At 34.0% G+C, this 72,089-nt stretch overlaps 3 protein-coding genes and 1 non-coding gene across 4 annotated transcripts; 1 reads left to right on the top strand and 3 right to left on the bottom strand.

The window, feature by feature from the left end:
• Window positions 1–18,826: 18,826 nt before the first annotated feature.
• Window positions 18,827–20,571, bottom strand: LOC112778021 (protein FAR1-RELATED SEQUENCE 5-like). The gene is made up of 5 exons (XM_025822391.1): window positions 20,192–20,571; window positions 20,025–20,087; window positions 19,627–19,664; window positions 19,173–19,572; window positions 18,827–19,070 (listed from the first exon to the last, which is right to left on the bottom strand). The coding sequence occupies exons 1-5, from the start codon at window positions 20,569–20,571 to the stop codon at window positions 18,827–18,829; spliced, it is 1,125 nt and encodes a 374-aa protein (XP_025678176.1).
• An 8,886-nt stretch (window positions 20,572–29,457) lies between these two features.
• On the bottom strand, window positions 29,458–30,826 carry LOC112778019 (uncharacterized). Its single transcript, XM_025822389.1, has 6 exons — window positions 30,637–30,826; window positions 30,525–30,538; window positions 30,212–30,337; window positions 29,767–29,825; window positions 29,564–29,658; window positions 29,458–29,462 (listed from the first exon to the last, which is right to left on the bottom strand). Exons 1-6 carry the CDS (start codon window positions 30,824–30,826, stop codon window positions 29,458–29,460), a joined length of 489 nt encoding a protein of 162 aa, XP_025678174.1.
• A 2,854-nt stretch (window positions 30,827–33,680) lies between these two features.
• Window positions 33,681–33,790, bottom strand: LOC112781163 (small nucleolar RNA R71). Its single transcript, XR_003191957.1, has one exon. It is a non-coding gene; the product is annotated as a small nucleolar RNA R71 (small nucleolar RNA).
• Window positions 33,791–59,953: 26,163 nt separating this feature from the next.
• On the top strand, window positions 59,954–66,584 carry LOC112776998 (AP2-like ethylene-responsive transcription factor ANT). The gene is made up of 9 exons (XM_025821283.2): window positions 59,954–60,555; window positions 60,674–61,295; window positions 62,098–62,180; window positions 63,067–63,075; window positions 63,306–63,394; window positions 64,274–64,347; window positions 64,476–64,526; window positions 64,879–64,955; window positions 65,829–66,584. The coding sequence occupies exons 1-9, from the start codon at window positions 60,381–60,383 to the stop codon at window positions 66,389–66,391; spliced, it is 1,743 nt and encodes a 580-aa protein (XP_025677068.1). The 5' UTR covers window positions 59,954–60,380; the 3' UTR covers window positions 66,392–66,584.
• Window positions 66,585–72,089: the final 5,505 nt, after the last annotated feature.

Below are 72,089 nucleotides of genomic sequence, written 5' to 3'. Positions count from 1 at the left end.
AAAATATCCAAACGGCGCGCAAGCGTCAGCCACGCGTACGCGTGGGTGCTCTTGCGCCCAGGCACAAAACTGGCACGACCCTGGCACAACTCTCTGGAAAATAGCTGGGCATTTGGTACAGCGCATCGACGCGCCCGCGCACACCACGCGACGCGTGAATGATGCTTTCTGGAAGAACGGCGCGCACGCGCCAGGTGCGCCTACGCGCGTAGGGTCGTTCTGCTAAAAATTTTCTAAATTAAAAGTTGTAGAATTTACAGATTCAACCCCCAATCTTCCGACGAACATAACTCTCTCATTTTAAATCGTTTTTCACCCGTCCTTCGAACGGCATGGACATCCCGGATCCAATTTCATTTCTAAACAGATTTGGCAGAAAACAGAGATTTGTAGTCCAGGTTATGTCCCATCAAAGTATGCCCCAAAACCATGTTTCCATACAAAACCACAAAGTGCCATTTTCAAAACAAGCCATTTTCAACTCTTTTCAAAATCAATCAAAACATGCCAATTTCAGCCTTTTCTTTGAAATCAATCAAAATATACCAAAATCAACATCAAGCCTCCTCAACTCGCACGTTGACACTTTCTCAAACTCAAACACATTTACATATCATATACTCTTTCTCATGCTAAATTTCAACAACACTATTTCCAATCAACTATCATTATACATAATCAATATCGTACTCACTATCACGTGGCTTTACCCACAAATCAACCTTAATCATTCCTCAAGCATATATCACGACAAACATATCTCTAATGCATCATCATACCATCAAGGCATCAATAATCATAATCACATATATGACCATATAATATATCTCAACCAAAACCAAACATACCTCATCTATATAATTGCAGTCAAATTTACGAAATCCCACACCTCAACTCCTCAAACCTTATTATTCAATAACCAACCCAATCATTCATATATTCATTATCTGAAATTCATCCAATCACTTGTGTCATCATACAATGCACACATCAACTTACCTTTCTCACCTTTTTTCGGCCTCCGGCCCAAAATCCACGGCCTCCGGCCCAATATCATAATTTAAATGCATAAACCACAAATCAATACTCATTACCCAGTACATCAAATTCTCAATACACCAAGCATACAAGGCCACACAATTCTCAACCCAAATCATTAATTCACATTACATACCAACTATGCATATTAGCACCAACTATTTACACAATCCAAACTTAATCCTAGGGGCATCTAGCCTAGGAATTCTCATCACAACACACGGTACTTAAATGAAACTTAAACCGTACCTCTTGTAGCCAAACCAATTGAGCCTCTTCTTTGGAAGTCTTCACCAACCTTAGCTCCAAGCCTCACCAAAGCTCCTCAAGCAATACCAATCTCCCAATTGTGCACCAACATCACCAAATACACTAACATAACCAATATCACATACATACATCAACCTAGGGCTCATAAAAATGACAAGTCACAAGGGTTTGAGCACTTCTTACCTTAGCCCATATGAAGTAGGGATAGAACCCACTTAGAATCCATGTTGGAGTATCCCTAAACACCCAAAATCACAAGATTTCAACACTAATTACCCAAAAACGTGTAACAGTGGGAAATTTCGAAAACTGGACAGAGATGAATAGAATACTCACCACAAAACTTAGATAGAATTGTAGAGGATGAGAAGAGCGACGCGTGGCCGCAAACGGCTCGTCAATCGGAGCTCCATAGCTCAAGTTATGGTGGTTTGAAGATCAAAGAGAGTTAGGTTTTCTCTCTTCTCTTCTCTCTTCCCAATTTCAGCGCCCAGCACCCCTTCTTTAAGGCAAAATGAGCTGAAATGCTCATAACTAATGTTTATATATGTTGGGTCTTGGGCCCACTTAGGCCCGGTTCACTTATTTTTGCCCATTGGCCCAATTTTGGGCCAAAACCTTTAAGATTAGCGCTCTAAATTGCACTTTAAATATTTCTACCTTCCCTAATTATAGTTCCTCATTTATTAATCTTATTTACCCATAATCAATTTCCTCAGTTGTAGTACCAGACAGATCTCAGCCGGTACTGCCGGTCAAAATTCCACTGCGCGCTTTTACGCAGAAAACTATGTTTTCCGACTCGGAAAAATTCACTGAATCCAAATATCATATTTGAATTATCAAATTCCAATTGCTAAATCTTCCAACCATATTCGCTCTTATTTAACTTATTATTTAATTAATTTCGGTTAGATCGGATATTACAATTATTAGTAAAAAAAACCTTCTTATTGATTAAAATAGATGTTGTATTCACGATCTTTTTACTTGTAATTCTCTAATTGATATATTTATACTTATCATTTCTGGTATGTATGAATTCTTTCCCTGAATATTTTATTCATATAAGGTGAAATACTATTTTTATTGACTTATACAAATTAAATTACAGGGAATTTGGTCAACAATAATATTTTTTCTTGAAATATTACTTCAAAAAAAAGCATTCAACTTGATTGACTCATATTTTGTTGAAAAGAATAATACAAATAATTTTGTTTTTTACAATCCTACTCAACTGGGAATAACCCTAGACAAAGTTGGTTAATAAAATTGACTTCAGTCGGATGCCACCATGCTTCACATTGAAGATGGTGTCTTAAATATGCTTCGGAATATTTGAATCTTGATAGTACAATTTCATTAGAAGGTCTTCCTGCAAGTATACTCTCATCCGTTAATGTAATGAGATCTTTGACTATAAATATTCTAGGATTGTCGTATATCTTTACACCTTGTAACTTGAGTCTTCCCTTCCATGAGAAAGTATCATTCATTCTTCGTTCAATGCTCCACAAGGATACATGACAGTTATCTACACTTCCAGGGTAAGAGACGAAACAAACCTTTTCCTGATAAGTTAATATCTTATGACAATGTAATCGAAATTGTACTGGTATAGGCAAAATATTGAATTCTCTCGTTACAATCAAGAAAATTACAATTGACTCTGGTAGTGAGGACTGGTTAGCTGAACAATTGATCCAATACAAATGACCATCAAGTGAGACATATTCAGGACTAATTTTTCCTATAACACCATGACAACCATGCATTCATGTCCATTCTCGAGTTTCGGAAGAATATATCTTATATAGAATATGTTTATCATTTGATGATTTTTTAAAACCATGAAAAATACAATACTGAGTCTCTCTTGGAAGATATACAAAAGCTAAGATATTATTCATTGAGATTATGGAATCAAATTTGTTGTACGTATGAATCTCTTTGGTTTTTCGAGTTAATATATTGAATACCAACAGAAAATGTGTATGTTCATTCGTCTTATATGAAAAACAGATATTACTATTTTCAATCCCAATGATGTTAAAGGTTAGAGACTGGCTTAATATTGGTGGCAAGAATGAATACAATCTATTACCTTTATCTGGGTTGACTCTAATCATCAAATTTTTCTGAGCTGGCCATTGAGAAAAGGAAGCTTGAATTAGAATTGAGCATTGATTCTTTGAATGAAACATATAATGTTGCGATAAGAATTCAAAAGTTGATGGTATTTCATCCACTCTGTTGACAGCAGTCTGCACCTCCCAATAGTAAGAGGATTAGTTCAGCACAAAATATCAATGATTAACTCTTTTGGGAGAGATTTTGTTGCAGTTTTTGGTGGTGTATTGTGTTTATTCATTTTTTGGCAATGTTGAAAATGGGGGTTTTGTAAAGGTTAGAAATTTATAGACATTTGTGGATATAAGTTTCCATCACTGAAGTTAATATTATATATTTATGCTAGTTAGAAGCACGTCATCCATTTGTTTGCTAAATGGAAAAAAGAGTTTGGTTTCCTGATTGTATCAAAAAAAAATGTGTCTTCAAAGCCATTTTTAGTTTTGTCATTGTGTAGTCATTCTTTGAGTATAAAATATTAAGTTTTTTTATAAAGGTCAATGTATTGTTTACTGTGCTGCTAAAGGAATACTATTTCAGATACCGAGATTTGTTTCAGACATGATATATTCTACTGGACTAATTATCGAGACTATAGACTGCCATTTGTGTAGGTTATAGAGAACAAATTCTCCATTTAATACCGAGATTTGTTTCCCGATGAATTAAAAACCTACAAATTGAAGTTTCTATAAGATAAACCATGCTTTTAATAGAAAATCCCAAGAAGGTTATATAGTAACTTGGGGCAGAAAGTTGTCATTATTTATATATTTGATTGGTGCTATATAAATTTTAAGATTGTTTAGTTGTGCACTATTAGAATTTCTAACATTTGGGTCAAATAGCAGAAAATTTAGAGCATCATTTATATTTTGACAATATCTCTCATGAATAACATAAAATATTCTATAGCATTTTTTTAATGGTAGTATTTTCTGCTTACTTTAAAATTTTTATATATTTTTTCACAAAAATATCAATGCTCATTTATTTTCTACGTTAAATAGTATTCCAAATATATTTTGCATTCATGTCATCATAGTCTTTGCATCGCGTGGGTATCTTGCTAGTATAATATAAAAATGACATTAGTTTTGATAATGTAATGCAAAATTTCTTCCTACTCTATTTGTCATTTGAACATTCCTTATAAAAAAATAGGTATTTAAAATGAAGCACTACATAATTTGATATCAGCAACTATAAAAAATAATATCAGATATAATACTTGTAACTAATATAGTTTATTAGGGTATAAGTTTTAACTAATAATTATAGATTGAGTAAAGTAAATTTTTTGGCTTTGAAATTTTTTAAAATTTTAAAAAACATTCCTACATTTTGTATTTTATTCCTATTCCAAAGTTTCCAAAAGTTGCGTATCAATCTTGCGTGTCAACTCCGTTGTTGTATTAAAAAAAATTAAAACAAAAGTTGTTCACGATATGTTCTCAAGTTATCAAAATTTGATATCAGTAATTTTTTAATAAAAAATAATAGATACAATAATACCTGTAACTAATATAATTTATTAGGGTATAAGTTTTTAACTAATAATTATAGATTGAGTAAAGTAAATTTTTTTGCTTTAAATTTTTTTAAAATTTTCAAAACCCTCCCTACATTTTTTTTTTGTTTCCATTCTTTCTTGACAGTTTTCAATTTGTATAAGATATATCCTAATATCTTAATTTTAGAACCAAAATGGGAAAAATTGGTTCTTTTCATTTTTAAAATTTTAAATGAATATAGAAAGAAAACAAAAAAAAAGTTTTGTGGTTAACCTTGTGTATTCTTTATGTACTCTGACCATAATTAATTACCATCAACATTAAACTATCAAAAAAATAATCTAGGTAACTCAATACCTTTAATTGCATATATCTTTTGACTTTAATGCAGATTATAATTATAATCTCCTGAAATGTTTTACATGATTATGTATGTAATTTACACATTATTTCTTTGACTAATGTATCACAATTTTTTTTAAATCTATCTCGTTTTTTTCTACACAAAAAATTTTAATGGTAAACTTAACGACGCTAGTTGTCCAATTGAATCAAGAGTTTCACGTTTATTGTATATTTTTTGTTTATATTTATATTACATAATATCTATAACATTGTCGTACAGTTATTTGCTAATTTAAATAAGAAGACTGGGTTAAAATTGAAGTGGAAATATTTTTTTGTGTAAAAAATAAGTTATAAGTAAATATGTTCATATATTTATGTAAATTAAAAGTAAAAATATGAGTTGTCTATATTGGATCCAGTTAGGTATAACTCAATAGTAAGTTATGATTGGAATATTCTATAATCCACTATTGATATAATCCTACTACAATTTACCATCATACTGCAATAAACATATAAATTTTTGAATTTGAAAGTAATATATAGATTCAAACCCCTTCACAATTTAAGAGCCATTCTAATTGTAAGAAAAAGATGAATACATAATACCCAAGTCATCATTAAAAAAAGGAACATGTTACTATTAATATGAAAGTAGGTTTGGACATATCACATATATTCTCATGAGCAATCTTTCCCGTTCATACTCAGGCTAAACTAATACAAATGCTAACAACTAAGTGACAGCAAGAAAGATTAAAACAAAACATGATAGAAACTAAAAATAGACACTACCAGCACACCAAATATAACAAAGAAGACATCAAAGTTGTAAATTAGGCTGGAAAGAAACTTTCGTTGAACTTGTGGATTGATTTCATTTTCACGAAGCTGTCATATTGGATTCACCGAATTGTTTTTCTTGTGTGATTTGTTTCATTGTACTTGAGAATATGGAAATAAGTGGACTTCATACCATCCATATCCATCATTGGTAGATGCCTTTCCATGATGTGTAAAAAGTTATCATCAACAAATAGTGCAGGTACGTAAGGAACTCCAATACCATTAAACGTATAAAGCTTGCTCCAAATAATATTATCATTGATAGCATTAGCTTGCCAAATGGTAGAGCTATATGACTGATCATCATGATTATTTATAGCCAGGCAAAGCTTATCATTTCGGATCAACAGATTATGGCAATGGGCATAGGCTTCAGTTGGGAGGGAAAATTTATGGAAAATAAATGTTACTACAGAGAATGATACAATACATGGAGGGTCAACATCCTCCTCATGAAGTAAGCAACTTACCCAATAAATAACACCATCAAGGGAAACGTAATCAGGATCCAATCTATCAATGTAGGGTGGACATGTGAGCGACACATTCCAATCCCTGACTAAATTTGTAGACATTGTTAATGTCCATGTAGGACTTTCTGGCTTTTCCTTGAATAGGTGGACAATGACATAATTAACGGACCTGGGATAATAAACAAATGAGAAAAAAAAGCACAATCATCACAATAATATTTTCTAGGATCATTCATGATGCTAGACCTTCTAGTTGTTGGGTTCCAAGTAAGTATAAAGGTTCTTTTTCCCATAGAACAATAACGTATACAAAATATACCATTCTGAACACCAAAAATGTGAAACCATCCCTCTTGTGTTAACAGAAATGGAAATTGGAATGCAGATGTTTGAGCACTCCATGCATTAATTTTCATCATCCAATCTAGGGGAGTAGCCCACCTAGATGAGAATCCAAAATGTGCAAAGAGGGAGCAACCATTGCTTTTCCATCTTGTTCCCATTTCTGTTATTAACTCATAGGAGTTAAGTTTGTTTCTCCAATAGCGGCATGTGGATCGAACATTTAAAAGCGTTCTTGCATCACAATGATAAAATATCCCAAGCATGATCTCGTTAGGAAGGTCTGGCAGGATGACTCTCTTAGGGGGAATGTCACTCATTTTTGAAACTGAGAAGCAAAGCAAAGACAATGAAAGGAAATAGTCTATTGATAGTTATAAGTGTTAGTTAGTTGTTTAGTTTTTGAGTATGAAATAGTAGCTTTTTTAAGGCCATTTTATAGCGAATTTTTTTCACTATTAAGGTATGAAATAAGGAAAATTAAGTTGGCTATTTTCATGCTTGTGAGGACTCACAAATTTTGAATAATCATTTTTTGATAAAATGGTAATTTCTCGAAACTAAATAATGATGGCTAATATACCAGGCTTTATATAGCACATACTTCACATTTGTTTGTACTGTCCTTTAAGATTAGTCATTTCTTTCTAGTCAATTAAATGAGTAAGTCTAGTTTTAGTTTAATAATGACGGCTTATCAATATTTTGCTTCAAAAGGTTACCATTGAATGAAATTGTTTATTTGAGTATATTTTAGATGATCCATAAATGGATATCCAAATTCTGTTTGATTGATGGGGATCATTGCAAAGATTTTAAAGCTAATAAAGTTAGGGGAATGTTTATATTGACATTAACAAATGAATGCCATAAATGCAATTAATCGAGTGCAGAGCTTGTGTAGCAATGGTATATCTTTAAGCGGCATAATCTCTCCCTAGATTTTCCATTAGGGGACTGCTACGTAGCCAAAAAAAAGAGTATAGTATAGATATAGTAGAAACTAAATGCCAGTCTCATGATAAGAGAGTGTACTCCACTTGCTTATCGATAACATACTTATCACCCTTCCTCCTTCTTCATTCCTAGAGTAATTAATTCCATTCCCAAAATTAATTTATGTTTCATCTCAATCAAATCCCTAAAAATCTCTATCAACATTTAATTCAAATAAAATGCAATTTCAATCCAGTGAGTTAACATTTGAAAACACGAAGAAATTACATAGAGTAAGATATCAAGATTTTTCTCCCCAATTTTATTCCATCCACAACCCCAGTAACCAGGAAAACGAAAAGATGCAGAAAGAAGAAACCCAGCAACTTCGTCATCGGAGCATGCCATAGCATTGTATCTGATTCATGTTGGTATGTTATTTAGTTTCATTTTTCCGTTTATTGGCATATGGAGAGTACATTATATGTTGTTGCATGTGGTTGGAGTTGATGTTAAGGATGAAAGTTTTGATTTTTATCTGATTTTCATGGGTTTAGAAAAAGGGAAAAGGGAATAGCTGCAAAAAGATTACGTTTTGGGCATAGGGATGAAGGGAAGGTAGCAGAAAATGGGTGTTTTTTGTTGTTTTCCGGCGCTTCTCTTCTTCAATAACACGCAGATACGCGTTTTCCTCTAATCCCTATTTCTTCCGCACGATTCTGGCACCCAACGGCTTCAACGCAATTCCCAGTTCTCACTTTCACACTCTCAGCTTCACCATATTCGCATTCACTCACGTTTTCCACGGTAAGTAAAACCCTTTTCTCGCTTGCTCGCTCATTTTCTCTTTATAGGCATTGGACTTTGATTATTTGAATGCTTTTCCTGTCTATTGCAACTCACTGAATCTTTTTTGTTCGAACTATTCCGGCCGTTAGAAATGTTACATGATAATGCTTTTGAAAACTATCTTCGTTGTGTTTGTCGTAATGTGACTTCTCTCTTATAGCATTATTAATACTTTTATATGATAATCATTCTTATTTCCCTATCTGGAATCTTTGTTAATTGGGATTGTGGAGTCACTCTGTAATTATGCAATGATATACTCGTTTTGCAATGCGAGTGATATGTTCTGATTATATGTTACAGTATATATTACTCTTGAATCTTGATACTGTGTGTTAAGTTGAGTTTTGTATTTTTTGGTTTTTATTTTGGGAGAAAGTATTTCCTCTTAATTCATTATGGATATGGCAAGACACCATATAAACTTTCTGTCGTAACTCTTCAATGGAATTTGGTGTGTTCTTCATGGATGTTATCCAATATGACAATCTATTTATTAAAAGTCTTTCTATCAGTATTTCAATTCCCCATTTTCTATGAATATTTTTTCTTAAACAACTGAAAAAAATGCTATGAACTTGTTTGGGTGCGTTGTGAGTAAGCATCAAAATCAGCCAATAAGACCAGGCTAAGTCAAACTGTGATAAGTATACATTAATTTTCTGATGTGTTATGGCTCCCTGATTGGTTTAGTATATGTTATGTGGTTTGAGTTGCTATTTTTCATACTTGGTGTTGTGCTTTATTTCAAGTAATTAATAATGTGACAAATATGAAACAGCCATTTCGTTCAATTTGCCTCCATATTTCGAAAGTCTCCACTTGAAAAGCCGAGCATCACATACCGTTGTCTCCGAGTCCTATAGGTATGTTATATAGTTTTATCTCTCTATTAATTGTGTTTCGAATAATTGGCATATTGGGGCTCCATTATCAGTTGTTGCTTGTGGTTGGACTCGTTGTTAATGATGAAATTTTGTTCTTTATCTCACTTTGCTGGGTTTGGGAAAAGGGAAAAACTTGCAAAGATGCCATTTTGGGCTGGAGTGGGAGTACGTTAGGAGTACTTAAAGTTATTGGCAAATAATTTTTTTTTACTTCATGTGAAGAAAAAAATCCTTCTAGATATGGTGCAATTGAGATATTATGCTTTGATTTTTTTAGTGTGAATTGCTTTAATTTTATAAAAGGTTGAGTTGGAATTTTGCATGAAATTTTTTAGTGTGAAGTGCTTTATCTTTATTAGTGTATGTTAAATACTGAACATACATACATATATGACTATTTAATTAATGGTATGTAGTTAAACAAATTAATTCACTGAATTTTGAATAGTTACTTTAGTGAAGTGATAATGACAATTATGGACACATAGTAAGTAATCATGACTTTTATATTGAACTAAGCAAAGTTATTAGCGTATCTATGCTATTGATAAACATGTTGGTATGTTAATTAGTTTCATTTAATTAGTTTCATTCATATAGCGCTTTCGTAAAACCAACTTGGCTTTCCATAGCAAATATTTCATACATATAAATCAAAAATTAAAAATAAATAAAATAGACTTCACTAAATTCCTTGTAAAGTTCCATTCAGTTACCTTTGAGAGAGATATATGCTTTATCTTTTTTTTTGGTATGAAAATGATTGCATTATTGTTTCCTCTTCTTATTACTATTATATATATATATATATATATATATATATATATATATATATATATATATATATATATTTGTTAATGAGTGGCAATTTTAATATATTTGTTTCCTCTTCAACACATAACATGAATAATTGTCACAATTCCACACTTTATTTTAATTTTTCAATGTATAATTTTTATTTTGATAATAACAACAATTCATGGACATGAACATGGTTGTTGCATGTGCTAGTTACTACGTACAAGAGTGACCCAATGCAGAGTCTCTGAGATTTGAAAACACTCAATTCAATGCAACCACTCGTGGCGTTTTTTTCACCCATGTAAATAAAAGAAATCATAAATGAATAATAGCATTGTCTATGGAATTTTCGTACTTGGTATATTAGCATATCTATGCTATTGATAAACATGTTGGTGTAAGGCCCACATCGGTTGGGGAGGAGAACGAAGCATGCCTTATAAGGGTGTGGATACCTCTCCCTAGCATGACGCGTTTTGACGAGTGAGTGTGGGGGGCTTCGGCTAGCATCCCTATCGTCAAAGGCAAAACCGTGAGGCCTTGTGTGCCAAAGCGGACAATATCGTGCTAGCGGGTGGTCTGGGCTGTTACAGATGGTATCAGAGCCAGAACCCGGATCGATGTGCCAGCGAGGGCGCTGGACTCCCTTAGGGGGTGGATTGTAAGGCCCACATCGGTTGGGGAGGGGAATGAAGCATGCCTTATAAGGGTGTGGATACCTCTCCCTAGCATGACGCGTTTTGACGAGTGAGTGTAGGGGGCTTCGGCTAGCATCCCTATCGTCAAAGGCAAAACCGTGAGGCCTTGTGTGCCAAAGCGGATAATATCGTGCTAGCGGGTGGTCTGGGCTGTTACAGAATTGTAAGGTCCCACATCGGTTGGGGAGGGGAACGAAGCATGCCTTATAAGGGTGTGGATACCTCTCCCTAGCATGACGCGTTTTGACGAGTGAGTGTGGGGGGCTTCGGCTAGCATCCCTATCGTCAAAGGCAAAACCGTGAGGCCTTGTGTGCCAAAGCGGACAATATCGTGCTAGCGGGTGGTCTGGGCTGTTACAGATGGTATCAGAGCCAGAACCCGGATCGATATGCCAGCGAGGGCGCTGGACTCCCTTAGGGGGGTGGATTGTAAGGCCCACATCGGTTGGAGAGGGGAACGAAGCATGCCTTATAAGGGTGTGGATACCTCTCCCTAGCATGACGCGTTTTGACGAGTGAGTGTGGGGGGCTTCGGCTAGCATACCTATCGTCAAAGGCAAAACCGTGAGGCCTTGTGTGCCAAAGCAGATAATATCGTGCTAGCGGGTGGTCTGGGCTGTTACAGAATTGTAAGGTCCCACATCGGTTGGGGAGGGGAACGAAGCATGCCTTATAAGGGTGTGGATACCTCTCCCTAGCATGACGCGTTTTGACGAGTGAGTGTGGGGGGCTTCGGCTAGCATCCCTATCGTCAAAGGCAAAACCGTGAGGCCTTGTGTGCCAAAGCGGACAATATCGTGCTAGCGGGTGGTCTGGGCTGTTACAGATGGTATCAGAGCCAGAACCCGGATCGATGTGCCAGCGAGGGCGCTGGACTCCCTTAGGGGGGTGGATTGTAAGGCCCACATCGGTTGGGGAGGGGAACGAAGCATGCCTTATAAGGGTGTGGATACCTCTCCCTAGCATGACGCGTTTTGACGAGTGAGTGTGGGGGGCTTCGGCTAGCATCCCTATCGTCAAAGGCAAAACCGTGAGGCCTTGTGTGCCAAAGCGGACAATATCGTGCTAGCGGGTGGTCTGGGCTGTTACAGTTGGTATGTTAATGATTAATTTAAGTGAGTTATTTGAGTATATATAGCAGTTGTTTGTGAACAGGTGTTCAAAAAACAAGAAGTAGGTATGACTCGTACTAGGAACAAAAAAGAGACACATAAGAATAACAATCCCGAAAGAGGATTGCGGAAAAAAACTGGTGGACCAAAAAAGGTACCTTGAATGATTAGCAGTGAATTAACTGTAAACTTGGGATATTATTTTCTGATAGTAAATGTTAAAGCCGACATTCTCCTTCGTTGTCACTTTGTGCTAATTATGTATGTTTGTGTAGAAAACACTGGTATCTAGGTGCTCGCCATGTTGCGTGGCTTCAGTTATGAAGCAATTAGACTCAGACGTGAGCAGAGAGAAAATAATGGAGGTGCAAAACATGGGACTTGGCTGGCTGCAATATGTGCCTGAATGGGCTGTCAACCAAGATATGATGGTTGCATTAGCATCATCATATAGTTGGGATGAGAAGTCTTTGGTCGTCGGAACAAGAAAAATTTCCATATCGGTTGAATCAATTGCGCGGTGTTTTGGACTACCAAATCATGGTAAGCAATCGTCAAATAAAATAGGGAGAAAAGAAAAAAAATCCACAGTACTTTCGTTGAGTATATGTTTTTGGTTAAATTAGCCATTAAAGATTTGGATTGCATCGACTCAATTTTGTGCTTGGCAGGGAATAGTTTCAAAAGTCCAGAAATAGCAGTAGAGCACCGACTTGTTAACAACTTCATAGGAAAGACACAAGTAGATTTGAAAAGGGATGTTATCACATACTCGATGCAGTCCGATGTCGATAGAATGAACTTCCGGAGACAGTTCATCATGTTGATAGCGAAGTGTTTCTTCTTTCCCTCGCCAAAGGCTACTGTTTCAGACATACATATACGGGCTGCCATTGATGTATCGAACCCAAGGAAAATGTATTGGGCGAGGTACATTTATGATTTTTTAATTGAGGGAGTTCTGAGGTTTCAGGATGTAGGGAAGAAGACAGTGGATGGATGTATGTTCGCATTACTGGTGAGCCGTATATCCCTAACCTTTAATTTGTTGTTTGTTATTTTATAGTATACCTTGTTTATAGCAATTACTATAACTTTCAGATTATATATCTCCATGCTAACAAGCATGGAGATTTAGGAAGATATAATGGGAGAGAACTGTGGATCAGAGACTGGTCGCTTGTTGATCTGAAGAAGAAGGATGAAGAGGAAAGCACATCTCACTCAGTGAGGCATAATATATATATATATAATCTTTTAATAGTGATAAGTGTGAAAGATATGTTAATCGGATCACTGCTTTTAATCTCTTACTTAAATAAAACTTATATGTTGTCCACTATAGGGGCTTCTAAATTTAATTGGGAAGATGTCCGGGTTACCGAACAAGCCCAACCATGTATCAAAGAGAGGAAGCATTAGGAAAAAAAGAAAGTCTAATAGAAAGACTCGTAAAGAAGCTACCACGGTAGATGAAAACGAGACCAACATACGGGCTGGTCATGCATCATCTGTTGAATTTGATCAACAACCTTCCAAAAAAAGGCAATTCCATGATTTTTTAGTTTTGTTATAAACTTTTATTGCTCTAACCTGCGTTTTTTTAATATTATTATAGTATAAAAATCTTTTACCATGTATAGAGTAATTAATTATTTATCTAATTTTAGAAGTGTGATGTTGATGCTGTAGCTAGTAAATCTATCTTTTAAAAACTGTTGAAGATACTTATTTTGAGCATGGCAATAGACCTTACACATGTAAATACATCTTCTTGTGTTTTAGCATTCATTCCATAATATAATAAATTTGATGACTTTGTGTCCTCTCCCGTTAAGTAATGCCAATACTAGTTACTTTAAATAGTATTTTGAAGAGCTAATTCTTGCCTTATTAGTTTGGGTGTTATGTATATTTGACACCTGATGTTATCCATGTGGCCTTACGGATGTTAACGGATGTTATTGTCCATTCTATACTATACTTGGGTGTACTAGATTTACTTGGTCGTATTATATTTATGTTAAGTGACCTTTTTAATTATCACTTATAGTTGTTCATCTTCCAATTTATGTAAACAGAAAATGTAGCCAAGGTTCACAACACGGAAGCATTGGAGGGGATAAAGTGTGTATGAACAAGACATGTATGGAAACGCCTACAGGGGAGGAGACAGTGGCCGACATGCCTATGGTAATTGCAACAGATGATAATGTTAAGGACGAGCCTTCAAAGGAAAGGCAAGTTACTGAATTTTCAGTTATCGCATGGAGTTTTAATGCTTTAACCTACCTCATTATAATAGTATACTAGTATAATTTTTTTTCTAATTTTGGGAAACTGCGTTGACATAATTTATCATTACATTTGTTTGCATATAAAATTTTACCATCTCTAAAGTAATTTTAATATATTTTACCTACGTATAATATTGTGCTTATTTGAGAAGGATGGCAACAGTAGGGGCTGTAACTGGTATATTTATCTTGAATAGGAGTTTGAATAGCTAATATTTTATCATTTCATTTCGGATGTTATGCATGCCTCATACCAGATGTTATCTGTCTGTCATTATGGCTGCTAACTTGTTGGCATTGTGGATGTTACTATTCATTCTTTACTTTATTATGCACGAATAAGCTTTGGGTAAACTTTAGAATTAACATCATTTATGCATTTAAGCATACTAGATTGACTTGATTACATCAGATTTGTATCATGTGTCTTTTGTTATTATCATTTATAGGTGCTCAACTTCTAATTTATTTAAGAGTCCAAAAACAGGTCCATTAGGGGGAATACTGTGAGTATGAGGAAGACATGTGCTGAAATGCCCAAAGAGGATGAGACAATGCCTGACACACCTGTTGGAAACGGAACAGATGATAATGTCGATGAAGGACCTGCAAAGCAAAGGCAAGTTAGATGAATTTAACAATAATACAAATTATTGAAAATTATATTAGGTGCATGAATCTTTTACCTCTGACTCTTTCCTTCTTATAAGGTGGAATGTTTAATCAATAATAGATGTTATCCATATAATCTTATACTGGTTACACAACTTTCTTTATTTTAGTTTTGGCTCAAAAAAGAGCACTTAATTGTTAAGGGCACTCGGTTAAGAGCACTTAATTGTTAATGACTGTGCAGGGAACCCGGAGAACTTGCAATGGTAGTATGTTGCACCAGAGGACCCACCTCAAGTTGACTTTCCAATCCCGTCATTCTCGCTTGGCATCACTCAGTTGCACATACCGGACTCACCGCCCGGATCTCCGATAACAAATGATCGAAACGCGACTCCGGAACCTGAAGCACCAGAAAACATAAGAAAAACAAAAGCTGTGGTGGACACACTAATGCCATCTGGGGGTGCTGCAAGGCCTACGGGTGATGACATGTACAAGATATACAAGTGGGTGACAGATCGGAGGGGTGCAAAGAATCTCACGCTCGCGTGGATTCGCAATGGGAGTGATGATGTTCAGCTGCAGCGAGCGGACCTTCAATCATTGGGATGGCGTAGAAGAGTAAGCGATACGATAAGAGCAAACAAAAAAAACTATAATCAATTGCTGTGTATGTGTTCTGCATTAAAGTGTCATGAAATGTAATACGTTTACTCTATCCAGGTGGTTGATTACTGTTGTGCCATGTTCAATGCTTCGAGCAACGCAAGGTTTTGCACGAATTTTTACTGTATTCCACCGAGACTAATGGTTAGTGCAATCTGTCCTTACCCACTTAATATTAATTAATACCATAATTGCCTCAGTGAAGGGTACTCTAAATTATTACGTTAGGTGTATAACTAATGCAAAATGGGTTTACAGGCCATAATATTGACTGATGATAACATTGAACGATGTGCCGGGACGAACACTGATTTTGTCCCTATTCTTAGCAGCTTCATGGGCCGCGGGCAGCACTGGTTCGATGTAGGGAAGGCGAAAAAGTTGATTATGTTAGTAATTTACGTACTTACTTATCCACACACAAAATCTATTTTTTTATTACAATATGAAAAAAAATAACTATATGCTAACATGCTTTATTCAACGATGAAGTGGTTTGTTCCAGTGTGTCGAGATGATCACTGGTGGCTATATGTACTCCACCGGAAGACTGATAACCTATGGGTGTTAGACTCCATGCACAGTGGCCCACACTCGGAGCACCGAGAGAAAATAGATAAATATTTTGTAAGTGAGAATAGATTTGATGATGCATATTTTTTCGGGTGTTAGGTGTGGCCTTCATTGTTTTTTTTTTCTTTTTTATATTTTCCTCCCTAATTTTTTCTGTCTGGCTTGTCGAAGGGCTTTCTTCTCCAAGAGTTGGCAGCAACTGTAGACCCGATTATAGTATTCACAGCCGAGGGCTATGAGTGTTGCTATGAAACAAGGCTCCAAAAACAGCCAAATGGGTAAGTCTCGAGATGAAAATGAAGAAAGGTTTAAAAAATCAACCCACACAAATTTTAATAGGTTGGCACAACTTTTTGTCATTTGTGTTGCATAGGTGGGACTGTGGCATATATGTCATTAAATGGATGGAAATGTGGGATCCAAAGAGCTTGGCAGAGGATGAATTGAACATGCCTATTTGGAATACGGTTAGTGAAGTCCAAAATATATACTGATGCTTATTTGCGTATTTAATAATTGATAAATAACTCTTCTTGGATGAATTCTACTTATGTTGGCTGGATTTATAGTTGCGTCTTTAGAGTGTTCTATACCAAACACAAATACATCTGTTTGTGACCACAGGCCTAGCTGCAACAAATTCGGAAAGAAATTGTAATTGACATTCTAATTTGCAAAGACAACATCTCTAGGAGTGAGATAGATGGTGTACTCAATGTACCATGTCGTCATGTGGAAGATAGGGAAAAGAAGAAAAATCTTGAAGATCCTTGGATGAACCCACGGACAAGATCACTGGTTCGAAGGGCAGAACGGGCCAAGAAAGCTAAACAGAACTATAAGCCATAAATTGAGATTGGAGTTGGTCGGTGTGTGGTTTTTGTTAATTTGTTTTCAAAATTTAATGGATGTTATCATTGAATACAGATGGATGTTATCGGATATAAACTAAAACCGGGTGCATCTTTATTAAAGGATTACCTATATTGGACAGCAGGGTAAATATATACACAAACAATTAATTAGGACTAGAGTTGCTGTGTGTATTTACGGTTGATATGGTTGCAGGATTTATGTGATTTTTATCATGAAATATTTGCGAATGGATTTGGATTTGGACTGAACAAAAAAAAAAGAGGATTCAATATCCCAGTTAATAATTATGTAATAAAAAAATTATTTTGAAATTGTTAGATTATTTTTTTATACGTGTTTGGCTTTTTTTTGCTCAAATCGAGATCACGTTGATTGAAGTTTGAACTTTCTTTCGAATATCTGCTAAAAATTTATGGACTTTACAATTATCCATGCTTAACAGCCAGCTAATAATATGTATGCCCAAGCAATAAATGCTCGATCATGGTTGTTATTCTAATAAATTAACGGATGTTATTGGAGGTAAATAAAATACATGTCTGGATATGCCTTTTTGATGTCTAATTTTTTAAATAATGAAAAAAAGACCTTATTGTGTACGGATACTTTTGATATTCAATTTTAAAATTCATGTATTACACCACATTATCATAATGATCAAATTATCAACTAAACATTTATTAAGATAAAATATTAGTAACAAATAATAACGGTAAGAAAGAGTAAAAGAATAAAAAAGTTGTAATTTAATTGCCCAAGTCTGTTATTGTATTTTGTTTAATAATGGTAGATGAAGCTGTAGCAAGGTAAAATAAAAGTTGAGTATATTAAAATACATAAAATAAACCCAATAAACCACCAAAATCATGATAATGTAAAATAACATTGAAGCATGGGCAAAGTACAAAGTAGTTGCTAAACTCTAATGCTTATGATTTGTAGTGTTGTTAAACTTCGAATCCTTCAAAAATGCTTCCTGTGGAAAAAAAATTTAAAAACAAAACAAAAGAGGAAACAATAAGTAAATGGATATGACATGAATGCTACGAAAAATACACTAGGTACACATACACAATTGTTCAGCGTTATGGAATGAATTCAATAGTGATATGAAGGAGCCAGAATGCGTAGCCAAATTCTCTGTCATTTCTGAACAAGCCCATTGCGTATCTTTGTAAGAAGATGCCACATTGGTAGGAGATGGTTGTGCATTACCATTAGGTCCTTTAACACACAAATCATATTGAAAAATAACATCATCACTTATCATCCATTCAACCCACTTAAAATAAACAAATGACGTGAAAAATGGGGTAGATCTCATTTTTACCTTGTTGTGATTGCGAGTGTTCTTGTGTTTGCGTGTCCTCTTTTTAATAGATTTTTCTAGATCTGCCCCAAGTCTGGTGGACGTTGGACGACCTCGCGTAGGAACACGACGTGGGCCATGTAGCTCATCCATACTAACGGGACACTCATCACGCGTATGTGAGTAAACCGCACTTGGTACATGTGCAGCTTGATGCTCGGATTCCTTGTGTTCTTTGAGCTTCTATCGAGCACTGTCCATGGCATCACGCAATATAGCAGCAACCTCCGGAGTAGCCACGAAATCCTGAGCAACGTTGTAAAAATCAGAACACAATTCCCTAAAAATGGTCATGCTTTCATCAGAACGGTCCATGTCAATGCTACTCATGATGTATGTGTGTCTCCGACTAACATTCTTACTCCATCGGGATAGAATGTATTGTGAGGACACTGCTATCACACGAAAATGTAGGAGAACAACAAGACTGTGGCATCATAGAATACCATTCGATTGGAACATAAAGCAATCACATTGAACGTCTGATGACTGCAAGCAATACACGACTTGGTATCTGCTATACACTGACATGTCAAACACCATCTTTTGTTGGTCAACTTCACAAACTTTACTTGTGCCATGATGGTTGACTGAGGAGATGTCACAATCGGCCTTTTTGATAAATTGATCCTGAACGTCTCGAAACATGGAGTTTGTATATTCTCTCTGGAATCGCTTCTCTATTGGTGAGCTAGAAACACAAGGGATAATACCCCTTAAATCAGCAGCGTCACACTCAAGCTCCTTTTGCTCCTTGTCTATAACACAGTTTTGGTATTGGCGAACAAATTGCAACAAAGAGCTCTTACTGTTTAAGTACTTATCGAAAACTGAATGTATGCTCTCACTATGCTGTGTGCTCCTCATGCCAGCCCAGAATTCGTCCTTGAAAAATACTGGCACCCACATGTGTCGGTCAGCAAACATATCTGCAAATGAATAGGAAATAAAATACAAAAAAAAAACAAATAGCATAAGTTAACCCATAAGTGCAATATCCATATTGACTATAAAATAACATCTATAAAAAAGCCACACATAGGCAGCAAAGAATCGGAAGATTATACTACCATTTAGCCACCTAGAATTATGGAGGTCATACTCTTCAATGAAATCATGCCAATCTCTCTCAAATGAGTCCTTAGATTTGGATTCAAACACAATCCTCTTCATGCATGTGATAAGCTGATCGAAACGACAGTAACCTACCAGCTTGTTTGGTATCTTGTTTAGGATATGCCATATACACCATCTATGGCGTGTGTGTGGTAATGTGGTCTCTAATGCAGAACGCATCTGCAGCGACTGATCTATTATAACACATATGGGGGCCTTACCCATGCACTTCAACTAAGTACGAAAAAGCCATTCGAATACGCACCCAAGAAGCGTAAACATCCCATGGTGGTCGACACCTACGAAAGACCCAAATGGCATGTCATACCTAAACAATGGAAATATAAAAACATGTAATGTAGGTGGAAACTACAAATGCCTTTCATGGAAAAAAGTCTAATTAAGTCCAACAGAAAAATAATAATTTCGTACCTATTAGTCTTGTAAGTAGTGTCAACCGTCACAACATCACCAAAATATTCCCATGCAGCTCTACACCAAGCATCGGCCCAAAATACATTTCTAATGCTATGGTTTTCGTCCATATCTATTTCAAAGAAAAAGTTCGGATTGAGCTCCTTCATCCGTGAGAAGTGCTTAAGTAACTCTTTTGGATCTGTCTCATCCCCGGAAATGCGTAAGTGACGACTAATGTAATTTCTAACATCCTTCTCTGTAAAGGTGAGATTGGCAGGGCCACCGACGGCATTGGCTAGTGCCTGGTATGTCTTACTCGGTCTAATGCCAGCTTGGTCATTTTGTTGTATCAGGTCCTTCACATGCATCCTTAGCTGACGGTTTGCTGAGAACATTCCAGATAGCTTCGGATTAAGCGGGTGTGAATGGGATACTCTACTCAAGAAATTCTCCACTGCCCTGTCATTTTATCTAATGCCAAATAGCAACGGGCTTTGCAGTTTGTTGAGGCCACCATTTTCCTTCTCTTGGGTGCCTTTACACGGAAAGTGCGGTATCCATCTCTGTTACAATGCAAAGCCTGATTAACAACCACCCTCTGATCATTTCTAGTCTCCCAGCCGGTGGTTCTTATTTTGAAGACAAATCCAGTCCTAGCTGCATATCGGTAATAATATGCACGCGCATCTTCTAATGTGCCGAAGCACATTCCTTCCTCGGGATCTAGCTCCTCCTCACCAATGGCTTGGTTTATGACCTGGAAAAAAACAAAGAAAGAAAAAAAACAAATGAAACTCTACCCAATAGTTAACTATACAAAAGTGGCTAATTTCACTATCCAGTATAACAAATAAAACACAATACTATAATTTTAGGTGCTAATTTCGTTTTATTATGTATGTTAACGTGGATGTTAACTTCATGTAATTATTTTTTTATTTACATATATATTTTATTTTTTTATTTACAATCTCTATTGTATTTTAAGTAATTTAGAATTAAATATTATAAAAAAATTATTGGTCATCAAAATACTTATTTCTATGATTTATCTCTCATTTAACTTAAAACACAGACAAGAGGATGAAAACACCCATGTCCTAACGTTTCTTTTCCAGAACAGGCGCAATGGTTGCTTATATGTTCCAATAATAATAATAATAATAATCAAAGGCATATAGTAGGCACCATAGCTCCTATTTCTCTAGATTTTGTTTTAAAATCTTTCAAATAAATTTTCTCTGAAAGGCATTTTATTTTAAACAGTTAGATTATAGAATAAGTCCAAAGTTGTTTATCAATATTTTTTTTAACTTGAATTTTGATTTAAAAAATTATGTTATAATTCTTTAGCAAAATTAAATCTAAAATTTAAAATTTGAGAATCGAATAAAATTTAAATTAATTAGAATATCAATGAATGCTATGTGTACGAAAAACGTGATGATATATGATAGTCTTGGTTATATTGTTTGTGATGATGCTAAAAGAGAAAATTATTAATAATGGTATGTACTATACATTGTCATCACGTCAAATATTTTTTTACATTAATAATATTTTATCTGCATAAATTTAAATATAAAAAAATAATTGAAAAAATGAAAGAAGACCGATTTAATGAAATACTTATTATAGATTAGTTATTAAGAGTGGGCTAATGGAAAGAAATTTGAGTAGGTATATGAAGTTTTGGTATAACCAATAGAACCCATCTGTCCAGTTTATATATAAAGTACAAACTTGCACGGTTCTATTTAAAAAGTAAAAAATTCAGTTTATTTATAACGATTTATTTTTGTTTGTGATGATGCTAAAGTGAAGGGGGATATATATATAACATGAGTGATCATGTATCATTTGTCGGTGCCAAATTTATTTTTTCTTTTACATAAGTAGCAAATAAATCATGATCAAGAATGTTACGTATATAACTAAAATGTTAAAAAATACACAAAAAAATAATCCGAGTTATTATCATACCTCATCAGAGCTAGTGTAGTTTTCCATATTTTCAGAACTTGATTGACTGGCAACAATTTCATTAGGTGAGTCCGTCTGTTGTTCAAATTCTTCAGCACCTTCTGCCATAGGTACTGTATTAAGGTCGAAATCAATTGCCATACAAATTACAATGATAAAAACAATTTTTTGTAAAATTTCTTGACTTATACACTATTGTGCTTGCAATGGTGTTATTCTTGTAATTTTTGAATGACTATGATTGAATTAACATAAAGTATATATTAGGATAGGTTTCATGTTTCATATCTCCAATAATTGATGATAAATACCATAACGGACAAAGAATCAATTGCAATTATTTAATGTAATTGATATTATAATTACCGTTTTTAAATATAATCATTATTAATCTTTATTGTATTTTTATATATAAAAATCATTATAAAAAAGAATATTAAGTATTAATTTCAATAGTGCCTAATAAAAAGGGATATAATTTTATAATTAATATCATTAATAAACAGATTTGATAAGAACGGTGATAAGTAGAATGATAAGAGAATGGAATTAAAAATAAAACTGTTATTAAGAGATATAAATGAAGTAAATTATGGAAAGATTTAGCTAATTATGGCTGAAAAATTTTGGTTACCAAACTTTTTCCTTTCCATTAATGTTGACATAGACCGTTTATTTTATCTATCATTTTTTGTTTTTGTTTCTACCATCCTTCCCTTAAAAATAAAGTTATTCCTTATGTCAGGAAGCACACAGATTTTTCATCTTCCCATTTAAAAACATACATATTCCTACATTCATGTATTGTCTATTACATATGAGTTAAAATAATCATTTAGAGTTGGAGATAACATACAGTCTGATCTAATGATAAGAACCCTTATTAATTAGTGAAGAGAGTACATAAATTTTATTATAGATGTGGTTTTTGATGTTATACTTTCTATATCTCAAAAAATTTACACAAAATAAATTTGGTTAACCTTAATTGATTACATGTCATATCTTATTGTTGAATCTAAACAAAGTAACTGTTTATACGGCTATTTTTACTATTAGCTAATAATTTCATACTACCTCGTAAAATATTTTCCAATTAACCTCGTATGGAATTCTGAACGTGGGATGTTTTTATTCCAGAACTATTTATATAAGATTTTAATAGCTAATGGAAACCAAATGCAACTAACAAAATATATTTATCAATGTTGACAGGCCCTTGTTTTGTATAAATATGGTTATATTTATGCAGTTCAAATAAAAATAGAAAGAAAGCTGATGTGCAAAATAATATGAAGGCACAAACTCGAATTAGAGTATAAATACATTAATATGTTCAGCTTATAAGACAATAAACTATAAAATATTATCTTAGTTATTGACCATGCAGTTATGCCCAACATCAATTTTAGTAAACCGCTTAATATAATTTCCATAAATATCTTTTCGAAAATTGATAAAAAATTAACAAAGGGTAAAGTATATTTTTTTGTCTCTGAGGTTTGGCAAAAGTTTTAAAAATACCCCTAAGTTTTAGTTTGTTTCAATTTTGTCCCAAAAATTTTTTATTAGCATCAAATACACCCTCGACGGTTAAATTTTTAAAAAAATTAAGGCCAATCTAATAATAATGCATAAAAAGTATACTTGATTTGCTTGTGTTGATCGTTGTTCTTATGAAATTATTGTTGAATTTGTCTTAATTTTTTGAAAAATTAGCCGTCAGGGATATATTTGATGCAAATCGAAAAATTTTGGGACAAAATTGAAACAAAATAAAACTTAGGGATATTTTTAAAACTTTTGTCAAATTTCAGGGACAAAAAGTATACTTTACCCATTAACAAAATACCCATAAGTTTTATTTTGTTTTGATTTTATCGTTAAAGTTTACGATTTGCATGTATAAATTTCAGATAGTTTAAGATCAATGCTTTCATAATATATGACAATTATGTCTGATTTGCTTGAGTTGATTATTGTTCTTGCATGGAATATCTCTCTGATTTGCTTTCATAAATAGCCGCTCAAGATATATTTGATGCAAGTAGAAAATTTTTGGGAAAAAATTAGAACAATATAAAACTTAATGGTATTTTTAAAACTTTAAACAAAATTTTAAGGACAACAAATAAACTTTAACCTTATAAATTTAAGATGCAGTTTAATATGGTAACTTAGGACAGAAGGTTCTCTTTCAACGCTTGATTGCTACTATAAAAGTTTTAAGTTTGTTTTATTTTGCACATTAATTAAATTATAGTCTATTATATTCATTTTGCATGCTGTGAAATAATGTGAATATACGATAAGAATGACATTAATTTTCACAATCTAATAAAAATGTTCTTTTTATTTTATTTGTCATTTGAATACTCTTCATAAAAAATAGACCTTTGAAATAAAACACTACCTAATGAAAGAAAGAAAACTTTTGACTTTATCAATCTGGGTTGCTTATTAATTCTTACTTAATATTAATCTCTTTCATTTTGTCTCTCTATCTGATGCTAAACAAAGTCAATTTAATTATTCGTTAATTTTTTTGTAACTTAATGTTTTTAACCTTCTATATAATTATGTTTTAAAATTATCTAACGCATAAGAAGGTCTCATATACGTTTTCTAATTTTTTTTACTTGTTAAAAAAAGGTTACAACTTGTAAAATATGATTTAATTCAAATTTAAATTATCTATTACGTAAAATGTTAAATGATATTATTCTCTCTTTAATAAGTAATTTTTAAATTATCTATTACATAAAAAGTTACTTTTTTTCATTCATGCTAAAAGTTAAGAATTAAAATTAAACCAAATTGAAATTAAAACAAAACATAAAAATAAACATAAAATTCATTAAAAAGAAAAAGGAGCTCCAGAAAAAGAGTAATATTAAGTTTTGTATTCTGATTTGGGTTGACTTTAACCCACTTAATACATATTACAAAATTTCTTATCCTAATAAATATCCATAAAAATTATTAGTCTTATAAGATTATTATTTTATATCTCGCAAGTTGTAATCAACTTAAACATACATGTCTAAAGCTACTTTTTTTTTTGTAATAAATATATTATTAATAATTGTACCGAATAGTATGAGTCATTTGCTATAATTTTTGAATATAAATGTATTAACCGTTTATCCAAGAAACAAAAATTAGCATTACTTTAATGCTAATTTATTACTTAAACATACATTTCTTGTAAATTCGTTTTTATTGTAAATTATTACTTAAAAATATTTTTGCTTAAATCTTTTTAGTTATAGTAGTAACGTCAATCAAGTAGTATATATGATGTTGACACTCAAATAGATATTTTTCGAACTTTTTTATGAAATATATAAAAAACTTACAACTTGTAGTTTTAAGAAGAAATTTCAGTCGGAAAGTTTTTTGTTTTTTTTATTCACCCTAAAGATACAAATTAAAATTAATGAAATTTATTGATATTATTAAAATATGATAATTTTATAATCATGAAGCTTGTTTCTTATTTTCTAGTCATTTATATTGGCTAAAATAAACTCTACTTAAACTTCTTTTGATATCTTGATGTTAATTCCCACGCGAATCATGATTTAGTACATTATTAAGGAATATTGGGTATACTATTTTAAGCATTTAACTAAAAAGGGAGTTATTTGGATTCCTTAAAAGTAACTTTATACCTATTCCAAACTTTGCAAAAATAAAGACAGGTTAAATTTTAGGATGACTTTAAAACAACCATTCGTCTAAATAATCATAGTCAAAAACACTCAAACCATTACATGCAACACATGATAACCAAATAAGATACATATAAAATTGCACATCTAAATTTGCTAAACTGGAAAAAGCATATCATAATTAAAATTTAGAGATTTGACAAAGATGGACGACGGGTGCTCCATGGTGTAAACATGCCTCCTAAATGAACTTCCTTGACCAACAGCAGTAAATGTCATCTTTGAACGCCTACCATCATTTGGATTCTTCAATGTTGTATTAATCTCTTTCAGCAAAATTAACTCATTACCATTAAACAGTTGAGGAGTTTCTAAAAATCCAACTGATTGGCCTTCAATACAATAATGCCATGAGTAGCTTGCTGCATTCTCTACAATATTCCACATGAGCCACTTATATCCATGTGTTTGATTGTAGTTGGCAACATAATGCATGGAACCATTACCAACCAACAACCTTTGAAACCTACACCTTGCTTCTAAAGGAATGAGTATGTATCCAAACTCATGATTTAGCACAGAATAATGTATGATACATTGGTTCTTAGTAACTCCATAATTATTCCAGTTCAACCAACAAATGATGCCGTTTGACACAACATACCTTAGATCAAGACCTCGGACGTATGGTAGGCATATACAATGTCTATCCCCCCGACGAGTGACTGATAAATATAAACTAAACCAAGAGTTTGTATCCAAAATTTTTTGCTTAAATATACTAACCAAAACATAATCGAAAGAGTTTGGAAGATAAGTGAATGCATAAGAAACTCCACAGATACTACAATGATGTTTCATAGGATCAAGGATCCGACAAAAGGTTCCCATCTGTGGATTTAGCACAATTATATTAGTTGGCTTACCTTTGCATGAGTACCTGATTGCTATATTACCATTTTGGCATCCAATGACATGAAACTGACCTCTATTTGCTTGCCAAAATGGAATTCTAATAGCTTCTCCTTTGCCAGTTTCTGCATCAAATTGAATAACCCAGCTAACACTTGACCTAAAACCCTTCACAGTTAGGTGTGCCAAGATGGAACCACCTTTTTTATTCGAATGGTTTGAGTGCTTTAAGATGAATTCTCATGTCGACAAAGCTCTCCTCCAATACGTAGATGTTGTTCTGCATCGACCGACTGTTTTACTATTGGTTCTACTAAAGATTTCATAAATGATCTCATCTAGTATAAGGGGTAGCAACTCCTGGCCGGTGAGTTAGACATTTGAATGGTAAATTGTGGTTTGGATAGTGCAGAAATTACAATAAGTTCTTTAAAGTGAAAGTTTAATGGGCTAAAAGTGCTCCATATCCTAAACGACAAACACTGGATTAAATAATATATTTTTCCTCAGTTGGGATCCGGTAAAAAAAGAGTATTTAACTTTATTTAGTCTGAAAAAGGCAATTTATTTGTTTGCCTTAAACACTAAACTGGTTCTCCATGGTTACACACTACATATGGACAAAATTGATATTGTTGACAAAATTGTATATTAACATAACCCAGCAGATATATGAACGTAGTATTATGGAATGGTTAAACTATTATGCATTGCTTCTTTCCCCTAACGTGATTTGACAGAATTAAATAAAAAGAGTTTTTAACGCTCTTAAAAAGGCTCATGTCACTTTTATCAACAAAGCAATTAACTCAAGTTATGCGTAAACGTGATTAGACATAATTGACTAAAAAGCAGCATGGTTGGTTCCCTAAATAAATGTCTTCTGATTGAAAATTCAATCACTTAACTTCTTGTGAAATAATGTATCTCTAAAAGTTGATGCACTTCTTTTGATGAGTAGGCTTAATTTATTGGTGTTCATTGTAACAAACCTGAATTTAAAATTTAGTGGAAAACAAACAAATAGAAAGGACAATTTTGTTTACCAATATACTGATAATGAGTTTTCTCTCGAAGCTTATATCATTTAATATTTAAGACTGTCAAGAATCAATCATTTCTGAATATAATTTCATTTACAAACTCCTTCATTAAATGTTGTTCCATACGACTGAAATTTAATTTTTAAATGCAAGAAAATAATTTGATCTCACAGACATATATAATAATAATATAATTAAGATTACCGACTACATTATCAACTATAAATGGTCACTAATTTCAGAAACCATCTCCTTTTAAAATATAATTTATACACGTATAATAAAGAATTCTTATTCCATAATAAAATAGTTATAAAATAAATTTAATACTTACTTACATTTTGTTTGTATATATATTTCTTGATAAGTGTATTTTGTCTGTTACATCCTTTTTGTAAAATTAGCTTAAATCTTGTAATTGTTGGTGCCATAATTTATAGGAAGATTTTCAAGTGTACCGTCATACCGGTGTATCAGTGATTTTTAACCGTTGATCTTAATTATATATATTATATATATTTTTTATAATTAAGATCAACAGTTAAAAATAACTAAAACACCGGTACACTTGAAAATTTTTCTAATTTATAATGGCAGGAACGAAGAAATTATCAAATATTTATAGATAATTGACTAAATCTCTATGAAATTAGAGCGAATAGTACTTTGAATCAAGAGAATAATTGCTCTATTAGTCACTATATTTTGACTTAATCTGTAGATAATTCACTATATTTGTTTGGCATTGGGTTAATTTGTCTATAACTTAATACTATTACTAATTTAACTAAAATAAAGTAAAAGCAATATATTCCACACATAGAGTTTAACCATAAAGGGTTACACTTAAGAATACCAATTGGTACCGAAGCATAGATGGTCAACCGCATTACTTCATACCTAAATAAACAGCACTAAGACATATAAATTTGAAACATTAGCAAAAGACATATTTCTCTGGACTTCAGCATACGACCAACTACATCTAAAACTAAAAATAACAATAACTATAATAAATCTTCACTCAATCTTTCTTTTCCCAGCTCCGCATCTTGTGGTCTTGTTGCTGGAACCTTGCACATCTGGACTATCCATCCCGACCATTATTGCTGAATGTGAAACAAATTCAACATCCGTAGGCTTGGCAGGAGTTTCCAACCCTATATCAAAATTGCTTTCCATTACAGAGTCCTACACAATTAAACGAATTTCTCAAATTCAAGATTTTTAATGGATTGTTAACTAAGTTTTTGTATAAGAAAATTATAAGAATTTATTACTGACCTTTGATAAAGAAATAACTGCTACACCAATTCCGTCCGAGTCATTATCAGTTTGTCCACTTATAGCCAACAAATTTGAAACATTTGGATCCGCACCCTAAGCCACAACATACGAAACAAATGAAAAATGAACAAACTTATCTATAAGAACCTAAATTTTTTACAATGTTCGAAAACAGACCTCAATTTCTGCAGAGGAAGCTTCGGAGCTATACATTCCAATAAGTGAGTCATCATCACTTATCTTAATTACATTATATACCTGGTCAAGAGTACTAATATTTTTCTTTCCAATGGATGTTTTAAAAAGGTACTTCCTCTCAAGCAGTGAGTCAAAAGCTTTTGGGTAGGAATTAGTGCTTTCAGATTTCTGCTAATTCAAGGAATCAAGCTAATATGTAAGACACAAAATACTTATAAACTGCATAGCATAATCTTATATGAAAGAAAAGAATGAAAAATGTTGTCTTATACTCAGGTCTCTCATGTCACCTGCAGGCTTTCCCATAATTAATTTGGCTTCCTGATTCCATATTATAAGATTAACACATCCAGTTCTATCAGTGATGACAACATTAAGCCAATACCTACAAAGCAATAATGTCAACCTATAAATCAATTCCACAGTACTCGCAAAATATCGATCTTTGTTCTCCTTAACTTTTCTTGGGCAAGTCTTACACGAAGCATAAAACCAATCTGTAGCACCAACCTCAATGGAGACAATTGTTCCAACAACCCAACACAATGTTTCCTACAACATGTAAATAAAAATATGTAAAGAAAATGATATAAATCATTTTACTAATATAGACTGACAGGAATAAAAAATCACACAGTTATCATGTTAAGAATATCCTCAATTGTCTTTACCAGAAATGCCCCGGCTGAAAGCTCATGACTAACAAAGTATTGAGGTTGCATATCAATGTGACTAATAGGCTATGACGCTCTCTCACACTGTTTCATTAAGCTAAACCGAATAATACATCAGCATGCATATCCTTTAATTATAAATCTTCACAACAATAAATAACAGTTCTAATACATTCTATAGTTACCTATTCTTAAATGATACAACATTAGCAATATCCGGATTGAAAAAACTCGAGAAGCATAAAGACTGTTTTGAACACTGACTTTCTTCAAGTAGAAATGTGGCTTAAACAACTGTGCCACCAAGATGACTGGCTCATTTTCAGGTTTACCCATGAAACTAATAACTTTATCAATAGATTCACCAAAGAGGGTGCACTTCATCCTATTCTGCATAAACAATGACATGAGGATTATTCACAATGATAAAGGAATTTTGGTTAAGGACATTATATATAAACAAACCCATTAATAACATAAAGAAACTAACTCTAATCCTCTAGGTAAAGTGCAATGCATTTACTCTGCTAGCCAAATTTCGTAACCATAGCTTGAGCATCTTCCTTACCCACCACACCTGACCGATGAAGTCTGTAAAATGACCAAAAAAAAAGGAAACCACAATTAAAACCAAATTATGAAACCAACAGAAACAAATGGACCGAACACAACAAATGATATAAAATTACCTAACAGGTGATTGCGATTCATTCCAACCATTGCCTCAATTTCAGGGAATGGAACGAAACTAAAAGGATTTAAAATAAATGTATCACTGGGAAGACGTGAAACACATGTCTTCATGTCAAAACTCAGTTTATATTTGTGCCCTGTTGTCTTCACCAGTTTGTTATTTCCTTGAACAATGAAATTTTTCATCGAGTATATTCCATTCTCACGTATCAAGGTCTTGAATACCGCAATATTTGCTTTTGGGATTGAACAATGTATCTAGTCACCCTAAAAATAGGGAAAATTACTAATAAGACAACAAATTCTAACCAACTTTATAACCACAACGCCAAGAAATTACAATCAGCACAGAAATAAAATACCTATTCATCTTGCAGCACCATCTCTAAGCTATAAACATCGGCAGGATTGGATTGGCTGCATAACTCGTATAAATGAACAACACCAACACTAAATTCCAAGCTAACTTTGTTGGATTGATACTTGCAACACGATCAACAATTTGATTCAAGATACTCCTTGGTTGCCTTAATGACATTTGGGATTTAAAAACCTAGAAGCCTCTGTTTCATTCTAAACCGCTTATGTGAGTAGAAGATACAGACTATTTTGAAATGGTGAGGTCATTGCATAAACGACATGCTCCATTTATAACCTTGAGCTCATTTTGAAAACCATGCATGCATGCCAAAAGGAAATCATTATTTACACCTTATTATCCAATCTTACCAAAAGAATTAAAATTTGAAAATTTTTTAAAGATCCCCGCTCAAAATTGCTGGAACTTCTTCTCGTAATCCTATTAACCAAAGATTAGAACAATTATCTGGGAGATAATTACTCAAAAATCCCATGTTTATACCACGAAACCAATCACAAAGCAGCATTTGAACTCGAAACAGTGATTTGGGATTGCTGAAACCACCTCTGCATTCGATCCAGCAGACAAAAAGGGACTTTGCAACAGTTCAAAATATTACAGGAGAGAGTTCGAGAAATAGGTAGTTTCCTTACCTTTTCAGCTTCAAATGGGTTAAAAGAAAGATACAAAAAGGGCAGAGGTTGTGAATATCAATGGATATGTTGGACAGAATTGTAATTACATGAGAAACACATGTCTCACCAACTAAGCTAGTGGATGTAGTTTTACTATTTTGCTAGTCATCTTTATAATTATAAATTGATAAGGGTGATGAAATACAATACCACTGTTAGAGATGGCCATGGGGCAGGGTCGTCACTATAATCCGCCTTCCGCTACGGGTAACAGAAATTTTGTATCTGTCGGAGAACTAAATATCTGTAAATATCTGCAAATTTTACAAATTAAAAATTTCAATCATAGAATATTAACAATTTCAAACACAAAACATTAATAATTGAATACATTCTAAATTTTCAAATAAAAATTCAACAACAATTGTATAAACAGAAATAAAACTAAAAAAATTAACAATTTTAAATACAAAAAATTAGCAATCGAATAAATCTTGAATTCCCAAATAAAAATTCAACAATAATTACAGAAATAAAGATACAAACTCAAAAAATTAACATTTTCAAATAATTTAAAATATTGAATAAACCCTAAACCCCAAATATTGAAGAAAAAAAAACTCAATTGAAACTAGTCAGAGAAAGGGACTTATTGATGTAGCGACGACGAGGCTTCGGGAGGCAGCAACGATGAGTGACGAAGTGGCTGTTGGAGGCAACAACGATTGTACCGGTGGCAGTGACGATTCTGCTGGAGGCAGTAACGACGAAGAAGACCGATTAGGAGGCTGCAATGACACTAAAAATTTAACACTATAACTTCAAGCTATGCAATGCACGTTCTGCAATTTCAATGTTCTGATGCATGAGCATCTTATACCATTTTTCTAGTTATTTTTATAGTGATTTCAGTTAGATTTTATTTACTTTTACATGATTTTAGTACAAAAATCACCTTTGGATGCTACTTTGAGTTTTTCTTGTGTTGTTATGATTTTAAGTGAAATTCGGAGCAGTTTGGAGAAGCCTGAAGCAAGAAAGAAAAATGCTGGCAGCACCCTACCTGGGCGCTGAACTTCCACCTGGCATTTGGCGCTAGCAGGGGGCACAGACCAGAGACGCACATTTCCCCACTTGGCATTCAATACCCATTCCTGAAGCTGAACGCCAGCACTTTGAAGAATCCTATTTTTTCTGTAATTTATGAGCAACTAAACCTCCTGGTTAAGGTTAGGAGCTCTGTTTATTTCTATAGATTAAGTTATTATTCTTCTATTTTAATTTATATTTGATTCAATTCTAAGGTATTGTTTTCGTTAGTAATCTTATGAACTAGGTGGAACGAGAGTATGACCATTTTCTACATGAGTTCTTGTGATTCTCGAGAGAGTTATCTCGCCTGAACTACAGCTTTAAAACACTCCTCCTAAATTGTTAATTACATGAACTAACCGGGATATGTGACATATAATCCTGTTAGTGTTGGGTAATTAGGATTTTTGTGGCATTAAACTAGCTTTTTAAACTTCACCCTCTGATCTGAATTGAGTGACCACGAGAGTGGCGTTTGATGAGGATTGGAGGAGATTAAATCACTAAGAGATTAAGGTTTAATCACTTATGGTTTGCCACTATGGCAACTAATGGAGGGAATCCAAACGTTGAAGAGCAAGCAAGGAAGGTGCTTGGCTCATACACTACACCCACGCCTAACTTCTATGGGCACAGTATATCTATACCTGCCATTGGTGTCAATAACTTCAAGTTTAAGCCTCAATCGGTCACTCTAGTGCAACAGAACTTTCAGTATCATGGACTCCCGCAGGAGGACCCCAATAAGTTCATATCTGATTTCCTGTAAATCTATGACATGGTCAAGACGAATGGAGTGAACCCTAAGGTCTAAAAGCTCATGCTCTTCCCTTTTGCTATAAGGGACAAAGCAAAGCAGTGGCTTGATTATCAGTACAAAGAGAGCCTGGACTCATGGGACAAGGTAGTCACTGGATTTTTGACCAAGTTCTTTCCACCCTAGAAGCTAAGTAAGCTCAGAGTGGATGTCCAGGCCTTCAGACAGAAAGAGAGAGAGTCCCTCTATGAGGCATGGGAGAGATACAAGCAGATGATCAGAAGATGCCCCCTCAAACATGATTTCAGACTGGACCAGGCTGTAGATTTTTTATGATGGCCTCTCTAAGATGGTCAAGATGTCATTAGATCACTTTGCAGGTGGTTCTCTACACATGAAGAAGACGCCTAAAGAGGCAGATGAGCTTATCGAGATGGTTGCCAACAACCAGTACATGTACACTTGTGAGAGGAATCCTGTGAACTGGGACTAATCAAAAGAGAGGAGTTATAGAGATGAATACACTGGATTCCATCTTGGCTTAGAACAAACTTATGTCCCAGTAGATAAGCATGATCTCTCAGCACTTGACTAGGATACAGGTTTCAGCTGTCAACACTCAAGATGCATCCTATGGCATGACTAAAAGCCATACTCAAGGGGACGGCTATGACATTGCTTACCCACCATGGAGGAAGTAAATTACATGAAAATTTTCTCTAAAAATTCCAATAATGATCCCTATGCAAATACTTTTAATCAGGGATGGAGGAATCATCCTAACTTTGGGTGGAGGGAGCAATAAAGGCCTCAACAGGGCTTCAACAACAACCAGGGTGGAACCAATCAGAATAGGTTCAACAACAGACAGTTCCAAGCCTCTCATCAGCAGATGGAGACGTCCAAATATAGCCTCTTTGACTTAGCCACAATAGTCTCTAATCTTTCCAAGATCACTCACAGCTTTATGCAAGAGACTCAGTCTTCAATTCGGAACTTGGAAATACAAGTGGGTCAGTTGAGCAGTAGGATACCTGAGAGACCTCCCAACACTTTTCCAAGCAACACAAAGGTAAATCCAAGAGAAGAGTGCAAAGCCCTCACTATGGGCAAGAAGGCCGTGCCTAAAGAGGAGGATGTTGCTGAGGAATTGAAAGAGAAAAAGGCTCAAAAGGAGACTGGCAGAGCACTAGTACACACCCTAGTAGTGATAAACGAGCCAGGAGTACAACACCCTCTGAACATGCAAGAGGAGACCAAGGACGAGCAACTTGCTCAATTCTTGGCAGTCTTTAAGAAATTACAGATCAATATTCCTTTTGCCGATGTGTTAGAGAAGAAGCCTCCCTATATGGCCTGTCCGAAAAGTGTATTCTCTGAGAAGAAAGTCCTGAGGAAAGATGAAACTGTGGTGCTGACCAAGGAGTGCAGTGCACTAGTGCAAAAGAAGCTACCTTAGAAATTGACATATCCCGGAAGCTTCTTGATTCCCTGCACTATAGGGACCATCACATTTGAGAAGGCACTATGCTACCTTGGATCAAGCATAAATCTAATGCCTCTCTCTGTAATGAAGAAGCTGGGGATCCAAGAGGCGTAGCCCACAAGGATCTCACTGGAGATGGTAGACAAGTCGCTGAATAGGGCATATGGAATGGTGGAGAACGTCCTAGTAAAGGTTGGAGACCTTTACCTCCCAGTAGACTGCGTGATACTTGATACTAGAGAAGAAAAGGATGACTCCATCATCCTAGGAAGGTCACTAGCTACTGAGAGAGCCTTGATTGATGTAGAGAGAGGAGAGTTATGCTTGAGGACGCATGAAGACTATTTGCTGTTCAAAATTTTTAAACCTCAACCTCTCTCTGACAAAGATGGTACTAGCACGCAGAGCTCAGTGCTCAAGCCTTCTCATTCAGTGGCAAAAGCCATACAGAGTCCCCTGACATCAAACCTAAGTTTGGTGTTGGGATTTTACCACCCACTATTGAAAGAGGAGGCCCTAAAAGAAAGTACCCAAAGGCTAGGAACAAGAAGATTCCTACTGGAGACTTCTCACCTGGCATGAGAGTAGTCTTTACAAAAAGTCCAGTCATACCACACATGGTGAGCAGAATCCTATCTCTGGAGCATGTTGAACTAATTCATGAGAGCACAAGGAGGAAGTTCACAATAAGGGGTGAAGATCTAAGCCCCTATAACCCTCCGTAAAGGAGCTGTTCGTCAAGCTAATGACGGTAAAGAAGTGCTTGTTGGGAGGCAACCCAACCATACGTATCCTATAGTTTACTTTTACTTTCTTTTATTCTACTTTAGTTTATTTGAGTTTGATTTCATATTAATTTATTTTATATTGAGTTCATAGTTTTTCTCATTTTTATAACATTTGTGATCATATATAACACTTAGAACAGAAACAAGGACGTGTAGACGGAAAAATAGCACACCCTGAAGAAGGCCCCCTGGTGACGCCAAACGCCAGCCCGGTGTCTAGCGCCCAGGGGGGAGAAAAGGCAGTGGACGTTTAACGTCTAAAAGGGAGAAGCTCAAGACCAATTTTTGGTCCCTCTAGGGAGTTTAAACGCTAGCAAAAAAAAAAGGGAGATCCCCCTGGTGGTGCCAAACGCCAGCTCAGCATTCAGTGCTCAGGGGGAGGCAGCATGTTGATTTTGAATTTTAAAGTTTTTTGGCCAATTGAGAAACCCCAACCACCAACCATTTCACCACACAATCTTATCCATTCTCTCTCCTCTCTAACCCACTTTTCCATCCACATTCATCCATCCCATCACCTATCACTTTCCTTGATTCTCTCAACTCACCTTTCACTCTATCCAATCCCCTCTCATCAATCCCATCCATCTCTCTTTCCAACAACCCACATTCAAATTCAATTTTCCCCCACTCCCACCACCATAACCGAAACCCACCCACCCCTACCTATAAATACCGCTATCTTCATCCACTTTAACCACACCTCACACTACTCTTCCCCTTTTACTTATTCTTCCCCATACACATTCCCTTTCTTTATCTTACCCCTTTCTTCACCCCAAAGGCCGAAGATAATATCCCATCTCCTTTATCTCCTTCTTTTATTTTATTTTCCTTTTCTTATTTTATATTTCTATTTTCTCGGGGATGAGCAAAGCTTTTAAGTTTTGTGTTGGGCACTCCACTTTTTGCTTCCTCATTCTTACCTCCATGGCACCCAAAACCGGAGAATTTTCAAGGAAAAGAAAGGAGAAAGCTCCCACTTACGAGCCATGAGATTTCACACGATTCCTCTCCAAGACCCATCAAGACCATTTTTATGATGTGGTGAGGAAGAAGAAGGTGACTCTCGAGGTCCCCTTCAAGCTGAAGGATGATGAGTACCCGGAGATCCTATATCAGATTCTAAGACGGGGTTGGGAAGTTCTGGCCAACCCTGTAACAGAGGTTGGAGTGTTGATGGTGCGAGAGTTCTGCGCCAACGCCTGGGTGACGAGCAAGCATGATAGAAGCGTGAACCCAGAGCCGAGGAATTGGCACACCATGGTTAGAGAACATATCATGGATTTCAGCCTTGAGAGTGTGAGGGTGACGTTACAGTTTCCAGAGCCACGAGAGGACCCACACTCATACATTCGCAGGGTCAATACTGACCAGTAGTTGGATTAAGTCCTTGCTGACATCTGCGTACCTGGAGCTCAGTGGAGGAGGAATGCTCAAGGTCAGCCTTACCAGCTAGGTAGGCTTGACCTTAGGCCAATAGCTAGAGGATGGTTGGAGTTTATCCAATGTTTTATCATCCCTACGAGTAACCACTATAAGGTTACAGTCGAGTGAGCAGGGATGATTCACTGCATTATGCTCAGCAATGAGGTGGAGGTATATGAGGTGATCCCTCAAGAGTTCTACAGAGTAGCTGACAAGCCATCCACCACTGCGAGGCTGACATTCCCTCATCTCATTTACTGCTTATGCACAGCAGCTGGAGCTCACATAGAGGGAGATACCCTGATCGAGGAGGAGTGGCCGATCACAAAGAAGGGTATGGATCACGCTAGGGAGCCCGTGCAAGGACCATAGCAGGAGCCAGTTCCACCGCCTCCGTAGGATCTTCTGGAGATGCTTCAGGGGATGTACTTCCCTCCCTGTGGCTACTGGGATCAGTTGACCACATCTTTAGGGGAGTTGACATCATCAGCTGATCAACTGAGACTGGAGCATCAGGATCAGTTTGCACTCCTCCATCAGATGATGGAGGAGCAAAGGAGGCAGGGGCGTGACATCGAGGAGCTTCAATGCTCTAGGGGATTCTTCGGAGGGAGCAGTAGCCACCATCACTGAAGTGGTCTAGTTTCACTTTCCCTATCTTTATTTTATCTCTGTTTTTCTAGTATTTAATTGTATTACCTATTTTCTTATCTGAGTTTGCATGATCACTCTTAGGATTCTTTTACTTTCTAGTTTAGTAGTTTATTTCTAAAAATCTTTCAAGATGTCTTATGTATTACGCATCAAGCTTAAAAATAAAAATCTATTGAAAAAGAAGTAGTAAAATACATAAGATCTTGAGTTATATTATGAGTTATTCTAGTTGCTTTGATATGGTGGCCTTATCTCTATTTCTGAATGTATGAATTATCTGTGCCTATTGGATATGGAGTTGAGTATATTGGTTCTTGAGGAACAAAAACTTAAAGAAATATTATGAATTCTCTGAAATAAGAAAAATATTGATTCTCGAAACAAAAGAAACAGCAAAAAGAATTGAAAAGAAAAAAAAATGTCCAAGACTTTGAGCATCAATGGTTAGGAGGGTCAAAACTGATCTAAAGCTCAAAAGATTGATTTTTCCTAACCATATGCTTTTGGTGTGAAAGTGTTAAGTAACCCTAGAGACTGAACACTTAAAGTCGTGACCCATTGCTATTACAAAGTATGCCTAAGGCTCTGAGCACCATTGTCTGGGAGAAGTAAAAATAAAAATTCAAACCCAAAAGGTTCCCCCAGCTAAGTGCTTATGGTGTTTATGTTTTAAGTTGAGTTTGAAAACATAACACTTAAAGTCACGACTAGGCTCAAAAGTGCAAAGCACCAACGAAAAGAAAAGTTGTGTTCAAGAATCAACTAGAGCCTAAAGAAAAGAATGAATAATACCATCAGTTCTAGTTCTCAAGGACATCAGTATTTCTAAGCTTCAAAGGATAGTGAGATACCAAAGCTATTCAGAAATAGAGTGTCATTAGCTCCATTCAGTAATTAGACGTGAGCTTGAATGACAACTCTAATCTTGTGTGTTTTCTCTTCCTTGGTCCTATATTGTTTTTGGTTGCTTAAGGACAAGTAACAGTTTAAGTTTGGTGTTGTGATGTGTGAGCATCTTATACCCTTTTTCTAGTTATTTTTACAGTGTTTTTAGTTAGATTTTACTTACTTTTACTTGATTTTAGTGCAAAAATCATTTTTGGATGCTACTTTGAGTTTTTCTTGTGTTGTTATGATTTTAGGTAAAATTCAGAGCAGTTTGGAGAAGCCTGAAGCAAGAAAGGAAAATGCTGGCAACATCCTCCCTGGGCGCTGAACGCCCACCTGGCATTTGACGCCAGCAGGGGGCACAGACCAGAGATGCACGTTTCCCCCCTTGGCGTTCAACACCCATTCCTGAAGTTGAACGCCAGCAGCAGCCCGTTTCACACCTCTCTGGGCCTCCAAGTGGATTTAGTACTTCTTAGTTTTATTTTATTTTCTTTTTGTAATTTCTATTTACAAACAATATCTTTCTAGGTCTAGCATTTATTATTTAGGTTAGTATTTAAAGGAAAAGATTAACCCTTTAGAGGGTACCAAGGATCTTCTTCCTTCCGCACTTTGCAGAACCCTGTTTTCTCTGTAAGTTATGAGCAACTAAACCTCCTGGTTAAGGTTAGGAGCTTTGTTTATTTCTATAGATTAAGATTATTATTCTTTTATTTTAATTTATGTTTGATTCAATTCTAAGGTGTTGTTTTCGTTCTTAATCTTAAGAACTGTGTGGAACGAGAGTATGACCCTTTTCTACATGAGTTCTTGTGATTCTCGAGAGAGTTATCTCGCCTGAACTACAGCTTGAAAATACTCCTCCTAAATTGCTAATTACTTGAACTAATTGGGATATATGACATATAATCCTATTAGCTTTGGGTAATTAGGGTTTTTGTGGCGTTAAACTGGGTTTCTAAACTTTACCTTTTGATCTGAATTGAGTGACCATGAGAGTGGCGTTTGATGAGGATTAGAGAAGATTAAATCACTAAGAGATTATGGTTTAATCACTTATGGTTTGCCATAGAATGAATCAGTCATTGTTAAGATAGTTGGTAAGACATTTTAATCCAGAAAAATAAACATCTTCAAGACTTTAACTGTTGTCTCACATTATTTTTGCACCGAACTATTTATTGCTTTCTTTATTTCTCTTGTTTATTGCTTTATGCGTTTTACACCAACAAACAACCTTTACTGTTTGGCTGACTAAGTCCAACAAGATAACCATTGCTTGCTCAGTCCGACAATCCTCATAGGGTCGACCTTCACTCACTTAAGGTATTACTTGGATGACCCGGTGCACTTACCGGTTAAGTTGTGCAAGTTCTAATTTTACGCACCATGTTCACAAGAAGAAAAATCCTCAACTTGTTCTCAACCAATTCATACTTAGGAAACTATTGACTATGTCTCTCAAATATTTGTCGTCTTCAATAGATCCCATGAATCTAGACAGCAAGTCTGATTTATTAAGACCCGTCATTGTCATCGCCATCTCCTTCCTCCTCAGCCCTATCATCTTCATGACCACATTTTCTACCGCTCTGATCGCTTCCTTCAACTTCTTCTCCGATCCAATGTTCAATAATTGCTTCAGTTTTTATATGAACGGCAACGGTGACATTGCTCGTTGTACTGATAACTTGGATGTGAGGTCGAAGCTGTATGCCAACTTGGACTTCGGAAAAGAAGGAATAAAGCACTCGAGGTCCATTCTAAATGAGAATTTGCATATGATGTCGAAGGAGAATCTTCTCATGACGTCCTAATGTCCAAAAATCTATATTATTTGCCAGAGAGTGGAGAAAGGCATGCCCTTTGGGTAGTTGTGGAACTTGGTCTTGAGGATGTGGTGGACGTTGTCGGGGTTGGAGGTGATATTGCTATCGAGGACGTGGAGGTGGATGCTTCTAGTGGGTGAAGTGCGGAGGAGGTGGGTGTATCAGTTACAGAGATTTAGGAAGTGTGTGGTTCATAACATGTTGAGGTAGATACAACACGCGTAGCAGTTATACCATGACTTGATCTTGGAGCTGAAGAGAAGGAAGGAAAAGATGGAAAAGAAGACTGTAAAGGTGAAAAAGGAGCGTATGAATGTTAGGATTATACGAGATATGATGAAAATTTGAAAAGAACAGTGTCGTTTTCGAATAAAGGGGTCAGAGATCATTTTGTCTCCTATTAAAATTGTCAGGAATTATTTTGTTTCCCATTTGAGTTATCAGGAATCATTTTGTCTTTCATTAGAGTTGATAGAGTCAAAAACCTAAGTGACTAACGAAATTAATTATTAAGAACCAATCAAATAATTAATTTTAATTAGAAACTAAAGTGTTTGATTCGAATTTTTTTGAAAATCAAAATGGTTAAATACTCTATGACAATACGATCATGATTAAAGTAAACAACTTAAGGTTCAGCACTTCAACCATTTTAAACATGGGTCCCTCAAAACCTTAACAATCCGTAAATCATGATATTAATGAACTTTTCTTTTTGTCGCGACATTCAAGTGGGTAACTCGTCTACTTTGAATTTATACACGCAAAGGACGAAAAAAATAATCTATACGCTATTGTATGATTATATAAATCGCTGGAAGAATTATATATATTGTTCCGCCGATGGTCATTTTGAATTATTTTTGAGGATTCTGTTAGAAACTAATTTGGAGTAATTTGGAGTACAGTGACTTATAGTTAATTGGTTAAAAAATATATTAGTTATATAAAAAATATTTTTTTATTATTTCTATTTTTTAAAATTAAAAATAAAGAAGAGTTAATTAAGTTGATGTATGCTCTAAAAAATTAATTATAGCATAAGCCAATTCAAGTAATTTTTCTTTGTTTCTAATTTTAAATTTCAAAAAGTAAAAATAGTGGAGAGTTGTTTTATTTTTTTTATGTAACTAGCATATTTTTCAATTAATTGATTATACCTTAAGTTAGTTTTCTAGTGAAATCCTACTTTTATTAACATTAATTAATATTTTTTATCAAATTTTTATTTTTAGACTATAGATTTGTTAGTCCTATCTTTATGTAGAAGTATCATTAACTACTATAAAAATATTTATAAAAAGAACTCTTTTTTATTTTTAAGAAAATTAATAATTAGATATTTGTCTCTCTATTTTTTTTTAGACATTTTTTTCTATCCTTTTAAATCAGAATTTTAAAGAAAAGAGACCAGAATTCTGCTAGAATTTCTTCTCTTTCAATCACCATCGCACGTCCTCTCTCCTTCTCCCTCCGCAGTCGCTGGTTCTATGCTCCTTGCTTTGCGCTGTTTTTTATTTCTGCACTTCACCCCTGCGTCCTTGCTCGTTATCTGTTCTTTCCTGTGGGCTGTCGCTGATACTCTACTCTTTATAGTGTCTTGCTATATCTCGCCGTCACTATTGGGTGGTCTCACCTTGTCTCACTACCGTCTATGCTAGTGACGGACCCAGAAAATTTATATTGGGGGACAAAAATAATACACATTACTATCAAAAGATATATTAATTTAAATTTAAAAATATAAAAATGCATATTCATTATTCGAATACAAAAAAAAAACCAAAAATTACATTAGTCGCTAACTTTTTTCGCTTCAATTCTAAGAACTTCTTTTTATTAGAAGAAAAGACTAATAGAGTGACTTCAGATTCTAGTGGTAGCTTTCTTTTGAAATATTTTTTCATTATTATTTCTAAAAATAAAAAATATATATTTTAAATTAGTAAATTGATCAATTTACTTTAAAAATTTATATGCAACATAATTACATATAATAGAATAGAACGAAAGATAAACAAATAAATAATAAGAATCACTAAATTGAGAATAAAATAAAATATATAAATTTATGAAGAGAATAAAAAATAGATTAATACCTAAATTATAATTATTTGAATTAAAATTTGCAATTGAAAATATCAAAAAGAGAAACAATGAAATTGAAAGATACATAGAGTCATCGAGAGCTATATAAAACAAAATAGAGAATTTAAAATTTACTTTTTGATGAAGCGAAGATGACCACTAGATAAAGAATAGAAAAATAAGATTGAAAATATGAAATTAAGAAAAGGTTTTAAGAGAATAAATGAGTGACGGCTGAGATTTGAAAATAGAAGAAGACTAAATTTAATTAGGTTAACTAATAGTCAAAATAATAGAAAGATAAAATGGGTTTAGGACTTTTAATAATTGGACTTAGTTATATATATATAATTTTTTATTTAAAATTATCAAATCAGAGTGGGGGCAAGTGCCCCCATCATGATGCTTGGGTCCGTGCCTGGTCTATGCTCAAAGACGAAGATCCATTTCTTCTCATATCTGAAGCAAGTCCTAATACTATTAGGAGGGTGCTTGCTATTATAGCCGTACAATTGAAGTGATCGCTCTGGACTTGCGAAATTGAACAAAATATTGTTCTACTTTGTAGGTAAATAATTTAAGAATTTCTACATTTTAAAAGTTATGTACTTTAAGAGAGAATATTTAATTCTAATTCCTAGGAGAGTAGCTAATTTGAGTATTTTGTTATTAATTATTCTTGTATTTGATACAAATTGATGAAATTAGATTATAAAAATTGCCAAATGTGACTTATACCTCACTCTAACATGATTTACAGCAGAGATAACGACTAGCAAGGTTTTTTAATTTCTTTTTTAACTCTCTTTAATATTCATTCATTAAGATGAATTAAAAATTGTTCTTGATTCTTGTATCTAACATTGTCTTGCCACTTGGGTAGATCATTATGTTCAACTTTCAAGTAATTATTTTATTATAGATTCACTTATTTTCTCTTGCATGATCAAGTACCTTTTATTCAACTTCATGTAATCTTTAGAATCTTGACTCCAAAATTTTGTTTATTGAGTATACTACAAAGTATAATCTACCTTTTTTAAAATTAATCATTATTAGGTATCTAGCGGAGATGTTACTCTTATATTTATGACATTTACAGTTTACACACATATGTATAGGAGCAATTCTTTCATATTTTTGCATTTTTTACTCCAATTAGTTTTAGTTATTTTTTTTTAGATCGGAGATTTATTTCTTTGTGAGATGATGTGATTTATATTTCTTATTGTTTTGTTGATATGACCAATTAGTCTACTATACATGCTTGTGATTTTCATTGTAGGTAGTTGATTGTTCCATTGTAAGTGATAATTTGATTTTCTCATGTAGAGTTAGAATCCTAAGGTAAAAGACTCAATTGTCGAAGATACTCTCTCTTGCAAGGATACCAAACCTGTATGTGAACCTAGAGACATCAAACTACCTCACACTAAGTTGTTGGATCTCATGTGAAAAGCTTAGTATAAATGTAGTTGTCATTGGCACTACTTGACATGATTATGTCTTTAGTTATATTTTGAGGTTCTCTTTTTTCAAACTAACTATAGAGTTTTTAACAGTGTAGTATTGTTTTTACAATGTTAAAATGATAAGTATAATAATTAATGAGTAATTTTTCAGCATTGTAAGAGACATGCTGATGTTTTCTGCAAGCAAGAGTTTAATTTTAATTATCGCATTAGCCATATAATTTTTTTTTTAGTTTTCTATGTTTTGAAAAAACTTGGATATTGAGCTTAAACTAGCTATAGTGGCAATTATATATGCGAGGATGTTGCACTTGCTTAGCTTGATTCACATTTCTAGCTTCCTCAATCTTGAATTTGATATTAATGTCATCCGTTTAATATCCAAAGAATTGAATCATGCCATCCACAATAGCTTGTTAAAAAAAATTATTAATGATTTCATCAACCAATTACTACAGGTTAAAAAATGAGTAAAAATTCTAAAATTTAAAAATAACAAAAATTACAAAAACTAATCACCCTTAAATTAATAAAAATCAATATGGTAGAAATTACAAGAACTACAAAATTTGAAAAAACATGCATTACTTTGCCAAAGCACCATATGCCCATTTAGGATTAGTACATCTATCATAGCCCCAAATAATACGCAAAAAACATAAGACAACTAAAGAGTAAGTTTTTTTAATAAATGTTGATAACAAGCTATATATAAAACTAGTGTGAATCTATTATAAAAATCTCTTATTACATGTTCAATGTGATTAATACTTGTAACTTTTCAGTACAAAAAATCTTTAACGTATAAACATATAAAAAAATTATTGTAAAGTTTTATAGTCTATTCTACTAGTGGCCCATATTAATAATTTATTTTTTGGGCCTATATCGGTTCAATGATTTTTTAGGCCCATAACAGCAGCCATTACCTATACCCATAACAACAGCCATTATTTATAAAAAGGTTCAAATTTATCACCTAAAACAAATTGTACTAAAACGGACAATTAACGGTAAAAATTATTCCTTCACTGATACACATTAAAATATAGATAAAAATAGTATGTAAAAATAAAATATAGAATTTAAATAGTACATGAATTAAAATATGGACATTAACAAATTACTAGTATGTAAAAATAAAATATAGAATTTAAATAGTACATAAATTAAAATATGGACACTGACAAATTACTAAGTACATCAAATGAAATATAATACCCAATGTTCTTTATAACAGGTGTGCACGATTATAATGACTTCTTCACCACCTACCAATCTGCTGCTTTCATGACATTTAAGTTCAAAAAACAACATAAACAGTCATCCATCAAAACTTCACATTTCTAATCCGTTGCTACGAATAGGGGTGTGCAAAAAAACTGGTTTGACTGAACTGAACTGAAATTGAATTGAAACTGTTTTAAATAAACCAATTTTTTTAAATAAAAAACTGAACTGAAACCATAATTTTTTATAAAAACCAGTTTATTAAAAACCAGTTTTATGGTTCAGTTTAGTTTTAAACCAAAACAAAACTGGTTTATTGACATCAGTAACTTCAAGTCTTCAATCTTCCAAATCAAAACTGGTTTGAAAAATCTGAAAAACTCAAAAACCCTAATCTCGCCGTTTCAACCTCCTCTCTCGTCTCTCCCCTTCTGCCGTTGCAACCAACCGACCGCTGCCACCGTCAGAGTCACCGTCGTCGAACTATTCGCCGCCGTCGAACTATTCGCCCTCGGCCCTCACTTCACTCCACTCTCCGTCGGGCAGTAGGGGTGTTCCAGCGTCACTGTCCAGCCCTGCACGGCGCACGCCTTCCCTTCCGTTCGCAGCGCCACCGTCCAGTCCTCCCCCTACAGCTTCCACCGCCCGGATCCGTCAAGGCGCCAGTCCCTTGCGCAGTCACCGTTGTTTCTGTTCAGCCATCTAGCCCCATCGCAGTCGCCATCTTCGCTCAGTTTCTGTCTCCTTGCTGTCGTCGGTTCCGTCGTACCCTGCATTTGGAATGGAGCTTTAAGTAATTTCTGTTTCCCTCTTCAAATTATTTGTTCTAATTTAATTTTTATATGATTAATTGTTCTTGGTGCTGTTCTAATTTCTGTTTCCCCTTCTAATTATTTTTGTTTCTGATTTTTGGATATTAGGCTGTTCTTTGGTTCTTCTAATATTTTATTTAGGGTTTTGGTTTTGTTCTATTTTTGGTTGTGTTCTAATTTTTATGATATTCAATTTAAATCTAAGAGATTCCTATGAATATGTAATTTAATAGCGATTGTCACAAGTGTTAACCTGCTAGAATGGATTTGGCTGCAGCTTCTTCAGGAGTCCTAGTGTAGTGCTGATTTTTGAAAAACACATCTACTGAGTCACAATCAGAAACTATATATCTGCAGTCACATTATGTAGCATGTTCATATTTACTATAAAGACAGCATTAAAATACAAAGAACTGAAAATGTTGCCTAATTTTACCTACCCATTTAATTTCCACTTGTCACGAATAACCCCTTTAAGAAGGTCAGGGTCTGCACAAGTTGGTTTGCCATTAACTTGATTATAAGAACACATGACACTTGCAACATTGCCCTAATGCCCCTTTGTTGTTGCTATTCTGATCATAATATATTCACTATTTTGTAGAACAGAATGTATTGCTTGTGAGTTAGATTTCTCAATTTAATTTTAGCATCTTGGTTTAATGAACTTGGTATTTTCTTAGTAGAAACTAAGAATTTTTATTACATAGAGATGTACTAACACTAGCAACCATTTAAAAAGAGTCTGAGATGTTTATTATTGGAATGATTAACATGACACATTGCTGGTTTGATATTCTACTATGGTAAATTACATTTCATAACTTTCACGTCATTTCTTAGCATAAATGCAACATTTAATCTTTGTCTCTTCTGGTAGTTTTATCTTTTGTGAGTGGTAGATGACGTCTTCTATGCATGTATATATGTATGTTGTCTAATTGTAAACGTTGTAGTTTTTTTTGGGGCGGGGAGATAATTTTCCTTGTCCTTGTATCTGATTGTTGCAATGTTGCCACTTCAGAATTCTATGAAGCTTAAACTCATGTTTCTTGCTTGGGGAATAATCTTCCATTACATTTTGTTTTGCAGCCGGAATTGTAATTGAGGAGAAGAATTGGCCACCATTTTTTCCAATCATACATCATGATATTACAAATGAAATTCCAGTTCATCTTCAACAAATTGAATATGTTGCATTTTGCTCATTGTTAGGTATGTTTGCCTATCTTTTGACGGTATTGCTTTAATTTGTATTATCATGTTGTTTTCAGGCTAGCAACTCTTGAGCCATTGGCAGCATTGCTTTGTTACATTTTGACCTTAAATAAAATGTATCTATAATGTGTATTCTGCATGTTATGTTTTTGGAGGTGACATATGCTGATCATATTCAAGTATTTCTCCTAATGTGTGTGATGAGTTGCTTATGAGTTATGATTAGTGTAACACTTTCTAGTGCTGTATTATTTCGTGTGTTCCTGAGGCAAATATAATTGCCGTGTTAGATACTTAAATGCAGAGTATCATTAACTTTAGCATTTCAGACACTTGCAGCTTTAGTTAGATACATGGTTCTTTTGTTTCTAATATGCAACTATCATATATACTTTGTTGAAAAATAAAGGACCAGCCATAGTTTGTTTCGTTTCTCTATTGTAGCAATTTTCAAGAAGTAAAGAAAGGAATTTTCTGTCTCTGTATTTTTGCTTAAGGTACCATGGTAAAACTATATGCTAGATGTAGTTATTGTAAAACAAATATATATATATATATAGAAAATGAATTTTATTATTAAATTGAGAATCTTAATTATGTTCAACGGACAGGAATACATACAACAAATTTATTATTCAACACATTGGGCTGCCAAAGATGTCTGAGAGAGAGGAGCATTCAAATCCTGCTGTTTCTCCTGCTCATCCCTCATTACCTCCTCAACCTAGTGGATCTTCTGGGCGTAAGAATCGATCAAAGATATGGGAATATTTCATTCCAATCGAAGGGATAGAGAAGTATGCAAGATGTAAAAACTGCAATGGTCAAATAAAATATGCGGGGGGAACAAGTGCTATGCGGCAACATTGGAAGCGATGTTTTGAATCGAACAACGAACAGAGCAAGAGACAAAGGATAGAAGGGGGAACAAGTGGTCTTATATCCTCACCAAGTGTTACAAAGTTTGACCAAGCAGTAACTCGAAGTATCCTTACTGAGATGTTTGTGACTGAAGAGCTACCTTTCCGATTTGTAGAAAGAAATGTGTTTCGAAGGCTCTTGCATAGCATGCAACCTAAGTTTAAAATCCCTTCGCATACTACATTGGCCCGTGATATACTTTCTTTTTATGAAACAGAGAAAATGAAGTTACAAAGTTATCTCTCTCATCATTGTCAAAAAGTGTGCCTTACAACTGACACTTGGACGACATCGAGTCAAAATTTGACTTATATGTCTCTAACGGCACACTTTATTGATAATGATTGGAAGTTGCAAAAGAAGATATTGAATTTTTGTCGGGTTGAGGGTCATTCAGGAGAGGTACTTGGTAGAGCTATTGAAGGTTGTTTGGATGCTTGGAAATTGCATCAAGTTATTACTGTAACGGTTGATAACGCAACTTCTAATGATGGTGCAATTTTATACTTGAAAAAGAGATTAAATGCATGGAATAGTCTTGTTTTAAAGGGGGACTATCTTCATATGCGTTGTTGTGCTCATATCCTAAATTTGATAGTGAAAGATGGCTTGAAAGAGATTGATGATTCAATTACAAGAATTCGCAATGCAGTCAAATATGTCAAGTCATCTCCTATGAGATGTGAAAGCTTCAAAGCATGCATTGAGCGGGAGAGCATCAATTATAAAGGGCTTGTTTCTTTGGATGTCGAAACTCGGTGGAATTCGACATATTTAATGTTGGAGGCAGCATTGAAGCTTCGAGCAGCGTTTGATTTGCTTGAGTTGCAAGATGATAAATATATTAATGAGATGAGCAAATCTTATGGTGTGCCTACAAATGATGATTGGATTTATGCAGAGTCAATTTTACCATTCTTGAAAATATTCTATGATGCTACATTGCGCATTTCTGGGAGTTTGTATGACACTAGTAATAAATATATGAAAGAAGTCTTTAGCATCGGAAGAAAAATCAAGTTGCATTGTGAAAATACTGATTTGAGCATAAGATTAATGGCGTCCAAGATGCAAAGGAAATATGATAAGTATTGGGGAACTCCAAATGTCATTAACATGTTGTTGTTAATTGCAATTGTGCTTGATCCATGTCACAAGTTGGATTTTGTAAATTAGATTTTGGATGAGTCATTTGGTGTTGAAAAGGGAGGAGAACTCAAGTCAAAATTATTTACTTGCTTGAATTCCCTTTATAATCACTACCAAGGCAAAGAAGATGAATCTCAAAGTAATCAAGATGCAATGATCAATGAAGAGGATGAAGATGATATCCTGAATATTTATTTGCAATCAACTGGACGTGATTCAGATGCTAAATCTGAACTTGACAGATATCTGAAAGAAGATTGTGAGCCTAGAAACAAGTCGGCAGAGTTGGATATTTTGGGTTGGTAGAAGGGAAATTCAACCCGATTTCCTATTCTTGCACGTATGACTCGAGAAGTTTTAGCCATACCGGTTTCTACAGTTGCTTCTGAGAGTGCGTTTAGTACAGGAGGAAGGATTATTGACCCTTATCGGAGCTCCTTGACACCATATATGGTGGAAGCTCTTGTATGCACTCAAGATTGGGTAATAGATGACCCTTTTGGACTAATTGAAAATTTTGAAGAGATTGAAAAAGCTGAACACGGTAATATACTTTTTTTTCTTATTGCTTGTTTGTTACTAATTGTTAGTTTTCGATAATTAATGAGATATTTTTTTCTATGTAGGGAGAAATTCTTCAAGAAATGTCGGCACGCTTGATTCTCTTGAAGATGATTAGAATTTTGTAATGGGCCAAAATTGTGTATTTGTGTTAGATTTGAATTAGTTTATTTTAACTTCATTTAGGTTAGTGTCATATTATATCATATTTTGAATGTTGTCATTGAACAAAAAGTAAGACTATGCTTTAGTTTACTAGTATGTAAATATTTTATGATTCTTTCAACTTTTGATTTAGAGAGAGAGAGGGGAGAGAGAGAGAGAGAAAGTAGAAGGGAGAGAGAGAGGGGGAGAGAGAGAGTGGAAGGGGGAGAAAGAAAAAGGAAGGGGGAGAGAGAGGGGAAGGGGGTGAGAGATGGGAAGGGGAGAGAAAGAGGAGGGAGAGAGAGAGGAAGGGGGAGAAAGAGGGGGAGAGAGAGAGAGGGGAGAAGGGAGAGAGAGAGAAAGGAAGGGGGAGAAAGAGGGAAAGGGGAGAGAAAGAGGAGGGAGAGAGAGAGAGGAGAGAGAGAGTGGGAAAGGGAGGGGAGAGAGAGAGAGAGATAGAGAGAGAGGAGAAGGGAGAGAGAGAGAGAGAGAGAGAGAGAGGAAGGGGGAGAAAGAGGAGGAGAGAGAGTGGGAAAGGGGGGAGAGAGAGAGAAAGGAAGGGGGAGAAAGAGGGGAAGATGAGAGAAAGAGGAGGGAGAGAGGGGAAGGGGAGAGAGAGAGAGAGAGTGGGAAATGGGGGAGAGAGAGTGTGGGAAAGGGAGGGGGAGAGAGAGGAGAGAGAGAGTGGGAAAGGGGGGAGAGAGAGAGAGAGAGAGAGAGAGAGAGAGAGAAAGAGAAAGAAAGAGGGGAAGAAGAGAGAAAGAGGAGGGAGAGAGGGGAAGGGGAGAGAGAGAGAGGAGAGAGAGAGTGAGAAAGGGGGGAGAGAGAGAGAGAGATAGAGGGGGAGGGTAGGGGAGAGAGAGAGAGAGGGGAAGGGAGAGAAAAGGGGAGAGAGAGGGGAAGGAGAGAGAGAGGAGAGAGAGAGGAAAGGGAGAGAGAGGGTGTAAAAACTAGTTTTAGCCTATAAACCAGTTTAAACTGGTTTTTTTGAGGGAGAGAGAGGGTGTGAAAACTAGTTTTAGCCTATAAACCAGTTTAAACTAGTTTTTTAAATTAAAACCAGTTTTTTTTATGAACTGGTTTAAACTGGTGCACTGTATTATAAACTGGTTTAAAACCAGTTTCTTATGTGACAAAGCAGTTTGGTTCAGTTTCTAAACCATTTAAAATGGTTTAGTGCAGTTTCAGTTCAGTTTAGAGAAAAACTGAACCATGCACACCCCTAGCTACGAATACAAAAACTACAAAATTTGAAAAAACATATATTACTTTGCCAAAGCACCATATGCCCATTTAGGATTAGTACATCTATCATAGCCCCAAATAATACCCAAAAAACATAAAACAACTAAACAGTAAGTTTTTTTAATAAATGTTAATAACAAGCTATATATAAAACTAGTGTAAGACTCGCGCTACGCGCGAGCTATTTGTAAATCTATTATAAAAATCTCGTATTACATGTTCAATGTTACTAATACTTGTAACTTTTTAGCACAAAAAATCTCTGGTGTATAAACATATAAAAAATTCATTGTAAAATTTTATAGTCTATTCTATTAGTAGCCCATATTAATGATTTATTTTTTGGGCTCATGTCGGTTTAATGGTATTTTAGGCCCATAACAGCAACCATTACCTATACCCATAACAGTCGCCATTACTTATAAAAAGATTCAAATTTACCACCTAAAACAAATTGTACTAAAACGGACAATTAACGGTAAAAATTGTTCTTTCAATGATACACATTAAAATATAGATAAAAATAGTATGTGAAAATAAAATATAAAATTTAAATATTACATGAATTAAAATATGGATATTGACAAATTACTAGTACGTAAAAATAAAATATAAAATTTAAATAGTACATAAATTGAAATATGGACATTGACAAATTACTAAGTACATCAAATGAAACACAATACCCAATGTTCTTTATAACGGGTGTCCATGATCATAATGACTTCTTCACCACTTACCAATGTGCTGCTTTTATGACATTTAAGTTCAAAAAATAACATAAACAGTGATCCATCAAAATTTCACATTTCTAATCCATAGCTACGAAGATTTGCAAGAAAATCCAGCAATTATCAACACAACCATTGAACTGGCCTGTGATTGTGAGTGTTTTATAATTTTCCACTTCCATATTATGAGTAAAGGCCGCTTGTCTTCTCCCACTATAGCCGATTGAATGACTTTCGTCCAAGATAAATCTTGTTATAAATTTTACAACTATCACCTGAGAAAAAAAATGTCACTTAATCATATAATGTATTCAAATAATGACTTTGATTATGCTCTTCATGTATTTCTTGAACAGTATCTATATTGACTCTGTTCTGATCCTATTACACTGGGTAATAGTTGGAAAAAAAGGTCTTTTCGAATCAACTGCACATGTTATAGCAATAGGTTGCTGTAATTCGAAATTTAGTGTGTATGAACCACTGTATCAGTAATAATATATTATTAATTAACTTATGTAGATAACTATTTTGAATCATTTTATGATAATAACGACTGCTTCATTATTCCAGCAAATTTATTGTTGATTATTTTATACACATGTTGTGCAGTCAACAATACTTTCAGATCCCCGCTAGTGATAACATTTTGGACAATGGCTGTAACACCCTAACTTTTAGCACGTCATGATCGTACCAAAAGTAAGGCGTTACTAACCCATTTTCCTTTATTATCTATTTAATATTGAGCATTTACGTCGGTATCGCATTTCAGTTTTTAAGAAAATTCCACAAAATTTTGTTTCTATTAATTAAAACCACATATCAAAGATCTTCAAATAATAATAATCATATAAATACTATTAATAATAAATGATATACAAATAAATTCAATATAAAGATTGAATACAATACCTATCCCTCAGGATAAACTAGAAACTAAAGTAACGGGCGAGAGAACTCTATAAAAGCGACAGGAATCATAGGTAAACCTACTAATCATCCATAGCTTCATACTGAGTCTTTGAACTTGTGCCACTGAAATGGTGGAAGATTTTGGGGTGAGAACAAACCATACGTTATTAATAGGAACAGAGAATGTCGTGAGAGTAAGGAAATAAGTTGCAAATAATCACTTTTTAACTTTAAATAATTACCTTTAGAACTCTTTAAAACTCACTTTAAAGACTTTTGTTAGTTCTTAGTAAGTTAAGTCATTTAAGAAAATTCCAGTCAGCAGTAACAACCGAAACCCACAACAAACATAATAACTATAGCACACAAAGAAAAACAAATACAACACATACACAATCACAGAAAAATACAACAAGCAAGCACAACCAAATACAAATGTGCAAACATCATGATGCATGTCTATCCCTAACGCAGGCCATGAGCTCATGTGTCGGTTGCCTATCCGCTCCCGATATTACCCGGACACGAGTCCCAGATATGGCTTTCCAGATGCATACAGTGTGCTCATAAGTCTTACGGCTAGGCCGCATACAGTGTGACTTTCAATGTTTTTCAATGTGCTTACATCTAGAAAACAGTTCTCAGTGTGTGGGCATTCCCACTATACATTTGGTACTAAGGCCCAAACAATGTCACATCTGCTTTCCTGTTGCAAACAGTCTTTTAAAGTTTTTCTTTATCTTTGCTCTCTGCTCTTCTGTGGCAGATGTTCTTTTAATAAATATATTCCTTTACTTTTTGTTCTCCTTCTTTTCTTTCTTATCAAACCAAACTCATATCATAATTTAAACGATATCTCTTCTCAAAAGATTGGATTTAAAACATTATACTTTTCTTGATAAATTGAATTCAAATAGAATAAATATTTTCTTAACTAAATAAATCTCAAATAATTTAATTTTCCAAAATCAAATCTTTTAAAATAGCATTTCAAATAAAGTCTCAAAGATTATAAAATTTCAGCAATATTTCTTCTAAAATTCAGACTATGCCCCCTTCCAGGGTCCCAACCAAACAATCTCTCAATCATTTCGAATATCAAATCCTTTTCAATAATCAGATCATTTTCAAATATCAAATAATTTTTAATAATCAAATCATTTTCTTTTTACCAGCACTATGAACTCTAAGTCATGGTACGTCTCAGCCGGCACAGAAGGGGTTGGATCACCAGCGGATGCCGAGTCAGATGCTTTCACTCAAGAAGACAGCCTTTAAGGTATTACCTGATTGACCGACCATGCTTAATAAGGAGCCTGATGTAATACTGTTATTTTCAGCCACCTCATCCTACTTACAGTCCTTTCCTCCGTAACTTCCTTAAGTCCCAGACTAAAGGGTTCAATATCCAATTCCTCCTGCTAAGCCAGGGAAGTCTAGACTTGCTGCAAGTTGAGTCTTGTCTAGGAATCAAAAAGAGATGGAAGAACTCTGGAAGGTGAAGATCCTAAGCTAAGCTGAAAAGGTTTTCTCTAGAAGAACGTCAACCTCACCACGGAAAAAAATGAAAATTCCCACCAAACACGACTTCTAACTGTTGATTGATGAGGAACCTTTTTGAATCGACCGTATTCTCCTCATGGCTACGAAGCTGCTTCTGTTATGTTATAACGAGGAAAAAAGTGCGAACCAACCCAACAAACAAGGAAAGGATGCCCTGATAAGCATCTGAGATTAAAGCTGCAAGGTCAGTCTTTTCTTTCTTTTAGGAACACTCCCACGTACCATTGATTTAGCTGAATTAGCTATTGCAGAAAAACCTTTTTTTAGGGATAGTGAAATTTTCGATCTCTCACTGGACATAGGATCAAGGGACGAGAGAAGGTCGATCTCTACTGATTGGAGTGCTCTGCCAAAGAAGTGGTTTGACCCAAAGTCGGCATGCAAGACGCTTGGGACAATTTTGAAAAAATCCACGAATACAATCCCTCAAAGGTGGTTCTTGGTTGAACGTTAGGAAACCCTAACAAAAATGATAGATAGAGGGTCTTCAGTATTTGGGATGGATGTGAAGCGGCGTCCAGCTCGGGCTGTTGGGCCAACCCACCGAGGAGTCTTCGCATTAAGACTTGGAATCATGCCTGGTTTTCTTAAAAAAAAGGACTGGACTTCAAGCAGCAATGAGAGCAAAGGCAAGGAATTGATGCGCCCCTCCAACAAGAAAAAGGGCTTGGCTCGATGCATGTTGAACTCTCGTCTCGATATGAGCTCTTTTTTTAGAGACCAGAACACCGTGACTGAAAATTGAATGAATAAACAGATGAGTTCGATTCAAGCATCTGAACAAGAATGCCAAGTGGGTTCAGATACCCCCTATTTTCTGAGATCGAAGGCAAGGTTTTTTTTGTGAGTTTGCCTCGATTTGGTACCACTCTCACGGCCCGCACCGAGCTGGGAAGGCATATACTACTAATAGTAGTCCGCTTTCTAGACATTGCTCTATATGATACTTATTATGTGGTAGCACATTTCCATTGATCCAGTTGAGACATGATTGATTCAGACAAAAGAAATTGCCTCCATATAGACTGAACCAGGTATGAGCAAAATGGCTATATTTTGATAAGTTGGGCACTAAGGAGCCTGAGAAAGATGAACGAGTGATTAATACTGCTAGAGGTATCACGTTCTACTTTCACCTCGATCACTACCCCCGTGTCTGATCTAGAGGTAATGTGTAAGCAAGTGGGGGAAAGAAAGTTCGAGGGAATATTCTTTAACAATCGTGGCAGTGAAGTAATGAATATTATTATTTTCATTATTAACTCTTTTTAAACATCAAGCAGCGAAGCACTACTGAGCAATTCACGTATCACTTGAAACGTCGAAAAACTTCTTCTCCTAGTGCATTCTACCGACGCTGGGGGACTGATTTATGATGTCCATGTTGACCCGCTGTCTCCAACATGGACCTGGTGAAATTGAATTCTCCGTGAAGATGAAATTCTTGAACCAATAGTAGGTCCAGATGCACACATGGTTTCATTTAAGGCTACAGGCTCGGCTTTTTTTCCTTACTGCCTGTAGAAATGTGAGATTTGTTATCTCAAGTTCAGATAGCATCAGTAACCACTTCATGTCTTGCTCACTGCGAGTTTGACTTCCTCAGATGCAGCGACTCCTTATATCTCTCCTGCTTGAGATATTGACTATTGGGGATATTTTTAAGAAAAGAAGACAGAAGATAGTTGACTTGACCCACATTATAGTCATATACTTTCTCTTCTGGCCTTGCCTTCTTCCGGAACGGGTAGATACTATCATCCAACACCTGGTTAATCTATTTCCAAAGCCAGGAGAAACTTGAACATCGTACCTAAAGTGACAGATAGGGAAGAGGAATTAGATGTACTAGATAGAGGGAACTTCCTGACCTTACGAAGGGTAGTAATCATTTCGTAGACTTTTTAAATGATTTTATTACTCCCTCCGGGTATTTTACTACTGTTTTACCAGTCTTACCACGCGCCACGCTCAATTCAATGATCAAGCAAGATGCTTTTCTTTTTCTTTTTTTTTTACAATTACAAATCAGATCCAATTTATAATCCTAAGGTTAGCAGCTTTGCCTTTTCCTGGAATCGCTCTCTATGGGCTTCTGTTCGCTCAACCATTGCAGAACCACCAGACAACCTTTCTAAGACCTGATGGAGGGGCAGTATAGCTCTTGATTGATCAACGCGAGTGAACTGTGCTTAGACGTGTTGGGGAGGCCAGGGAAAGACGAATTGGATCGTTCGGTGCTTTCCAGTCTACTGAATCAGAGCCATTGGGATCACTCTCAGTCTCCTTGTGCTTACGGGGCATAATAACTTTATTGCCAATTTTTTTCTCACGACGATGAAATAGCCTGTTTTAGGGCATAAAATAAACCTTATTTATGGAAGAGAAAACCTTAGCTTATAAAATAAGACATTTGGATCAACCCCGTGTTTTTAGGCATCGACCCCCTTGAGTTCATTTGCATAGTTGCTTGTCTTTTTATCGCAGCGCTTACGAGGAACTCCCCGTGCTGCCCTACAAATTCTTGTGAATCCGGAATCCATGCTTTGATTCAAAAGCCCTAGCTAGTGATGAATCCCCAGTAAGATTGGAGTCTTTCAGAGGTGAGTAGGGTGTCTTCCATAGAGGAGGAGGATTTAAGGTTCCTTACGTTAACCGGAAGAGACAGAGAAGGAAGAAGAGCTGGAAGCTAGAGAGTTGCTGCCTAGCTACAAAGAAAAGTGAGATTAGATCGAAAGTCATCTTTTTTCCAACCAACTTGCTCAAACGTAGATAAACGACTCCAGGGATTCTCTTTCCTCGGTATGCCGCCTCTCCTTCCGTCTCCTCCAACTAAGCCATCCGTTCTGGTTGGTTGTCGTCCATCCACTATTGGGCTACGGTTTCTGCTCGACACTCCAAAACCTTCCCAATCTAATTAATGTCGGAGATTTCCGGGGACTTTTTTATTACAAATCCCACGCAATCAAAAGGCTATTCAACGACGGTGCGATTTCATCTGTTGGAGGCGTAACCACAGCAGTTAGGTCTACTCTAAAGGTAGTTCCGTTCTCCTCGGTGGACAACGTAAGAATTTGTCGTCCAATTGAATCTTCTTGAAAGAACCTTTCTTCGTATGACTTCTCGGTCGAATGAATACGAAATAGGACATCTGCGGTCAACTCATTAGGCTCATGACCTGAAAACTGCAGGTTTGAATCCTGCCCCCGCCTAATCATCTGAGGCCGTAGTCAGCCTCAAGTGAAGTGAGCCATGGGATGATGGGACACGAGCGCTAATAAGATATATACTCTACTTGTTCACCTGTATTGGTTTGGGGTACGGTTAGTTCACCGGGAGGATCACCCTCCCATATATATATATATATATATATATATATATATATATATATATATATATATATATAGGGCAGGTAGGGGAGGGTATCACCTAAATCCGACTCCCGTCTCGTCTGCCTAAGACCCTGCACCAAGTGGGTAGGGTAAAGTGGCTACCATCGAATTCTGGTAGTGTTGCCATCTCTAGGTGAATTACAACTCCTCTAATGAAAAAAGAGTTACGAATGCGGCTTTGATATATTGGGAACTGAAATTCTAAAGTCAATATTTATATTTGAGCGTGGCACTCATTAAACTCTAAAATTCAAATAACATAGGATATCTAGTTTATTCTCATTTAATTCCAAATCAAAAGTAATAATAACTTATCTAATTCAGCATTTACGACAATAAATGAGATCACCTTTATAAAGTCTTTTAATGTGAAATAACTTAATTTGCGATTATAATTAATATATGTATTGCTCATAAATAGATTAGAAAGTTAATAATTTTCTAACAATAAATTATATCAATTTAATTTAATTTTATCACTCATTCTTAAAAAGTTTAATTATTATCTCGATCCCTATAGTTTTACCAAATTTTTAATTAGGTTCTTTTTTTTCAATTAAGTTTCTATATACCATATAAGATTTTGTAATTAAGTCTTTACAGTGACATAAACATTGGAATTAACGAAATATTCCATTAATTCTAATTCTTTGTCACGATAGGAATTTAACTACAAAATCTTATATAGTATAAAAACCTAATTAAAAAAAATTATATAGTGACTTAGTTAAAAATTTAGTAAAATTATAAAGATAGATAAAATAATTAAGTCTTTTTAAAAGTAATTATATTTTAATTGTGTACAAATATTAATATAAATATAAATTTTATTAAATATTTATAAAATAATTTTTTTATTAATTATAATATATCTTTTCAATGAATATTTATATTATATAATAATATAATAAATATAAATTAATTAATAAATTATTAAAAAATAAAATAATAGCTATTTTAGTATAAAAATAAAATTAAAAAAGATATTTATTGTAAAAATAACAGTGACATTTCATCTAGTTATTTAATTATCAGACAAGTCAGTTAGTTCAAATATATATGACTTATATATTAATTGAATCAGTAATTTTTTAATTTAGTAGTTTAACTAGTTCCATTATCGGTTAGATTTTAATAGCTATGTTGAATAGTACTTAAAGTTACCAAAATTTTAAAAATATAAGATGTTCGCAACATGGCAACATCTTATATTAAAGTTGTAATTTACTATTATTAGGATCTTCTAGAAAGAGTCTAAAATCCTTATCAAAATGTTTAGTGGAAAATGATTATTATAAAAACAAAATTAAATAGTTAGTATTTCATATATTAGTAACAAATACATTTTTTAAAAATAAAAAATAATAATAGTAACACGTGTTTTAAAATTGTTCTAACAAGAAGTACAATTTATATTTAAGTTTATTATTGGTAGAAAAGTTTTGAATTATTTTACTAGAATTATATTTATACATTAATTATCTTAATAAAATTATTAAAACACCTAGAAATATATTTTTTATAAAAAAATTATACATTTATAAAATTTTATTTTTCCACAAGAAATATTCACTTAGTACTAAAAAAATAAATGGATCAAATAATTTAAGAGAGAACTTTTATTTTCTTAGTCTAAATAGTAATTTTATAAATTTGCTTTTAATTAAGAAAATTTCAACGTATTTCGATCGTTTTTCATTCAATTGATAATTTAAAAATAGACACTTACTTAGAAACAGATAGAAATTGATAACTTTTATTTTTGGTAAATAGAATAATTGTTAATAAAATACTTATTTATATTATTTATGAATTATTTAATTTGTTTGCAAGACACTGCTACATGCCATGGCCACCTCTGCACAAATCTGAGAAAGAAATGAAAGAGCTGGCACAAAACCCAATACTTTCATTAGAAAACACAGACACGGCTTAGAATATAAGACGAGAAAAGCTTTGTCTAAAACTCTCACCTCTTTATTCACTTGCACTTGCACTTGCACCCACCAACATCATCTAAAACCAACCCAACCCAATCCCAAACAACCAAAAGAAAAAGAAAAATAAAAATTCACACTTGTAGACTTGTAGTACTTCTAGACTTGTAGCTATAGCTTAAGGAGACCCACTCAACCCACAAGATATATATCAAAATTAAAGTTCATACGATCTTATCAAAAGAAAAAGAAAAAAAGGGGGTATACTAGTACTTGAAGATTTGAACCCCATCCCAATAGCATCCATCACCACCAGCTTGGAAGTTTGAGCTTGCTCAAAGTCCAACATTATTCTGTATTCTCTGTTTTGGTGGGTTTAGGAGTTTATATAATTTTCTTGAGAAAAGGAAGAGTTTTTATTTGTGTTTGTTAGTGAAAAACATGAGCAATTGGTTGGGGTTTTCTCTGACTCCACACCTGAGGATTGATGAAGAATTTGAGAGACAAAATGAAGAGCGTGGAAATGGAGGATCTTATCCTCCTCCTGTGATGCCTTTGCGCTCTGATGGCTCTCTCTGTGTTGCTGACTCCTTTTCTCGCTCTGCTGCACCTCATGGTATTAATTCATTCATTGCATGCTACTTGCTGCTTCTTCTTCAACAACGTTTTTGCATGTTGATAAATTCTTCTTCTCAAAGTTTCCTTGTTAATGGGTTGTTTTATTTATGTTTTAGAATGGAGATATGAGAATGCAATGGGAAGTGGAAATTCAAATGAAGAAGGTCCGAAGCTTGAAGACTTCTTAGGATGCTACTCAAATCCATCACCACTTGCGGAAACCAAAGCATTTTGTCAGCAAAACCGAAACCAAAACCAACAAAACAACTTCTCAAAGATCAATATGAATGTTGAAACATCATCGTCACTGTTCCAATCATTCAATCCCTACAATGATAGCAGAAGCAACCACAACCATCATCATCATCATCATCATGCTCTCATAGCCGGCAACGGGGTTTACAAGTCATCATGGTTGGCACAAACTTGTTGCTCATCTTCATCTTCAGCGGAGGCAAATCAAAATAGTAGTAATAATAATAATAATAATGGTGAGTGCAATTTCCAATCTCTGTCACTGACTATGAGTCCGAGCAGTGTTCAACAACAACAACAAAATGGTGGGGTGGTGGTGGTGAGTGGAATGAACCACCAAGTAGTGCTTCATAATCAACATAATCAGGTTGATGATGACACTCGTAAAAGATCCATTGCTAAATCTCAAGGGAGAGAACCGGTGCCTCGAAAGTCTATTGACACTTTTGGCCAGAGAACTTCTCAATACCGTGGTGTTACAAGGTAATGTCTAGTAATAATATTAATATTAATAATGAGAGAAACTATATTCACCAATTATAGCATAAGCCAACTCAGTTAATTCTTATTTTTTTATAATGTCATTTCATACATTTTTTTACATGCATAATTTTATGGTAAAAACTCAGGTGATGTCGACTTCAGAAGTTGATACTTGAGAACTTGAGAACGACTCTCAGGTATCAACTTCTGAAGTCAAGATAACTGAGAGTCGTTAAATGAAAATTTAATCAAATCAGTCAAATCATTTAGCAACTCTCGGGTATCAACTTCACGTGAGATAAGAAAAATCATATTATCAAAAATAAGAGTGTGTATTTTCAATAATAATAATAATAATGTTTTTTTACTTAATAATGTGGTTTTATTTTTCCTAAAATCTCATAAGGTTAATGAGAAATATTTGATCCTACTTAATTATACCACATTTAATATAAAAGGTTTGTAAAAACTAAAAAGGTATATTTAAAAATTTTATTTTTCCGTAAGAAGAAAAAAAAAATCTGTTGTTGTGTTGTTCTTGGTAAAGCACATTTACATATGTTCCAATTACATGTAACCTGCTTGGAAGATGATACAAATACTAAGTTTTTAAGTTTTGAATGTATTAAAGTGTTTAAAATTGTTCTTTAAGAAAACTTCTTTTATTTTTTTTAAATCTTTTTACAAATGCTGTAGTTATTAAAGCAGTAGGTAACAAAATTATAAAAAAATATATAATATAGGATTCATCAATACACATCTTGCTGAATTGTTCTTACCTTTGGATGCATTTTGTTATTAGGCATAGATGGACGGGTAGATATGAGGCCCATTTGTGGGATAATAGTTGCAGAAAGGAAGGACAAACAAGAAAAGGAAGGCAAGGTGAGAAAAACGTTTACTTATTTATTTAATTATTTATTTACGGTCGGTCATTGACCAAGGTCCAGTGGCAAGGTCCCTTTGGTTGACAAAGTAAAATTAATGCACATTATTTTCTTATATGAAAGTAGCAATTCTTTCTTATTTACAAAACAAATAGTTGCTGCACCTTAAATGAAGCAACTTGTGGGAACTTTTTTTTTCCTTTCAATAAGCAAAATAAGACAAGTCCTTTTTAACATTTTGCAATTAATAAACAACTTGAGTTAATTACTTAATTTAGTAGCTAGTTCACTTATTTAAACAAATAAATGTCAAAATTAAATTCTATCTTGTGCATGGACTTAAGGTAGCGTTTGGAAAAGAGACAGAGATTGAGAGACAGAGACTGAAACTGAAATAAGAATGAAACTCTAATTTAATTTGTATAAAGGATAAAGTTGAAATTAATTAATTGAAATGAGAGTATTTTAAGTATAAAATGTTATTAAAGTTTCAGTTTCGGTTCTAAAAAATTTCAGTTTCGTGTATCCCCACTTTTAATTTTGGAGGTACTGAATTACTAAAATTTTGGGAACAAAGACTGAAATTTTAGTACCAGTCTATGGGCTAATGATCCTGAGTCCCAATCTCCTAGTTTCCGTCCTAGTATCTCAAAACAAACGTTAGTCTTAAAATTTGTCTTTTAGGTGTGAGGTTAAAAAATATAATGAGTAAAAAAAAAGCAATTAATTAAAGTTCAAGAATTACACAATATATATATATATATATATATTATTTGTCTTATTTTGAAAGAGAATATACTAACGGTCTGCTTTTAATTTGATGCACTGGTTGGATTCTTCTCTCATTTGAAATCATGGATGGGTTGTTGTTCAAATGTTCACAGTTTACCTTGGTAAGTGAGTAGTTACATTCTCACATGCATATTGCAATATAGCTGTTTGCTTCTTTACCATGTTTGTGAATCTTACTGTTCAGCGTAGCACGTTAAGTGGTTAGATACGCTACTGAATATATTAGTATTAATTATTTTTATTGTTGTTGTGCATTGGTAGCTGTGCTTGTTTTAATTTCTGCACATATATAATTGATTCCTATTGGCAACTATTATTAATTTATTATTAGGTGGTTATGACAAGGAAGAAAAAGCAGCAAGAGCTTATGACTTAGCTGCACTCAAGTATTGGGGTCCAACAACTCACATAAATTTCCCTGTAAGGTTTCTGCTTCTACAGTTTCTTTTCTCCTTTGGAAAAATTAAAGTCTTCCATTTTAATTTTTCTGCGGTTTATTTCTAAATGACTAAATATTTGTAATTATTCTTATGCTAATTATTTGATCATAACAATTAATTAAATTAAAGCTGTTATTTAGAAAACTGATTAAAATATTATGGAATTTCATTTTCATTTTGTCTCACAACATTTGTCACCTCCATCTTTTTATGTAAAATTTATTGTGAATTGTCTGTTATACCGTTAAATTAATTATCATGTTAGTAGAAATTCAATGTAATTTTTATTTTCCATTTTTCATATAAGATGTTACTTCTAAAAACTTTCCATTTAGATTATTCTTGATTTTAGAGCTCTCAATATAGCCAAAGTGATAGATAATTTCCTTTAATTTTCATGCATTGTTAGTTTAAAAAATGTTATACAGACAACTAATTGTTTGTAGTCATATCAGTAAAATTAACTTATTTTTAAAATCAATTATTTAAAAAGTCATCTAATCGTATAAATCTGATTAAATAATCATATAAAATTTTCAGTCAATGAACTATAGTTCAAATGATATAAACCCTCTCCACCTAAAGGTTTCGGGTTCGAATTTCACTCTTAACTTTGGGGAAAAAAATCATATAAAAATTTTTACATTCTCAATGTATCAAAATTAAATTCTATAAAAAAAACTAAAAGTTTTGGTGTGTATTTAACTAATGTAGAAGCTATATGAATCATTATATATGGTACCTGTGATATATAAGTGGAGTATTTAATTTATGTAGCTTGAAACCACAATATATGTGTTTGGTACATGTAGACTGTAGTAGTGACTCTACATATGTCTATTGCTTCTTAAATGCTCAGTTAAGCACTTATGAGAAGGAACTTGAAGAGATGAAGCACATGAACAGACAAGAATTTGTCGCCAATTTGAGAAGGTACCATTAAATTTCTATCCATGTGATTTTTATTTAGTAACTATTTAATTTTTCTTTTTTTCTTAATTATTAATTCCCCGTTAATCAAAATTCATTATTATTATTATTATTATTATTATTATGTGCAGGAAGAGCAGTGGATTTTCAAGAGGGGCATCTGTGTATAGAGGCGTGACAAGGTATGGCCAAAAGTGATGTGCTTTTATAATATCATTAATAATAAAGTTCACAATTAAATTATTTACTGCAATTTCAGCTTTTTCATTAACACCAGCAATTATTGCAAACATCCCCCCTTTTTTTTCTCCTTGTATTATTTATTATTGAAAAACTCTGAGATCAGTCATTTTTGGTAATTTTTGTCATCATTTGATCAGCACAAATATTAAATTATTTTTAACAAATAAATTTTACTAATTCATATGTATAAATTATATGCTTTTTTGTGTGTAAAATTCTTATAAATATTGGTGTAAATTATTGTTCGCCGTAGCATTGCACTTTTTTATTATTATTATTTTATTGTTATAGGCACCATCAACATGGAAGGTGGCAAGCTCGTATAGGAAGGGTTGCAGGCAACAAGGACTTGTATCTTGGTACATTTAGTAAGTTCTGCCACCAACCTCCCTCTATTGCCTCTCTATTCTAAGCTCCCTTATTTTCCCACTTTATATTTAGTAATTAATTTCTTGAAATGACTTAAATGCATTGTGTTTGAAATTTTAATAAAGTCCACACTCATAGATTATCATATATAGTACAGGATGTAAGAAGTTAATTTTGATCACTATGATATTGATATATACAATGTATATGCCTTGTAAAAAATTTATATTTCTAATAATAATGTGAACATATTTTATCTTTTCAACCTTTTACTTTTTAATTCCAATAGGCAGTAATTTCTCCCGTTAGAGTAATTAAATGCAAAGGTGCATAATACACAGATAAAATAATTATAATAATGGTGTGGATCTAATAGAAATTTTGAATATAAAGTTATACTGAAATGCTAACCACTATTTTTGGTAGAGAATCCGTACTACTAAATTGTTGGTGCAGGATGCACCAATTTTATGCTAATGTATGGTAGTGAGATATAATGAATTGAAATTTCTTCAGTGAGGAATGAAGATTTCAAGTTTTAACTAAATTTTTTGGGAGAATGTGTATTGCACATACATGATGAAATCTTTTTTTTTTTATATTTTAATTCTATTTCTAATTTTCATTCTTTATTGAAAAACATTCTTTACCATAGTATGATCCATAATGTATATGCGTTCTATAGTATCATCACATGTTTAATAATCGTGTGAATATATCTAATAATGTTAATCTCCTATACCATAGAATCATAAATTAAGCTTATATCTCTGGGTAGAAAAGGCAAATTAAATGGAATTTTTTCCTTTTTATTTATTTTTTTATAATTTATGTTGCATTGGTAATTCTAATTAGCTTTAATAATTCTATAGGTACACAAGAAGAAGCTGCGGAAGCTTATGACATTGCAGCAATCAAGTTCAGGGGAACAAGTGCCGTGACCAATTTCGACATAAGCAGGTATGACGTGAAGAGGATTTGCTCAAGTTCAACCCTAATTGCCGGAGACCTTGCGAAACGGTCTCCTAAAGACTCAGCTCTAGCCACCGCCGAGGACTTCAACTCATCCGGTTCGGCCGCCACACCTTCTCAACCAACTCCACTGGCAATAACTGATGGTGAACAACACTCTGATGAGTTGTCCAACATGGTGTGGAATGGCAACAGTGACGAGCAACCGCAGAATGAGAGCGGAACCAGCAACAGCAATGTCGCTGGTCCATTGTCGCAGCAGGTTTCGCCAAGCAACAAGAACGAGGCGAACCCGCCGCAAAGCCCCAATGAATTTGGGGTCAGTGGAACAGATTATGGACATGGATATTTCACTCTGCATGGACCACCAAAATATGATGATGGAAACAATGAAAATGAACACAGGATTGGGAATTTGGGTTTGGTTAATCAAGTTCCTATGTTTGCTTTGTGGAATGAATGAGGGGAAAGTTTGGGAGTGTGGAAAAGAATTTTAGCATAGAAAAAAGAAAAAGAAAACAAAACTATGATTAGAAGGAAGAATTATTGAATTATTATTATTATTATTATTATTATTATTATTATTATTATTGTAGTTTTTGTAATGGTAACTTAACTTTGTTCTATTCTCAAGGAAGGGGGTGTCAGAATTACAATGTTGATTAGTTGCTATTGAGTATTGTATTTGACTATTTGTATGCATGCTAACATGACAAAGATTATCTTGTATGGGCAAAGAGGAAAATCAGCTTAAATCAATCATAGGTTTTGTAATGTGATAAAATCTCAAATATGCCTTGTGTCACAAGTTAAGTCAGTGTTGGTTAAATTAGTTAGTCCCAGTCAGCAGAATTAGTTGAAGTTAGTTATCTAGTTGGTTAAGAGTCTTATTACAGTGAGATATTTAATTGTAATTGTGTGGTTGAGATTCACTCATGTAATTATGTTATATATAAGCACAAGTGAAGTTCTTCATTTGTAGGATTCACCTTTTTCATTTCAACGAGAAGGTTCTCATAGAAACCCTCTGCTATGAAACTTTACTCTCTTTTTTCCTCTCTCAGATGAAATAGTTGAATTTCATAATACTCATATGTAAAGGGCCATGATTCTTAGTGCCTATGTTATGTGTACATTAAAATCAATTACTAAAGTTAATTATTAGTATAAAATACACGTTAGAATACAAATACACATTAAAAATAAATTAAACTACATATATATTTATATACAAATACATTAGTGACTGATTTTAGTGGTTAAATTTGATATACAAATAACATTTTTTTAATTCCTAGTCATGTTATATATCTAAAAGAAAAAGTAAATTCTTAAATTAGTCGTTATGTATTTATGAATAAGTATCTCATAGTTTTCAATTAAATAATCATTTATGAGAATAATTAATTCTGTGATAGTAAAATAACTAAACTTGTAATAAATGAATAATAAAATTTGTTTTTAGTAATATAATAATAAAAAAATTATCATGTGTATCTTCATCGAAAACTGCTTGAGTTTGTCATGCACATTAAGGATGATGACAATAAATCAATGGAAGGACACAGAAAAGAAAACAGGAACCGTGTCTTTTGGTACCAAGACAAACAGAAGAGACAAAGAAGACGAGGTATTTGTTGGGTATATAAAGATGGTAAGATGACAAAATCTATAGTGTTATGGCTTTAAGACACGATTAGATCGCTTTCTTTAGAGAGATATTTGTTCACACACTTAGTTGTTATAGAATTGATGATAATACTTTTCCAAGATATAATGAAACTTAATTAGCAATAATAAGAAATTCTCAATTCTCTTAAACTTAAAAAAAAAAGGAGAAAATAAGGTTTGACAAATAATTTCTTGTTCAATCTGTTTTAAGTAGAAGGGATATATATATATACCAAAAGTCGCGTACAATGTTAAATGGTTGTGACCTTCTGTTGTTGTGTGAATAGTCACAACCCTTTAATTGTTATTATGTGAATAGATACAATGTATCATTTCACACACTAACCATCACATACATACGTATATGACCGGTTAATATTTAACTAATTCAAAATCGGTTCAAATTGTTTAACCGCTCACTAAAATATTAATATTAATTATTAATAAAATTAATATTAATAAATATAAAATTTGTAAATATCCTTTAGTATTTTTCCTGTTGGCCATGACCGCATTAAACCTTGAAACTAGTGGTCTACTAGAATAAAGTTAAGTTCCCATCATTTAGTAATAATAGGTTTTAATCTCATTTTAGCAGTAGTCTCTTTAATTTTATCCCTTGACAAACATTTAGTCAAAGGGTCTGCTAAATTTCTTTGAGATCTTACATAGGTGGTGGTAATTACACCATCATCTATTAGTTGCCTCACAAACTCATGTCTCAAACTTATATGTCTAGACTTTTCATTATAAACTTTATTATATGTTCGATACATGGTTGATTCACTATCACAGAAGATTAAAATGGTTGTCGTCTGGGAGAACCCGAGTACTCTCTTTCGGATCCAGGACTGTGGCCACAGCTTTATATCATATAACAAATTTCTTAACCATTCTGCTTCTTTACCTTTGCCTGATAAAGCTACAAACTCAGCTTTCATAGTAGAATGTATAATACATATTTGTTTCTTTGAGGACACACTTATTACTCCACCACCTATGGTGAAAATTCATCATGAAGTGGATTTGTTATCACTAAGATTTGTAATTCAACTTGCGTCGGAATAACCTTCTAAAACTGTGTGATAATCACTATAATGTAATCCCAAGTTTATGGTTTTCTTGAGATAACCAAGAACTCTTATTATAGCTTTCCAATGTTGATTGCTAGGCTTTCCTGTAAACCTTGATAATTTGTAGATCCTTTTTATTACTACGATATGTAAAACCATATGTAGATCCTTTTTATTACTACGATACCTCTCAATCATCCTTCTTAACAGGTATATCGCTTCAGTGGTAGATCTACCTGGCATAAAACCAAATTAGTTTTCTCTTACTTGTGTCTCTTGTCGCAGCCTCCGTTCTATCACCCTTTTCCCATAACTTCATGGTATGGCTCATGAGTTTGATCCCTCTATAGTTCTCGCAACTTTGTATATCCCCTTTATTCAATCGGGATATTATCGGGTCTTACTGTCCTGCCATTTTTCATCCGCTTTAGAGTCTCTTTTATTTCGAAGTCTCGAATCTTTCGATAATAGTCGAAGTTTTGATCTTCTTCCCTCGTACATAACCGACCAAGGTTCGGAAGAGTATTCTGTCCTTCATTAAATAACTCATAGAAGTAACTCTTCTACCTTTCATTGATCTTCTCCTCTTGAGCCAATACCTCCCCTTCTTTATCCTTTATGCACTTAACCTGATCTAAGTCTTTCGTTTTTATTTCACGGCTCTTTACGATTCTATATATACCTTTTTTCCTTTTTTCGTGCCTAAGAACTGGTAGAGACCCTCATATGCTCTTGTTCTTGTTTCGCTGATAGCTACTTTTGTTTCCTTCTTAGCCGCCTTGTATTTTTTCCAATTATCTGTGTTGCGGCACAAAGACCACTCTTTAAAGTGCACCCTTTTTGCCTTTATCTTTTCTTGTACCCTCGCATTCCACCACCAAGACTCCTTGTCTCTTGGTCATATCCTTCTAGATTCACCAAAACTTTCTTTTATTGTTCTTCTAATAACTTCTGCCATCTCTCTCCCCATCTTCTCCGCGCTTCTGCTCCCATCCCACTTTGCTTCTTCTTCTACCTGTCTTAGGAAGTTTCTTTGTTCTTTGCCTTTCATCCGCCACCACATCGTCCTTGGGTTCTTTGTATGACGTCTTTTTCTCAATTTTTGTTCAACTCGAAAATCCATGACAAGCATCCTATGTTGTGTTGTTAAACTCTCTCCCGAAATAATTTTACAATTAATGCAAAATTTTCGGTCGACTCTCCTCAACAAGAATAAGTCGATTTGAGAGTTTGTCATGTCACTTTTATAAGTTATAAGATGTCTGTCTCTTTTTTTTAAACATGTATTTGCGATGAGGAGATCAAAAGTTGAGAAAAAATCCAAAATAATTTTACCCTCGATATTGACCACCCCAAAACTATGGCCTCCGTGAATACTTCCATACTCAGTCGCTTCTCTTCCAACATGGCCATTTAAATCTCCTCCTAAGAAAATCTTATCTTCCGAAGGTATGTCTTGGACCAAACTCTCGAGATCCTCCCAAAATCTTATCTTGTATTGCTCTTCCGAATCCACTTGCGGTGCATAGGCGCTAATCACATGAAAAGTACCTCCTTCCACCACAAGTTTGATAGAGATGATCTGATCTCTCACCCTCTTGTCATCCACTGCTTATCCACGATAATACTTACCATATTCCTATTCTTCACATTTCACGTATACCAAAGTTTGAATCCGGAAGTATCCAACTCCCTAGCCTTCGCACCAACCCATTTTATTTCTTGTAGGCACATAATGTTAATATTCCTCCTTGTCATGGTATCCATCACCTCCATGGATTTTTCTATTAGGGTGCCTGTATTCCATATCCCAAATTCCAACCTTTTGTCGCTCCGACCTTTACCTTTTTCTTTGTGAACTAGCTTATTTATCCTCGTCCGTTTATGAAAACACGGGAATTCTTTCTCATTTAACACTACACCCGGATACTGATGCAGCGGCTCTTGCTCATTTGACACTGTACACAAGTCATACAACACGTTGCTTTTGGACAATAACCTAGCTTTAATGTAATAACGTCTTTGATCCATGTCATGAAAATTCGACTAAATTTTTATGTTAACTCTCAAAAACCTAACACAACTTTTTTTTCTTTATCTAGACTTGAAACTGACTACCGCAAATGTAATATAAACGGACATATAAATATGATTTGATTAAAAATTAGGTTTGATTTGATGATAAAATGTAAAGATTGGATACCCACTAAAATGCACCAACAAAAAGTCAAGTTTTGACTGGAGTGACGGATACGAGCGAAAATGAATGGGGTCTGCCGGTATGGGGAGGTGCCTTAATTTGTGTGCCCTTCTTCACTTTATTCCACTCATTTTCTGGCTTGGAATTCCTTTATTATTATTTTTAGAATAATTATTTAAACAAAAAATCTAAGAGATTATTTACAATATAATTGAACTAAGTCACTTTTTTATTTTTGATTTTGAAATTCAAAAAATTAATATAATAAAAAATTGTTTTTTTAGAGTAATATTATATATCTAAGATATTTTATAAACTAAATTTAATTAAATTAAATAATAAAATTTAAAATAATATTAATTATAACTAATTTTTATTATCTTAGATCAATTTAATTAGATTTAATTAATAAAAAATATTTGAATATATAATATTTTTTTATAATAGATTTAATTTTTAATTAATTAGTTAGAGCCGACTTTATAGTCATTCTTCTTTATCATTAGCAATATTTTTTCTTGTTATGTGCTTAGTAAAAGTTAGTAAAACTTTTTTAGGAAATAATGGATAATAATGTTAGTTCACCACTTTATTATAGTGGTCAAATTTGATCACATATGTACGTCCGAAGGTGTATTATTTATGCGTAATAAAGTATAAAATTGTTTTCACTTATTTTATTTACAAATTTTGGAGCAAGTGAGTTTTATATTTCATCTAAAAAAAAAAATGACAGAGAATAAATGTATCAAGTATCAACTTAATATATAATATAAGGGATATTGTCAAGCTAAAGTTGTATGTCTTTTTTAAGTTTACTCAAATTCAAACTATTAGGACCTCTTATAGGTTTTAATCAATAATTTACTTTATTTTCAATTAGGTCTTATTTAATTTCTTTAGGAATTATTATTTTTTTAAATTATATTAATGTCTATAATAAATTTTTTTTGTATAATACTAGAGGTACTAGCGATTCCCAAACACCTCCCAGTCATTGGGGGCTGGACCGATCGTGGTCGTTGATTGAGAAGCGTGATCCACGCATAATGCAACAAATCAAAGTCGTTTTTTGTCAATCTCTCTCAATTCTAGTCGCATATTCCAACATTTAAGAATCGTTATTAACGATTTTTTTAAATAAGAGCAAATTCAGTAAGCATAATTAAAGATTGTTACTTGACGTAATGCATTATTCTATTATATTACAATATTGA

The sequence above is a fragment of the Arachis hypogaea genome, chromosome 19 (genome assembly GCF_003086295.3).
Source record: "Arachis hypogaea cultivar Tifrunner chromosome 19, arahy.Tifrunner.gnm2.J5K5, whole genome shotgun sequence".
NCBI classification, from domain to species: domain Eukaryota; kingdom Viridiplantae; phylum Streptophyta; class Magnoliopsida; order Fabales; family Fabaceae; genus Arachis; species Arachis hypogaea.
Note: the sequence above shows the minus strand (reverse complement) of the source record. Positions and strands in the feature narration are given on the sequence as shown.

Bases quoted from the DNA above. Each gene is read 5' to 3' on its own strand.
- LOC112778021 (XM_025822391.1), bottom strand. From the start codon at position 20,571: ATGTTCTCAGCAAACCGTCAGCTAAGGATGCATGTGAAGGACCTGATA. The intron at 20,088-20,191 runs GTACGAAATTAT...TCCATTGTTTAG, and splicing joins ACTACTTACAAGACTAATAG to GTATGACATGCCATTTGGGT. The intron at 19,573-19,626 runs GTTAACTTATGC...ATTCATTTGCAG, and splicing joins TATGGATATTGCACTTATGG to ATATGTTTGCTGACCGACAC.
- LOC112776998 (XM_025821283.2), top strand. From the start codon at position 60,381: ATGAGCAATTGGTTGGGGTTTTCTCTGACTCCACACCTGAGGATTGAT. The intron at 61,296-62,097 runs GTAATGTCTAGT...TTTTGTTATTAG, and splicing joins CAATACCGTGGTGTTACAAG to GCATAGATGGACGGGTAGAT. The intron at 63,395-64,273 runs GTAAGGTTTCTG...TTAAATGCTCAG, and splicing joins CAACTCACATAAATTTCCCT to TTAAGCACTTATGAGAAGGA.
- LOC112778019 (XM_025822389.1), bottom strand. From the start codon at position 30,826: ATGAAAAATTTCATTGTTCAAGGAAATAACAAACTGGTGAAGACAACA. The intron at 29,826-30,211 runs GTCAGTGTTCAA...TACATGTTGTAG, and splicing joins CACATTTCTACTTGAAGAAA to GAAACATTGTGTTGGGTTGT. The intron at 29,659-29,766 runs GTTTTATGCTTC...ATTGCTTTGTAG, and splicing joins GAGGTTGGTGCTACAGATTG to GTATTGGCTTAATGTTGTCA.